The sequence below is a fragment of the Manihot esculenta genome, chromosome 13, assembly GCF_001659605.2.
Source record: "Manihot esculenta cultivar AM560-2 chromosome 13, M.esculenta_v8, whole genome shotgun sequence".
Classification (NCBI taxonomy): domain Eukaryota; kingdom Viridiplantae; phylum Streptophyta; class Magnoliopsida; order Malpighiales; family Euphorbiaceae; genus Manihot; species Manihot esculenta.
The window spans coordinates 17,158,908-17,230,996 of NC_035173.2; the positions used below are offsets into that span (position 1 = coordinate 17,158,908).

The window sequence follows — 72,089 nt, forward strand, 5'->3', positions numbered from 1 at the left end:
CCTTAAGTCAATCTGAATTCTAGTGCCGATAGCGGTCCGGCTTTCGGGTCGTTACACATAGGAGGTGGGTTTATCAAATTTTTAGATTCTGTATCTACTTGTGTGTGTGGATTTGAAGCTTGTGCCATAGGGTTCCGCGTCAATTGGCAGAGCCAAAGTGAGGTAAATTCTTATTTATCTTAGGATCTAGGATTTTATGAGTTTTCCATTTCTTCGTTGTTGATTTCGGTGAAAGCTTATGTGTCCATAACTGCACCTTCTTGATTATTAAGCATAAAAAAAAAATTGAAATCCTTAAAAAAAATAAAATCAAAAATCAAAAATCAAAAATCAAAAATCAAAAATCAAAAATCAAAAATCAAAAATCAAAAATCGCTTTTGCCTTATTTATCTTGATTTAGCTAAAATTGTGATGTGCTTTCTTTTTCATCCATATTGTCTTACCTATCTCAATTGATTATTGTAATTTATGGGAATCAATTTTGAAATTTGAAATTTTGACTTGGGTTGAATCCATATTAGGTGACAAAAGAAATCTGCCTATTGAATTTTTTTTTTTCTGTTTCTATTTGTGGGTCTTGATACTAGCCTTTTTGGGTAGATTTAAATAGATCCATATTTAATTTACCTTGAAGTGAATTAAATTCAAACTTTTGTCCAGGTTCTTTTTTATTTGAATTCTAAGTTTCATTTTTTGGTTTAAACTTGCTTTTACTTCCTTGACATTGCTGGAGTATTATTTGCTTGTGTGTATACTCTAGGTGATATTTTTCAAGTAGCACAAAACCTAGTTCTTGTGTTACTTTCCAAATTGTCAGTGTCTTTATTCTAATTTTGTGTGTTTCCTTCTTTCTTTAGGTTTTCTTATTTGTTTCATTAAACGCACCTTGTGGTTGGTTGGTTGACCTTAGTTTCTGAAGTGCAATTGAAGAATCAGCAAAAGAGTGGTAAGAGTGCAAACACTTGAGTGCTTTCTTTTCTAACACGATATTTGCTAGTTCTCTTTGTTCTTTATTTATTTAAGGCAGTATGAGTAAATACAAAAATATGGTGGATAGTGATGATGAAAGTGAATGGGATATGGCTAGTGATTATAAGCTTTTCAAAAAGTCAGTTGGTGGTGAGTTTACAAGGATTTATAAGACTCTTGAGAGGTTGACTAAAACTATGGAGAGACTTTCCAAATTGTCAGTGTCTTTATTCTAGTTTTGTGTGTTTCCTTCTTTCTTTAGGTTTTCTTATTTGTTTCATTAAATGCACCTTGTGGTTGGTTGGTTGACCTTAGTTTCTGAAGTGCAATTGAAGAATCAGCAAAAGAGTGGTAAGAGTGCAAACACTTGAGTGCTTTCTTTTCTAACACGATATTTGCTAGTTCTCTTTCACTACAAAAAAATAGTGATTTAGCGACCAAAATTTTGGTCGCTAAAAAGACAGATTTGGTCGCTATTATGAAATAGCGACCATTTAGCGACCAAAATGAAATGGTCGGTGTTTGGCCAGTCGCTAAAATAGCGACCATTTTTTGGTCGCTAATTTGGTGTCATGGCAGATTATGTATTGAAAATTGGTTGTTAAAATTTGGTCGCTAAATGGTCGCTGATTTGGTCGCTATAATTTGGTCGCTAAATGGTCGCTGTTTTGGTCGCTATTACATTGTTATTTGATCGCCTCAGGAAGAGCATTTAGTCGCTGTGTGGAAGTAAATTGGTCGTTAATTTTTTGTCGCTAATTTGGTCGCTATTTCGTTGTTATTTGGTCGCCTTAGGAAAGAGCATTTAGTAGCTGTGTGAAAGCAAATTAATAATAAAATAAAAAAATTTGTTATTTAATTTGCTTTTGTGGCTGATTAGTCACTAATAAATGCATTTAAATCTGATTCATATCATTTTTCCAATAAATTCATTTTTCAATACAGAAAATATCAAAGACAATATATACACATCAACTTCATTTCATAATTCTGCAATCTAAAAGTTCAAAACATTATTATAGTTCAACACTAAGAAACTTAAAATATCTCAAAATACATAATGGATCCAAATAGTATAAAATTCATATTATAAAATATACATTTATGCTTCCCTTATTCTGTATTATACAGAATTATATTTTTTACTGCGGTCTAACCAGTTCCTAATTGGTACACAACAAAGCGTACCAAGTGCCAGAGGCACACTACATCTATTGTAAAAGAACGAGTCCAGCAAGCAACGAACAAGCATCTCTTCAAGTTGCCATCTGGAAGTTACTTTAATATACAGAGCATCACTCCCAATCAGCATCAAAGAAACCAGCATCTTTCATTTCTGAATAGTATACATTCTCCGGATGCAAATCTTCCTCCTACAGAAGAATCAGAAAAACGTGGATAATGATTATAGCAATGTCATGCTTAATAACCAGAACGACAAAAATTGAGAATGTAAATGGCAAAACCAAAATTCAGAAAATGTCAAGAAAACAGTTCAAATGACGATAAACCTGGAAAAAGTCCGCTTAAAATGTTATGTATAGAAGAGGAAGGTAAAAAGACATTAAATAAAATGCTAAACATCGTAGAATAAATATAAGAAATCCTAGAAGCTCAGATAAAACAAAGAATTCATGAGCAAGATTAAATAGATCTAATTAAAGGCATAAATAAGAATAAGTCCTTTTGCCATTCAAGCAAGTGATTCATGAAGAGATTCAGCACAATATTCATGAGACTTTCTATTTGAACAATTTTTACTAATTATGCTGCATTTACCTCCTTTTGTTCCAGTCTTTTATCCAGTTCTTGTAGCTCCCTGTCCAGTTTTTCTTGAAGAGAAGAATGTTCAAGCTCCTTTTCCTCATCTTCAACCTCTTCTGCAAATCAGTAAAAGATAAATGTGAATGAGTTTATATACAGTCACCTATGATAATTAAAAAAGAGATATTACTTGATCACCATTATTGAAAATGCAAACAAAAGAATGTTCAGCAATAATATCAAAAGCTTCCTTAGTACTTATGTCACCTACTAAAAATGAAATTGATTGATTTTGAAGCACATGCAACCACTGATATTATTACATGGAATTGAATCCGCAATTCCCATCGAAAAGCAATAATATCAGCCATTTACATGAATAAATAAAACAGAAAATTATTCAACAATAAAATCAACTAAGAAGCTACATTGTATATACCAAAACAGAATTAAACTTCAAGAAAGTTACCTGAAATGTCCATAGTTTTTGAAAAGTTCCTGCACAACTCTGTTTTGATAAATAATAATAATAATAATTTTAACTCAAACATGTAAAAAAAATTTACAAATTATTTCCTTTAAGCAGAACTTTCAATAGTAAATGAGGCTAAATTATAAGCTGCATTCAATCCAATTGCGCATACAAAAAAAACTGGCTTTTTCATCTAGAAAGGAATTGACACATTGATCTGTACAAAAGATCTCACCCTAGGATGCTACTTATCATGCTAAATTAAAAATAAACACCAATATTGAGGTGAAGTCCCATTTGGCATTTGCAATACACCTTTAATTTTCTCTGAAGCAAGGGATGGGCCCAACATTAGCAGACTTGTTGCGTAATCATGCTCCGAGTTAAAACCTCCTTATTACAAATACATTGACTACCTATAAGCACCTTAACTGGATAAATTGGTTTACGCAGTTGTAGGATGTTATTCAATTGAACCGTCTTAATGATGCACCAGACCAAGTAATATGTAGATTTTCTAAGAAAGTTTATATCACTATCCTAAGAATACGAGTGTAAGATATCATCTCAAATCAATAAACAATAATATAGTATTTATTGAGAAATATGCATAATATATGACTTAAAAAATAAGATACTATATTGGGGATGTCCGCAAATATTATAGACAAATACAAATTATTGAGGATCCACCTGCTGAGAGTAATCTGTCTTGGTATATACAATGCACTTATTCTTGAATGTGCCTGAAATATTTGATGGAGACCAAAACAAATGAATCAGTTTTGTTAATGCAAAATAAACATCCAAAAGAAAATTATAACTACTGAAACACACCAACAAAAAGTGTCTTCCATGGGTTGTCAAAATCATTTTAATTAAAATTATAAACATCTGTGGGGAAGGCAAAGGCATGTAATGTTGGAAATGTCCATATTAGCATGTTGTAGGACATTCTGATTTTGACATCTTATAATAAACACATAAATTGGAAAAACTTGAGAATTTGTATAATACATTATACTTGTAATGAAAAAGGCATTTGCTTTGGCTTCGCATCTCATGCCAATATTCACTGTATCCACACATGTTGTTTCTTAAATTATTATTATTATTATTTTTTGTTTCAAATGATTAACCATGATCAACAATTAAAGCTCACAATAATTTTTAAATATATATATATATATTCTCAATCAACAGAATTAAAATTAAATTTTATTTAAATCAGTTCATTTTTTTATATAAGAACAAATTCAATTATTTCTTTGCCTAAAACAACTTAGTTTTTATAAAGTGCTAATGGGGCAGCAAGGGAGTTATTTGGTTGCCTTTAAGCTAATCCTCGACATAACTTGTTTTTGGATGGTTTAATTCTTGACTGAAAAACAGCTATATATGTGTCTAGGATAACATGCTAAAAAGCTGCTTAAATAACACTATAGTAAATTTCGAAAAAAAAAAAGAGAGAAATTAAATGCACCTTAAATGCTAACACAAGGGAGCAAGGTAATCAAATGCAGCAGATGACAAACAGGGAACAAGGTAATCAAAATTCCTAATTTCACACAATTCTTGGAATCACACTCTTTCAACACATTTATATAAAAAAAAATCAAATATAACTTCTAAATTTAAGAAATAGAAAAAAAAATCAAAGGAATCAAAGTGATAAAGAGCAAGGATTCACTTACAGAGTTAAGGAGAGAGAAGCAATAGAAATCCAAGAGAGCGAGCGAGAGAGACCAAGCGAGAGCGAGAGAGACCAAGCGAGAGCGAGAGAGACCGAGCGAGAGAGACCGAGCGAGAGAGACCGAGCGAGAGAGACCGAGCGAGAGAGACCGAGCGAGAGAGACCGAGCGAGAGAGACCGAGCGAGAGAGAGAGAGCAGGGAGGAGAGGAGATGGGGGAGTGGGTGAGGGATGCAACGTGATTTTAGAATTAGGGTTTCAATATAAAATTGTATTTTTTAAAATTAACTTAATATAATAGATAATAATAATCTAAATTGAGTAGAATTAATAATAATAACTTAATTAGATATACATATACACTGATAAAGATATATAATAATAAAAAAAATAATTTATAACTTAACTAAAAAATATATTTAAAAAAACTATTAGGACTTTTTATTTTAGAAATGTATTAGTTTTCAATTAAAAATTAAATAATTTTTTAAGTTATTAATTTTTTAAGTTAATTTTTCAATTAAAAATTAATTACTTAATTTTTTAAGTTAAAATAAATTAATTATCTTTTTAAGTTAAAATTAATTAATTAATTTTTTTAGTTAAAATAATTAAAAATTTAGTCGTGTTTTGTTCCTCTTTAATCATAATATTTAGATCTCACAAACCTCAGAAAGCACAATCTGAAATCACAATTTCAAAATATCCATCCAAACCTGCAGTCACATAGGATATACCTAAAATAAATTGTACTAAAAATAAGAATATACATAAAATTATAAAAAAATATTTTAACAGTATATTTAATCTTAATTTCAAATTTTAAATAAAATAAAATTTAATTTAAAATTAAATTAAAATTTTAAAAATAAAATGGTCGCTGATTAGTCGCTGATTGGTCGCTGTTTAGCGACTAAAAAAATTAGTCGCTAAATATAGTCGCAAATTACAACATTATATTCCCGCCTAAAAAGTTGTCGCAATTTCATCGCAAATATGGTCGTTAATAATTCGCGCCATTAATTCCCGCTAGATTTAGCGACCATTTTATATTTGGTCGCTAAATAGCGACCAATTAACTACCAAAAATTGGTCGCTAAGCTTTTTATTAAATAAAAATATTATTTCATTCATTTAGTAGCAGAATGGTCGCTGATTGGTCGCTATATAGCGACCAAAAAATTTGGTCGCTAATTTTGGTCGCAATTTCACAGTTTTTTATAGTGTTTGTTCTTTATTGATTTAAGGCAGGATGAGTAAATACAAAAATATGGTGGATAGTGATGATGAAAGTGAATGGGATATGGCTAGTGATTATAAGCTTTTCAAAAAGTCAGTTGGTGGTGAGTTTACAAGGATTTATAAGACTCTTGAGAGGTTGACTAAAACTATGGAGAGACTTTCCAAATTGTCAGTGTCTTTATTCTAGTTTTGTGTGTTTCCTTCTTTCTTTAGGTTTTCTTATTTGTTTCATTAAACGCACCTTGTGGTTGGTTGATTGACCTTAGTTTCTAAAGTGCAATTGAAGAATCAGCAAAAGAGTGGTAAGAGTGCAAACACTTGAGTGCTTTCTTTTCTAACACGATATTTGCTAGTTCTCTTTGTTCTTTATTGATTTAAGGCAGGATGAGTAAATACAAAAATATGGTGGATAGTGATGATGAAAGTGAATGGGATATGGTTAGTGATTATAAGCTTTTCAAAAAGTCAGTTGGTGGTGAGTTTACAAGGATTTATAAGACTCTTGAGAGGTTGACTAAAACTATGGAGAGACTTTCCAAATTGTCAGTGTCTTTATTCTAGTTTTGTGTGTTTCCTTCTTTCTTTAGGTTTTCTTATTTGTTTCATTAAACGCACCTTGTGGTTGGTTGGTTGACCTTAGTTTCTGAAGTGCAATTGAAGAATCAGCAAAAGAGTGGTAAGAGTGCAAACACTTGAGTGCTTTCTTTTCTAACACGATATTTGCTAGTTCTCTTTGTTCTTTATTGATTTAAGGCAGGATGAGTAAATACAAAAATATGGTGGATAGTGATGATGAAAGTGAATGGGATATGGCTAGTGATTATAAGCTTTTCAAAAAGTCAGTTGGTGGTGAGTTTACAAGGATTTATAAGACTCTTGAGAGGTTGACTAAAACTATGGAGAGACTTTCCAAATTGTCAGTGTCTTTATTCTAGTTTTGTGTGTTTCCTTCTTTCTTTAGGTTTTCTTATTTGTTTCATTAAACGCACCTTGTGGTTGGTTGGTTGACCTTAGTTTCTGAAGTGCAATTGAAGAATCAGCAAAAGAGTGGTAAGAGTGCAAACACTTGAGTGCTTTCTTTTCTAACACGATATTTGCTAGTTCTCTTTGTTCTTTATTGATTTAAGGCAGGATGAGTAAATACAAAAATATGGTGGATAGTGATGATGAAAGTGAATGGGATATGGCTAGTGATTATAAGCTTTTCAAAAAGTCAGTTGGTGGAGAGTTTACAAGGATTTATAAGACTCTTGAGAGGTTGACTAAAACTATGGAGAGTTTGAATGTCTCACAAGCTCCCACTACAACAAGAATGCCTCAAAGAACTCTTTATTCCAATAGGCCTCAAGTTCGAGATGAAGAGTTGATGTGCCAGAGATTCATCCCTTCACACTTTTATAGGGATATGGACAACAGGTTGACAAGACTAATTCAAGGAGGGAAGATGGAGAAAGAAAAGGAGAAAGAAGAGGCTAAAGTTTCAATCTCAACTTCCATAGAGATTGAAATTGAAAAGGAAGTTGTAATGCATGAAGTTAATGTAGTTGTTGCTGAAAATTCCATCAATCAGCTTATAGAAGAGGTTGTGAATTATGGTGGACATGGGCAGCACATGATTGATGAGGTGGAGGAGGTGAATGAGGCTGTTTTGGAAGTTGTAGAGGAGAATGGGTCACATCCACATGATCTTTCTATGACTAATATTTTTATGCCTAGTTTATTTATTCTTGATGTGTAGGTTGTTGATGAAAATATCCATGACGAAAATTTTATGCTATTTCCACCTATTAAAAAAGAGGTTTTTGAAGATGCATTGATTCCTAAAACTTCCCTTCTTAACATAAATATCAGCAAGATTCGAGGACGAATCTTTTCTAAAGAAGGAAGGAATGGGCAGCCCTGATCTTTCCATATCCGTCATAACATATCATACTCGAGGGCTAGTGGGTCATCCAACATCCATCCACAATAACAGTAAATTATGCAATGCATCATATTCGTGAATTCTAATGCAAACCTAATACATAAACATGACATTCGTGATGCATGAGCATGCTTAAAACGTTTGATTTTTTAAAAGATATATCAGTTCAGTTCTACTCACCTCTGGCCGATGATTGCCTAACACTGCCGCAGCTATATCACTGCAGGCTTCTACGGTCTCCCAAGTCCGATCTATACAGATGGACTCAAATGAGGGACCAAACATAACTTTTACAAGACTTTAAACAACTCCTCAACAACCCCCTAAACATACCAAAACATACATATAAAACAAGCAGAAGAAGGTTGGGCAAGGGACTTTAGGCGGCAGGTTCGGCGGTCGAAGGTCTCTCACAGATCCGAAAGTCAGAGACTTTCGAGAGCAGGTTCGGCAGCCTAAACCCCTTCACAAATCTGAAAGTCCATGCTTTCGGGGGCAGATTAGGCGGCCAAAAGGCTGCCTCTGTCTATAGGTTCGCGGCCGAACCTGGATTCTCTAGCAAGGCAGAACCCGATTCTGCTCTATGTACACAGCTACCAAACACTCCGATCCTCACACCCAACAACTCATAAATATTTATACTCACTCAACATGCATAAGAGACATAAAAACTAGCCTAATCCCCATCAAGCAACAACAAAAATAACACAAGAGAAAACATTCATTATCAACCTAACCCAAACCCTAAAACTTTAGATTTAACCATTTTATGCATTAATAACCCTTAACTCCTTTTAAAACTTATTTAAAACATAGAAAAAGCAAAGATTAAGGCTTACCTCTTGGAGATTTAAAGGTAGCAGCAACCCAAACTTGGAGATGAGAGAAAATCGATCCCCGGAGGTCTCCAAGGTTTAAAAACTTAGATTCAAACTCAAATCTTCAAAAATAAGGAAAAACTCATGAATTTTCTGAGAAAATTAAAGGAAAATCAGCAAGAGCATCAAAGGGAGGACAATGACTCACCTCTGCCCGAAAATGGAGAGAAAGCTCTCTGATTTTCGGGCTGAAGGTCTCTTATATGTGGCTGGAGAATCATTAGGTATCCTTTCAAATCCTACCTTCGTAGCCAAACTGAGCAATTGAAAAACTTGTATCAAACAATGACTAATTCAACACAAATTGATCAACATCATTGCCTCTCTTATGAATAACCATAAACAAAACCTATGAATGATTAACAGAGGTAAAAGTCATATGCTTTTAAAAAGTTTTTCAAAATTCTGAGGTATAAATAATAGCAATGTTCAATTGCTCTATAAAAATTAAACTATTTAACCTTTGTATTTTAATTTTATCAAAATATAAGTTATTTTCATCCGTATTACTATTAAATATAAAATATTTAAATACCGTTTCTTTCTACCTCTCTTTTTCAAGACATTTATACTAAGCATATTTTATGAAAAATTTATATTTAATTTTTTATATAATGAATTAAATTCTCGCAATTAATCATATGAAAAAATATATAATGTTAACGAAAAAAGAAAATAAATTTAAAGAATATATAAACATAATATTTTTTTTAAAAAAATTAAAAATTAAAATCTATAATATTTCGTACTGCAAATTTATGTGGAATGGTGCATATTTATGTAGAGTGATCATTTTAAAAAATTATTAAATTAATAAAAAGTAATTTTTTTAAAAATATAAGAAATATTAATATTTTAAAATATAAAAACAATAATACCAATAAAATATTATTTTTAATTAATAATAATGTGATGCGGTTAGAAAATATAGTTGTGTTGTGATTAGTTATTAAAAAAAAAAGAGAATATGAGGTGGTGGATGTGCAGGACAGTCATTAGAGAATAGACCAAAGATAATGAATTACTTAGAATTTGAGTAGTGTAAAAAAATATTGTACTTTTGTTTCCGCGATCCTTCTTCTTTCATACTATACTATAAGAAGATGTAAGTAAATATTAATCCGGTGGTTATGTAGCCGGCTGCTTAATAAGAGATATCGTCAGCGGATAGACCGGTGATTTTGTGATTATAGACGTAATAAGGATACATTATGCTCTGTCTGATAACGGTAACTTTATACCAATACTTGTCTTGTCCAGAAAAAAGCGAGTATTGATGATAAACCGGATGTTTGGAGGTGTTCGGATCTTACTTTTTTTGAATGGAATTATATTTTTTACTTATCATATTTTTACCCCTCTATTTTATAGTAACAATTCATGACTTATTTTGAATAATTTTTATGTAGTATTGAACAATCGTAGCATTGGACAATCGTTATACAGTGTCATAATGCTATTAATTAAACATAATTTTTATGATATTAATTTGTATAAAAATATATTTATATTGTTTTTATAATTAAACATATTTTCTGTAAAATAATTAAATTCCAAAACGAACATCACTTTAATAAATTTATAATAAAAAATTAAATACTTTCTTTAAGTTTAATTTATTTTTATAATAAAATAATTTAAGTTAGTTCACATCATGAAACATTGAAATTTCCAAAAAATTTTTCTATGAAACGGGAAGTACCAGCACTTGCTTAATAAGAGCGTGAGTGACTATGTACCTCAAATGTCACTCTCATTTTTTAATAAATCCAAGACACCTACCCAAAGAAATCCCTTCTGCGGGACCCATCAATAGCATTTTGAATTATAACAAAGTTACTTTATTTATGCTATATGATAAGTTCGCCAGCTTATACCTTGACAACACCGCCTCTATTATAGGTTTCCCTTCGCTCAAGACGCGATGCTCAAGAGCCTCCAAAACTCAAGCTGAAACGTCATATGGGGAAAGAGTGGACAGCTGAGTGGGGAGAAAAAGGCTGAAATTGAAGAATTGCTCTGTTTCTTCATCCTCTGTTTCAAATTTCTTTACTGTTTCTAATATCTGAAGACCCCCAATTTTTCCTACTTTCTAATTTGAATTATACCTTGAAAACATTTAGCGTTTCTTTATTGTCTTTGAATGATCTTGATCAATAAAGCAGTGTTTTCATTGTGCGATGGGAAATTTTTTTTATCTAATCTTGATTTTCACTTGAATGAAGTTTTCTTTCATTTTTCAATGAAAATGGGTGAAAATTTTCCCTTAACAATGAGAGTCCCCCCATTTCTCTCTCACTCAAATAAATGGGGGCTTTTTTTGTGTTTCTTGATTTTCTTTTTAGCATTTCTTTGTTGCATTTGAATGATCTTGATCAGTAAACCGGTATTTTCGTTGTGCGATCGCGGAATTCTTTTTAATTTTGATTTTCACTTGAATGAAAGTTTCTTTCATTTTTCAACGAAAGATTAGTGAAATCTTCATTCAATGAGAGTCCTTCCATGGGATTTATGAATTCTTTTATTTTTGTTTCTTTTCTTGGGTGAAATCATATTGTTGGTTTATGAAGTCTTCTCATCTTCAGAATTTTGCAGTTCGTTTCATTTGTTGGCTAGGTTTAGCAAGAATCGGGATTGGGTGAAATTATTTTACTATTGTTTTTGGTTCGGCTTTCATATTGCGCTTGCTTACGATCCCATAATTTACCAGGCTTGATCGGGCTGTGACTTTAGATTCCTATTGGATAATTTCCGATATGAATGTCATTTGGATTATTTTTCTTTTCCTTTTCCTTTTTAAGTTGGTGATTATTGGGTCCTTAGATCATACTGCAGGGAAATTCTGTGGCGCGAGCTAAATAAGCTTAAACAGGCTAATGCCCTTTTCCGCAATAAATTGCAATTTCCCGACATAGAAGACTCAGGGTTGCGGACGCTTGTCAATCAAAGACAAGTAAGCTTTTAGGAGAATAAGAAAGAAAATTTCTTTTATTTTCAAATGAATGCTGCTGTCTTTGTTTTTGTTTTCGCTTTATTCCAAGTGATAAAGTTTTGAAGTTTGATCTTGTTGTAGAAATTCTGATCGGCCATAAAGAATGTACTGACCTTGGTATGTAATAGCTAATATGACAGGCTTTAAATTGGCAGCATTCTCTTTGGGGACATCCAAGCCAAAGTCCCAGTGATCCATGTGTCCGTCTTGCTGTAAGCAATAAAGTTTTAGCTGCTTAATGCTAATATTTAACATCATCAAATTGTCTGGTATAGCTGCAATGTCAAAAGGTCTTGAAGATTCTGATGCTCTAAAAGCAAGATATCTAGTTCCAGACAACGTTTGTTGAACTATTAACTAAATGAGAACATTATTCATATCTGGGTTTGCTTTCTACTTCTATACCTCTTATACCTTCTGCACATAATGATGTCAGGAAATAGTTCCGTTCAAGATCATCATGGACTGGCTTTTAATGTAGTTGATGAACTGCCCAAAACTGTGACACTACATTAAATCAGGGTTCTGATCCAACAAGTATGGACTTTCATCCTATTCAGCAAACTCTACTTCTTGTTCAGTCCTTAACTTGGCGTCAGCAATTTAAGGTACCTTCTTGTCTGCAAAGCTGTAAATTGAAGTGATTTTTATTTCTTAATTTAGCTTCCTGGAAGTTAGTTCCAGGGAGAAGTTGGTCTCCGAAAATGTTGCCAAGTATTGAATTTTGTAGAAAGTTCAATGATACTGAAGTTACAACCCTTTATGAGTTATAAGTTCAGATTTTGAACAAAATACTTCTTTAATTAAAATAATCTATATTTTTTATATTGATATATGTTTATATATAAACATGTATATATATATATATATATATATATATATATATATATATATATATATATATATATATATATATATATATATATATATATATTTTGAATATTGGTATTTAGTTTCTTAATAAGATTGTGCAAAGTATAGCTATGAAAATATGAAAATTTAATTGTTTATGTTTCCTTAGTTATTTACTGGATTCTAGATATAACCCTTATTCCTCCAATAGATTATTGAAAAAATGAATAAAATTATTTTTGAATAGCATAGTGTGATAATGTGGTTGATTATTAGCAAGAATAAATTATGTTAGTATAAACTTTATGTTATTATCTATTGTTAAGAGCTATGTGGACCTGATCCTCTATTGGAGGTACGTAGGCAGCCTTCGGGTGCGTTCCAAAGATAATAAATGTTAAGACTTTAATTAGCAAATAGTTATGTAAATTCAAGCCATATTAACATATTTTCACTTATTGGAAATTTAATAAGTTTAAAATGACTAAAATAATTAACATACAAATAATTATATTTATAAGATTATAGATAAAAATTAAGCCACAAAAGAAATCACTGAATTAGCTAGGACATAGGAGAACAATTTTCATAAAGAGACCATGAGTGAATTAGACCCTTAATATTGCCAAAACTTGACTATAACTTAGGACAGAAGCATACAGAAGTACCTAAAATGAATAACTTGGAAAGCTTGTCAAAGGAACGAAAATTGGCATGCGAATAGGTGCAATTTGTGATATAAAACAGCAATTGAAAGGCAGTGTCACAGTCTGCATATAAAACGTAAGTTGGCATTTGAAAGGCAGTGTCACAGTCTGCATATAAAACGTAAGTTGGCATTTGAAAGGCAGTGTCACAGTCTGCATATAAAACGTAAGTTGGCATTTGAAAGGCAGTGTCGTAGTTTAGTTATAAGGCATAGACGAAGTGTCGCACCTATCCCAAATCCTCATTCACTAGCAAACTAAATGAAATTGTTGCTTGAACAAATAAAGAATAATGGCATAAAAATCCAACATTTTATTTCTTGGCACAATAAATTAGGATTTAAAAATATTTGGCGATTCTTTCCAAATTTGAATTGAAAGTGGGGGAGCATCTGTCGGTAGTAGGCCATATTGTATTTTTTTATTACTTGATGCTGGACTCTACGCTACACCTTGGATAACCAAGGCGAGGTATTAATACTTGGTTAATTAAGGTAAAATTCTTAAATGGTGTAGAAAAACCTAAAACGCTCTCATCGACGCCATTGCTCGCTGCCGAATTTATTTTCCCAACTTCGTCTTTCGCACAAAAAGTTAGCCTTCTCGCTTCACCACCATTTTGGCCTCAGAAAAGGAGATATTGCCTTCGTACTTTCTCCTAACTCTATTCACCTTTCGATCCTTTATTTCTATATCTTCTCTCTCGGTGTCGTTACCTCTCCTAAAAAATCAATTATCTTTAAACTTGAGATTCTCCACCAAATTCAGCTGTTGAAACCTGTACTTGTGTTCGTCACGTCGAATGCTGCTCATATAATTCCTAATCTCAAAACAATCGTACTCGACTCTCCCGAGTTTGAATCGCTGATGATGAGTGTAGCTCACGGTGGAGAAATGGAAGGAGGGAAGGTTTACCAATTGGACCCTGGGACAATTCTCTATCCTCACGGACTACTAGTCGAGTTAATGGATTGGTTTTGGCTCATTGAAATTTCAGATGCATGGTGGCCCTAAGTTATGCGGTTTACACAAGCTGGATGGCAGCTGCAACTTTATTTTTTTTCGTTGCCTTATTTTCATGTTTATAGTTTATGTTATTTCGTGAGAGGTTTAACTATGGGAGTGGCGGTGGTGTCCATAGGTAGATTTGATATGAAGATAGTGTTGATAGTAATTCAGGAGTGTAAGATAGACTGCACCGGCGGTCGTGCTGATAACTAAGGATCCTAGGTTGTTAGACGGCTAAGATTTTAGCTCTCTAGATGTTGCAGGTTGCAGCGTTGCTTCGCTTAGGAAAAGCGTAGTTGAACTGTTCCGTGAACAATTTCCAAATTTGACTTTAAGTCAGGGTAGTTAAACACCAAACTTGGATTTTTACCATTAACCGGTGGTTAATTTCTCATATTGGTTATTCAATGTGTAGCGTATGATCCACCATTAAGTAACTAAAAAATACAGATGGAACGTCACGTTAGCTACCGGCAAATGCTCCCCCGCTTTCATTTCAAATTTGAATTCAATTACTAAATGTTTTTAAATCCTAACTTATTGTACCAAGTAAAATCATTTTAATTAAAATGCAAAAATTCATAAAGGTTTAAATTTTTTATGTCATTATCCAAAAATATATTAAATGTCAAGAAATACATGATAATAGTTACTTGACAAAATGAGAGAAGCACCACGGTACTTCTCCATTTCGGTTAGTTAAATAACTTTATAGGGGTGTTAGAGTTAGTGGTATTAGAGCTAACGTTTAGGCTTTTCTAGGTGTTAAGGAGAAGAAACAAGCCTTATAAATTAAGGTCTGGATATAACTCTACTATAGGCTTTTGTAAGTTGGCTAAGAATGTTATTTGACATTCAACACGTGTTAGAAGATAGAGGTGATAATCTAAAGTCGTGATCGCGATAATCTATCCAATGCTACAAATGTTTGTATTGTAAGCTGCAGATTACATTATGGACATTGGAGCATTGAGTGGAAATTGTGTGCATCACTTTTAAGAATCTGCTAGGATATAATAGATGCCTTATATCTGATGCAGTTGTACCATGACAGGTTTCTAACTGCTATGAATTGACTTCAAATAAAAGTTTATATCCTTTTAGAATAAAATACTAGAGATATTAGCAATAAGGTATAGAAAAATTCTATGAGAGCTACAATGTACTCAAAAAACATAATTGTTTTTGTGTTGTTTATCATTAAAAAGAGGAATTTTATAAATATTATGACATAAGAGAAATGAAAAAACGGAGAGGTATGAGTAGGTGAAATAGGCTAGAACATGTTAGTGACCAATTTTCTTGTTCACTTTTTACTGTGATGATTGTTTGATATCAAAACATAGTCTTATCCTTTGAGAGAAATAAATTTGAATTATCATAATAATATATTCAAGAGTTTTAAAGAAAGTTTAATTATCTAAACATTATGTAAGAGGGGATTGAAGATACAAGGAGAATACGCACATAAAATAAGTGATAGTTATGAGATGGTAGGTGTGATTAAGGGGTTAATTTATCTCATTAATGACATATTAGTTACTCTAGCTAGGAAAAAAATAAGAAAGATTGTAGAGTCTATCCAACTTTTAAGAACATGACATAGCTACTGTATGATTTCGTAATGTACTTTTTGATAAATATTTCGATTCATCATTTGGAAGTGGATAGGGTTGCCTTTAAGATTATATTGAAGGTCTATGTTGGAAAACCGAAGTAATCACTGCAAAAGTTTATTCTGTTTCCCTTTTTAGAAGCATTATTACATTTGATAAGATTAGATAAATTATTTTGGCGGAATTGATATTATTTGAGATAATATTGTTGTTTATTGGAAGTTTACTTTTTATCTATATTGGTGATATAGTTAGATTTTAAACACTTTAATCGGTATAAGTAATTATTATTGATAGGTTATATTGATACCTGTTTATATATAAATGTGTATATATATATATATGTTTTGAATATTGGTATTTAGTTTCTTAAATGGATTGTGCAAAGTTAGCTATAAAACTATAATTATTTATGTTTCCTTAGTTATTTCCTGGATTCTCGATATAACCCTTATTCCTCCAATAGATTATTGAACAAATGAATAAGATTATTTTTGTATAGCATAGCGTGATATTGTGGTTGATTATTAGCAAGAATAAATTATATTAGTATAAACTTTATGTTATTATCTATTGTTAAGAGCTACGTGGACCTGATCCTCTATTGGAGGTACGTAGGCAGCCTTCGGGTGCGGTCGAAATATAATATATATTAAGACTTTAATTAGCAAATAGTAGCGATGTAAATTCAAGCCATATTAACAGATTTTCATGTTGAATAAATTACTTATTGGAAATTTAATGAGTTTAATATGACTAAAATAATTAACATACAAATAATTATATTTATAAGATTATAGATAAAAATAAGCCACAAAAGAAATCACTGAATTAGCTAAGATATAGGAGAACAATTTTGATAAAGAGACCATGAGTGAATTAGACCATTAATATTGCCAAAACCTGACTATAACATAGGATAGAAGTATACAGAAGTACCTAAAATGAATAACTTGGAAAGCTTGTCAAAGGAATGAAAATTGACATGCGAATAGGTGCAATTTGTGATAAAAAACAGCAATTGAAAGGCAGTGTCACAGTCTAGATACAAAACGTAAGTTGGCAATTGAAAGGCAGTGTCGTAGTTCAGTTATAAGGCATAGACGAAGTGTCGCACCTATCCCAAATCCTCATTCACTAGCAGACTAAATGAAATTATTTCTTGAAAAAATAAAGAATAATGGCATAAAAATCGAAAATTTTATTTCTTGGCACAATAAATTAGGATTTAAAAATATTTGGCAATTCTTTCCAAATTTAAATTGAAAGTGGGGGAGCATTTGTCGGTAGCAGGCCATATTGTATTTTTATATTACTCGATGCTGGACTCTACGCTACACCTTGGATAACCAAGGCGAGGTATTAATCGTTGGTTAATTAAGGTAAAATTCTTAAATGGTGTAGAAAAACCTAAAACGCTCTCATCGACGCCGTCGCTCGCTGCCGAATTTATTTTCCCCACTTCATCCTTCGCACAAAAAGTTGGCCTTCTCGCTTTGCCACCATTTTGGCCTCAGAAAAGGAGATATTGCCTTCGTGCTTTCTCCTAACTCTATTCACCTTTCGGTCCTTTATTTCTATATCTTCTCTCTCGGTGTCGTTACCTCTCCTAAAAAATTAATTATCTTTAAACTTGTGATTCTCCACCAAATTCAGCTGTCGAAACCTGTACTTGTGTTCGTCACGTCGAATGCTGCTCATACAATTCCTAATCTCAAAACATTCGTACTCGACTCTCCCGAGTTTGAATCGCTGATGATGAGTCTAGCTCACTGTGGAGAAATAGGAGGGAAGGTTTACCAATTGGACCCTGGGACAATTCTCTATCCTCACGGACTACTGGTCGAGTTAATGGAGTGGTTTTGGCTCATCGAAATTTCAGATGCATGGTGGCCCTAAGTCATGCGGTTTACACGAGGTAGATGGCAACTGCAACTTTCTTTTTTTCGTTGCCTTATGTTCATGTTCATGGTTTATGTTATTTCGTGAGAGCTTTAACTATGGGAGTGGCGGTGGTGCCCTAAGACAATGCTGACAGTAATTCAGGAGTGTAAGATAGACTGCACCGGCGGTGGTGCTGATAACTAAGGATCCTAGGTTGTTAGACGGCTAAGATTTTAGCTCTCTAGATGTTGCAGGTTGCAGCGTTGCTTCGCTTAGAAAAAGCGTAGTTGAACTATTCCGTGAGCAATTTTGAAATTTGACTTTAAGTCAGGTTAGTTAATCACCAAAGTTAGATTTTTACTATTAACCGATGGTTAATTTCTCATATTGGTTATTCAATGTGTAGCGTATGATCCACCATTAAGTAATAAAAAAATGCAGATGGAACTTCACGTTAGCTACTGGCAAATGCTCCCCCACTTTCATTTCAAATTTGAATTGAATCGCTAAATGTTTTTAAATCCTAACTTATTGTACCAAGTAAAATCATATTAATTAAAATGCAACAATTCATAAAGGTTTAAATTTTTTATGCCATTATCCAAAAATATATTAAATGTCATGAAATACATGATAGTAGTTAATTGACAAAATGAGAGAAGCACCATGGTGCTTCTCCATTTCAGTTAGTTAAATAACCTTATAGGGGTGTTGGAGTTAGTGGTATTAGAGCAAATGTGTATACCTTATAGGTTCAGGTCTGGATATAACTCTACTATAGGCTTTTGTAAGTTGGCTAAGAATGTTTTTTGACATTCAACATGTGCTAGAAGATAGAGGTGATAATCTAAAGTCGTGATCGCGATAATCTATTCAATGCTACAAACGTTTGTATTGTAAGCTGCAGATTGCATTATGGAAATTGTAGCTTTGAGTGGAAATTGTGTGCATCACTTTTAAGAATCTGCTAGGATATAGTAGATGCCTTGTATCTGATGCAGTTGTACCATGACAAGTTTCTAACTGCTATGATATGACTTCAAATAAAAGTTTATATCCTTTTAGAATAAAATACTAGAGATATTAGCAATACGGTATAGAAAAATTCTATGAGAGCGACAATGTACTCAAAAAACATAATTGTTTTTGTGTTGTTTATCATTAAAAAGAGGAATTTTATAAATATTATGACATAAGAGAAATGAAAAAACCGAGAGGTATGAGTAGGTGAAATAGGCTAGAATATGTTAGTGACCAATTTTCTTGTTCACTTTTTACTGTGATGATTGTTTGATATCGAAACATAGTCTTAACCTTTGAGAGAAATAAATTTGAATTATCATAATAACATATTCAAGAGTTTTAAAGAAAGTTTAATTATCTAAACATTATGTAAGAGGGGATTGAAGATACAAGGAGAATACGCACATAAAATAAGTGATAGTTATGAGATGGTAGGTGTGATTAAGGGGTTAATTTATCTCATTAATGACATATTAGTTACTCTAGCTAGGAAAAAAATAAGGAAGATTGTAGAGTCTATCCAACTTTTAAGAACATGACATAAATAGTGTATGAATTACTAATGTACTTTTTGATAAATATTTCGATTCATCACTTGGAAGTGGATAGAGTTGCCTTTAAGATTATATTGAAGGTCTATGTTGGAAAACCGAATTAATCACTGCAATAGTTTATTCTTTTTTCCTTTTTGGAAGTATTTTAATATTTGATAAGATTAGATAAATTATTTTGGAGGAAGTGATACTATTTGAGATAATATTGTTGTTTATTGAAAGTTTAGTTTTTATCTATATTGGTGATATAGTTAGATTTTAAACACTTTAATCGGTACAAGTAATTATTATTGATAGATTATATTGATATCTGTCTATATATAAATATGTGTATATATATATATATATATATATATATATGTTTTGAATATTGGTATTTAGTTTCTTAATTGGATTGTGCAAAGTTAGCTATGAAAATATAATTATTTATGTTTCCTTAGTTATTTCCTGGATTCTAGATATAACCCTTATTCCTCCAATAGATTATTGAATAAATGAATAAGATTATTTTTGTATAGCATAGTGTGATATTGTGGTTGATTATTAGCAAGAATAAATTATGTTAGTATAAACTTTATGTTATTATCTATTGTTAATAGCTACGTGGACGTGATCCTCTATTGGAGGTACGTAGGCAGCCTTCGGGTGCGGTCGAAATATAATATATGTTAAGACTTTAATTAGCAAATAGTAGCGATGTAAATTCAAGCCATATTAACAGATTTTCATGTTGAATAAATTACTTATTGGAAATTTAATAAGTTTAATATGACTAAAATAATTAACATACAAATAATTATATTTATAAGATTATAGAAAAAAATAAAGCCACAAAAGAAATCACTGAATTAGCTAAGATATAGGAGAACAATTTTGATAAAGAGACTATGAGTGAATTAGACCCTTAATATTGCCAAAACTTGACTATAACTTAGGATAGAAGCATACAAAAGTACCTAAAATGAATAACTTGGAAAGCTTGTCAAAGGAACGAAAATTGGCATGCAAATAGGTGCAATTTGTGATATAAAACAACAATTGAAAGGCAGTGTCACAGTCTAGATACAAAACGTAAGTTGGCATTTGAAAGGCAGTGTCGTAGTTCAGTTATAAGGCATAAAGGAAGTGTTGCACCTATCCCAAATCCTCATTCACTAGCAGACTAAATGAAATTGTTTCTTGAAAAAATAAAGAATAGTGGCATAAAAATCCAAAATTTTATTTCTTGGCACAATAAATTAGGATTTAATAATATTTGGCGATTCTTTACAAATTTGAATTGAAAGTGGGGGAGCATCTGTCGGTAGCAGGCCATATTGTATTTTTATATTACTTGATGCTGGTCTCTACGCTACACCTTGGATAACCAAGGCGAGGTATTAATCGTTGGTTAATTAAGGTAAAATTCTTAAATGGTGTAGAAAAACCTAAAACGCTGTCATCGACGCCGTCGCTCGATGCCGAATTTATTTTCCCGACTTCGTCCTTCGCACAAAAAGTTGGCCTTCTCGCTTCACCACCATTTTGGCCTCAGAAAAGGAGATATTGCCTTCGTGCTTTCTCCTAATTCTATTCACTTTTCGGTCCTTTCTTTCTATATCTTCTCTCTCGGTGTCGTTACCTCTCCTAAAAAATCAATTATCTTTAAACTTGAGATTCTCCACCAAATTCAGCTGTCGAAACCTGTACTTGTGTTCGTCACGTCGAATGCTGCTCATACAATTCCTAATCTCAAAACAATCGTACTCGACTCTCTCGAGTTTGAATCGCTCATGATGAGTCTAGCTCACTGTGGAGAAATGGAAGGAGGGAAGGTTTACCAATTGGACCCTCGGACAATTCTCTATCCTCACGGACTACTGGTCGAGTTAATGGAGTGGTTTTGGCTCATCGAAATTTCAGATGCATGGTGGCCCTAAGTCATGCGGTTTACACGAGCTGGATGGCAGCTGCAACTTTCTTTTTTTTTCGTTGCCTTATTTTCATGTTTATGGTTTATGTTATTACGTGAGAGGTTTAACTATGGGAGTGGCGGTGGTGTGCATAGGCAGATTTGATATGAAGACAATGTTGATAGTAATTCAGGAGTGTAAGATAGACAGCACCGGTGGTGGTGCTAATAACTAAGGATCCTAGGTTGTTAGACGGCTAAGATTTTAGCTCTCTAGATGTTGCAGGTTGCAGCGTTGCTACGCTTAGAAAAAGCGTAGTTGAACTGTTCCGTGAACAATTTCGAAATTTCACTTTAAGTGAGGTTAGTTAAACACCAAACTTGGATTTTTACCATTAACCGGTGGTTAATTTCTCATATTGGCTATTCAATGTGTAGCGTATGATCCACCATTAAGTAATAAAAAAATACAGATGGAACGTCACGTTAGCTACCGGCAAATGCTCCCCCACTTTCATTTCAAATTTGAATTGAATCGCTGAATGTTTTTAAATCCTAACTTATTGTACTAAGTAAAATCATTTTAATTAAAATGTAAAAATTCATAAAGGTTTAAATTTTTTATGCCATTATCCAAAAATATATTAAATGTCATGAAATACATGATAATAGTTAATTGACAAAATGAGAGAAGCACCACGGTACTTTTCCATTTCGGTTAGTTAAATAACCTTATAGGGGTGTTGGAGTTAGTGGTATTAGAGCTAACGTTTAGGCCTTTCTAGGTGTTAAGGAGAAGGAACAAGTATAAGCAAATGTGTATACCTTATAGGTTAAGGTCTTGATATAACTCTACTATAGGCTTTTGTAAGTTGGCTAAGAATGTTATTTGACATTCAACCTGTGTTAGAAGATAGAGGTGATAGTCTAAAGTCGTGATCGCGATAATCTATTCGACGCTACCAATGTTTGTATTGTAAGCTGCAGATTACATTATGGACATTTAAGCATTGAGTGGAAATTGTGTGCATCACTTTTAAGAATCTGCTAGGATATAGTAGATGCCTTATATCTGATGCAGTTGTACCATGACAAGTTTCTAACTGCTATGAACTGACTTCAAATAAAAGTTTATATTCTTTTAGAATAAAATACTAGAGATATTAGCAATAAGGTATAGAAAAATTCTATGAGAGCGACAATGTACTCAAAAAACATAAATATTTTTGTGTTGCTTATCATTAAAAAGAGGAATTTTATAAATATTATGATATAAGAGAAATGAAAAAAAGGAGAGGTATGAGTAGGTGGAATAGGCTAGAACATGTTAGTGACCAATCTTCTTGTTCACTTTTTACTGTGATGATTGTTTGATGTCGAAACATAGTCTTAACCTTCGAGAGAAATAAATTTGAATTATCATAATAACGGATTCAAGAGTTTTAAAGAAAGTTTAATTATCTAAACATTATGTAAGAGAGGATTGAAGATACAAGGAAAATAGGCACATAAAATAGGTGATAGTTATGAGATGGTAGGTGTGATTAAGGGGTTAATTTATCTCATTAATAACATATTAGTTGCTCTAGCTAGGAAAAAAATACGGAAGATTGTAGAGTCTATCAAACTTTTAAGAACATGACATAAATAGCGTATGAATTCCTAATGTACTTTTTGGTAAATATTTCGATTCATCACTTGGAAGTGGATAGAGTTGCCTTTAAGATTATATTGAAGGTCTATGTTGGAAAACCGAATTAATCACTGCAATAGTTTATTCTTTTTTCCTTTTTGGAAGCATTTTTATATTTGATAAGATTAGATAAATTATTTTGGAGGAAGTGATATTATTTGAGATAATATTGTTATTTATTCGAAGTTTAGTTTTTATCTATATTGGTGATATAGTTAGATTTTAAACACTTTAATCGGTACAAGTAATTATTATAGACAGGTTATATTGATATCTGTTTATATATAAATATGTGTATATATATATATATATATATATCTTTTGAATATTGGTATTTAGTTTCTTAATTGGATTGTGCAAAGTTAGCTATGAAAATATAATTATTTATGTTTCCTTAGTTATTTCCTGGATTCTAGATATAACCCTTATTCCTCCAATAGATTATTGAATAAATGAATAAGATTATTTTTGTATAGCATAGTGTGATATTGCGGTTGATTATTAGCAAGAATAAATTATGTTAGTATAAACTTTATGTTATTATCTATTGTTAAGAGCTACGTGGACCTGATCTTCTATTGGAGGTACGTAGGCAGCCTTCGGGTGCGGTCGAAATATAATATATATTAAGACTTTAATTAGCAAATAGTAGCGATGTAAATTCAAGCCATATTAACAGATTTTCATGTTGAATAAATTACTTATTAGAAATTTAATAAGTTTAATATGACTAAAATAATTAACATACAAATAATTATATTTATAAGATTATAGAAAAAAATAAATCCACAAAAGAAATTACTGAATTAGCTAAGATATAGGAGAACAATTTTGATAAAGAGACTATGAGTGAATTAGACCTTTAATATTGCCAAAACTTGACTATAACTTAGGATAGAAGCATACAGAAGTACCTAAAATGAATAACTTGGAAAGCTTGTCAAAGGAACGAAAATTGGCATGCGAATAGGTGCAATTTGTGATATAAAACAACAATTTAAAGGCAGTGTCACAGTCTAGATACAAAACGTAAGTTGGCATTTGAAATTGTTTCGGTCCTTTCTTTCTATATCTTCTCTTTCGGTGTCGTTACCTCTCCTAAAAAATCAATTATCTTTAAACTTGAGATTCTCCACCAAATTCAGCTGTCGAAACCTGTACTTGTGTTAGTCAAGTCGAATGCTGCTCATACAATTCCTAATCTCAAAATAATTGTACTCGACTCTCCCGAGTTTGAATCGCTCATGAGTCTAGCTCACTGTGGGGAAATGGAAGGAGGGAAGGTTTACCAATTGGACCCTCGGACAATTCTCTATCCTCACGGACTACTGGTCGAGTTAACGGAGTGGTTTTGGCTCATCGAAATTTCAGATGCATGGTGGCCCTAAGTCATGCGGTTTACACGAGCTGGATGGCAGCTGCAACTTTCTTTTTTTTTTGTTTCCTTATTTTCATGTTTATGGTTTATGTTATTCCGTGAGAGGTTTAACTATGGGAGTGGCGGTGGTGTGCATAGGTAGATTTGATATGAAGACAATGCTGATAGTAATTCAGGAGTGTAAGACAGACTGCACCGGTGGTGGTGCTGATAACTAAGGATCCTAGGTTGTTAGACGGCTAAGATTTTAGCTCTCTAGATGTTGCAGGTTGCAGCGTTGCTACGCTTAGAAAAAGCGTAGTTGAACTGTTCCGTGAACAATTTCGAAATTTCACTTTAAGTGAGGTTAGTTAAACACTAAACTTGGATTTTTACCATTAACCGGTGGTTAATTTCTCATATTCGCTATTCAATGTGTAGCATATGATCCACCATTAAGTAATAAAAAAAACAGATGGAACGTCACGTTAGCTACCGGCAAGTGCTACCCCACTTGCATTTCAAATTTGAATTCAATTCTAAATGTTTTTAAATCCTAACTTATTGTACCAAGTAAAATCATTTTAATTAAAATGCAAAAATTCATAAAGGTTTAAATTTTTTATGCCATTATCCAAAAATATATTAAATGTCATGAAATACATGATAATAGTTAATTGACAAAATGAGAGAAGCACAACGGTACTTTTCCATTTCAGTTAGTTAAATAACCTTATAAGGTATAGAAAAATTCTATGAGAGCGACTATGTACTCAAAAAACATAATTGTTTTTGTGTTGTTTATCATTAAAAAGAGGAATTTTATAAATATTATGATATAAGAGAAATGAAAAAAAGGAGAGGTATGAGTAGGTGAAATAGGCTAAAACATGTTAGTGACCAATCTTCTTGTTCACTTTTTACTGTGATGATTGTTTGACGTCGAAACATAGTCTTAACCTTCGAGAGAAATAAATTTGAATTATTATAGTAACAGATTCAAGAGTTTTAAAGAAAGTTTAATTATCTAAACATTATGTAAGAGGGGATTGAAGATACAAGGAAAATACGCACATAAAATAGGTGATAGTTACGAGATGGTAGGTGTGATTAAGGGGTTAATTTATCTCATTAATAACATATTAGTTACTCTAGCTAGGAAAAAAATACGGAAGATTGTAGAGTCTATCAAACTTTTAAGAACATGACATAAATAGTGTATGAATTCCTAATGTACTTTTTGATAAATATTTCGATTCATCACTTGGAAGTGGATAGAATTGCCTTTAAGATTATATTGAAGGTCTATGTTGGAAAATCGAATTAATCACTGCAATAGATTATTCTTTTTTTCTTTTCAGAAGTATTATTATATTTGATAAGATTAGATAAATTATTTTGGAGGAAGTGATATTATTTGAGATAATATTGTTATTTATTCGAAGTTTAGTTTTTATCTATATTGGTGATATAGTTAGATTTTTAACACTTTAATCGGTACAAGCAATTATTATTGATAGGTTATATTGATATCTGTTTCTATGTAAATATGTGTATATATATTTATATATGTTTTGAATATTGGTATTTAGTTTCTTAATTGGATTGTGCAAAGTTAGCTATGAAAATATAATTATTTATGTTTCCTTAGTTATTTCCTGGATTCTAGATATAACCCTTATTCCTCCAATAGCTTATTGAATAAATGAATAAAATTATTTTTGTATAGCATCTGTGATATTGTGGTTGATTATTAGCAAGAATAAATTATGTTAGTATAAACTTTATGTTACTATCTATTGTTAAGAGCTACGTGGACCTGATCCTCTATTGGAGGTACGTAGGCAGCCTTCGGGTGCGGTCGAAATATAATATATGTTAAGACTTTAATTAGCAAATGGTACCGATGTAAATTCAAGCCATATTAATAGATTTTCATGTTGAATAAATTACTTATTGGAAATTTAATAAGTTTAATATGACTAAAATAATTAACATACAAATAATTATATTTATAAGATTATAGAAAAAAATAAAGCCACAAAAGAAATCACTGAATTAGAAAAGATATAGGAGAACAATTTTGATAAAGAGACTATGAGTGAATTAGACCCTTAATATTGCCAAAACATTACTATAACTTAGGATACAAGCATACAGAGTACCTAAAATGAATAACTTGGAAAGCTTGTCAAAGGAACGAAAATTGGCATGCGAATAGGTGCAATTTGTGATATAAAACAGCAATTGAAAGGCAGAGTCGCAGTCTAGATATAGAACGTAAGTTGGCATTTGAAAGGCAGTGCCGTAGTTCAGTTATGAGGCATAGACGAATTGTCACACCTATTCCAAATCCTCATTCACTAGCAGACTAAATGAAATTATTGCTTGAAAAAATAAAGAATAATGGCATAAAAATCATTCTTGGCACAATAAACTAGGATTTAAAAATATTTAGCGATTCTTTCCAAATTTGAATTGAAAATGGGGGAGCACCTATCGGTAGCAGGCCATATTGTATTTTTTTATTACTTGATGCTGGACTCCACGCTACACCTTGGATAACCAAGGCGGGGTATTAATCGTTGGTTAATTAAGGTAAAATTCTTAAATGGTGTAGAAAAACCTAAAACGCACTCATCGAAGCTGTCGCTCGCTACCGAATTTATTTTCCCGACTTCGTCCTCTGCACAAAAAGTTGGCCTTCTCGCTTCACCACTATTTTGGCCTCAAAAAAGTAGATATTGCCTTTGTGCTTTCTCCTAACTCTATTCACCTTTCAATCCTTTATTTCTATATCTTCTCTCTCGGTGTCGTTACCTCTCCTAAAAAATCAAGTATCTTTAAACTTGAGATTCTCCACCAAATTCAGCTGTCGAAACCTGTACTTGTGTTCGTCACGTCGAATGCTGCTCATTCAATTCCTAATCTCAAAACAATCGTACTCGACTCTCCCGAGTTTGAATCGCTGACGATGAGTCTAGCCGGAAGGAGGGAAGGTTTACCATTTGGACCCTAGGACAATTCTCTATCCTCACGGGCTAGTGGTCGAGTTAATGGAGTTGTTTTGGCTCTTCGAAATTTCAGATGCTTGGTGGCCCTAAGTCATGCGGTTTACACGAGCTGGATGGCAGCTGCAACTTTCTTTTTTTCCGTTGCCTTATTTTCATGTTTATAGTTTATGTTATTTCGTGAGAGTTTTAACTATGGGAGTGGCGGTGGTGTCCATAGGTAAATTTGCTATGAAGATAATGTTGACAGTAATTCAAGAGTGAAAGATAGATTGCACCCGCGGTGGTGCTGATAACTAAGGATCCTAGGTTGTTAGACGGCTAAGATTTTAGCTCTCTAGATGTTGTAGGTTGCAGCGTTGCTTCGCTTAGGAAAAGCGTAGTTGAACTGTTCCGTGAACAATTTCGAAATTTGACTTTATGTCAGGTTAGTTAAACACCAAACTTGGATTTTTACCATTAACCGGTGGTTAATTTCTCATATTGGTTATTCAATGTGTAGCGTATGATCCACCATTAAGTAATAAAAAAATACAGATGGAACGTCACGTTAGCTACCGGCAAATGCTCCCCCGCTTTCATTTCAAATTTGAATTGAATTGCTAATTGTTTTTAAATCCTAACTTATTGTACCAAGTAAAATCATTTTAATTAAATGCAAAAATTCATAAAGGTTTAAATTTTTTATGCCATTATCCAAAAATATATTAAATGTCATGAAATACATCATAATAGTTAATTGACAAAAGGAGAGAAGCACCACAGTACTTCTCCGTTTCGGTTAGTCAAAGAACCTTATAGGGGTGTTGGAGTTGGTGGTATTAGAGCTAACGTTTAGGCCTTTTCTAGGTTTTAAGGAGAAGAAACAAGTATAAGGAAATGTGTATACCTTATAGGTTAAGGTCTGGATATAACTCTACTATAGGCTTTTGTAAGTTGGCTAAGAATGTTATTTGACATTCAACATGTGTTAGAAGATACAGGTGATAGTCTAAAGTCGTGATCGCGATAATCTATTCAATGCTACAAATGTTTGTATTGTAAGCTGCAGATTGCATTATGGACATTGGAGCATTGAGTGGAAATTGTGTGCATCACTTTTAAGAATCTGCTAGGATATAGTAGATGCCTTATATCTAATGCAGTTGTACCATGACAAGTTTCTAACTGCTGTGAATTGACTTCGAATAAAAGTTTATATCCTTTTAGAATAAAATACTAGAGATATTAGCAATAAGGTATAGAGATTTTATATGAGAGCGACAATGTACTCAAAAAACATAATTATTTTTGTGTTGTTTATCATTAAAAAGAGGAATTTTATAAATATTATGATATAAGAGAAATGAAAAAAAGGAGAGGTATGAGTAGGTGAAATAGGCTAGAACATGTTAGTGACCAATCTTCTTGTTCACTTTTTACTGTGATGATTGTTTGATATCGAAACATAGTCTTATCCTTCGAGAGAAATAAAGTTGAATTATCATAATAACAGATTCAAGAGTTTTAAAGAAAGTATAATTATCTAAACATTATGTAAGAGGAGATTGAAGATACAAGGAGAATACGCACATAAAATAAGTGATAGTTATGAGATGGTAGGTGTGATTAAGGGGTTAATTTATCTCATTAATGACATATTAGTTACTCTAGCTAGGAAAAAAATAAGAAAGATTGTAGAGTCTATCCAACTTTTAAGAACATGACATAGATAGTGTATGATTTCGTAATGTACTTTTTGATAAATATTTCGATTCATCACTTGGAAGTGGATAGGGTTGCCTTTAAGATTATATTGAAGGTCTATGTTTAAAAACCGAATTAATCACTGCAATAGTTTATTCTTTTTTCCTTTTTAGAAGCATTATTATATTTGATAAGATTAGATAAATTATTTTGGCGGAATTGATATTATTTGAGATAATATTGTTGTTTATTGGAAGTTTAGTTTTTATCTATATTGATGATATAGTTAGATTTTAAACACTTTAATCGGTACAAGTAATTATTATTGATAGGTTATATTGATATCTGTTTACATATAAATATGTGTATATATATATATATATGTTTTGAATATTGGTATTTAGTTTCTTAATACGATTGTGCAAAGTATAGCTATGAAAATATGAAAATATAATTATTTATGTTTCCTTAGTTATTTACTAGATTCCAGATATAACCCTTATTCCTCCAATAGATTATTGAATAAATGAATAAGATTATTTTTGTATAGCATAGTGTGATATTGTGGTTGATTATTAGCAAGAAAAAATTATGTTAGTATAAACTTTATGTTATTATCTATTGTTAAGAGCTACGTGGACCTGATCCTCTATTGGAGGTACGTAGGCAGGCTTCGGGTGCGGTCCAAATATAACATATGTTAAGATTTTAATCAGCAAATAGTAGCGATGTAAATTCAAGCCATATTAATAGATTTTTATTTTGAATAAATTACTTATTGGAAATTTAATAAGTTTAATATGACTAAAATAATTAACATATATATAATTATATTTATAAGAGTATAGATAAAAATAAAGCCACAAAAGAAATCACTGAATTAGATAAGATATAGGAGAACAATTTTCATAAAGTGACCATGAGTGAATTAGACCCTTAATATTGCCAAAACTTGATTATAACTTAGGATAGAAGCATACAGAAGTACCTAAAATGAATAACTTGGAAAGCTTGTCAAAGGAACGAAAATTGGCATGCGAATAGGTGCGATTTGGGATATAGAACAGCAATTGAAAGGCAGTGTCACAATCTAGATATAAAACGTAAGTTGGCATTTGAAAGGCAGTGTCGTAGTTCAGTTATAAGGCATAGACGAAGTGTCACACCTATCCCAAATCCTCATTTACTAGCAAACTAAATGAAATTGTTTCTTGAAAAAATAAAGAATAATGGCATAAAAATCCAAAATTTTATTTCTTGGTACAATAAATTAGGATTTAAAAATATTTGGCGATTCTTTACAAATTTGAATTGAAAGTGGGGGAGTATCTGTCGGTAGCAGGCCATATTGTATTTTTATATTACTTGATGCTGGACTGTACGCTACACCATGGATAACCAAGGCGAGGTATTAATCGTTGGTTAATTAAGGTAAAATTCTTAAATGGTGTAGAAAAACGTAAAACGCTCTCATCGACGCCGTCGCTCGCTGCCGAATTTATTTTCCTGACTTCGTCCTTCGCACAAAAAGTTGGCCTTCTTGCTTCACCACCATTTTGGCCTCGGAAAAGTAGATATTGCCTTTGTGCTTTCTGCTAACTCTATTCAGCTTTCGGTCCTTTATTTCTATATCTTCTCTCTCGGTGTCGTTACCTCGCCTAAAAAATCAAGTATCTTTAAACTTGAGATTCTCCACCAAATTCAGCTGTCGAAACCTGTACTTGTGTTCGTCATGTCGAATGCTGCTCATACAATTCATAATCTCAAAACAATCGTACTTGACTCTCCCGAGTTTGAATTGCTGACGATGAGTCTAGCTGGAAGGAGGGAAGGTTTACCAATTGGACCCTGGGACAATTCTCTATCCTCACGGACTATTGGTCGAGTTAATGGAGTTGTTTTGGCTCATCGAAATTTCAGATGCATGGTGGCCCTAAGTCATGCGGTTTACACGAGCTAGATGGCAGTTGCAACTTGCTTTTTTTCCGTTGCCTTATTTTCATGTTTATAGTTTATGTTACTTCGTGAGAGTTTTAACTATGGGCGTGGCGGTGGTGTCCACAGGTAGATTTGATATTGTTGACTTATTTGCTAATCCTAATTGATTCTAGAGATTTGATTTGATTTGATTAGGATCCTTAATTATCTCTGTAATTATTATTTGATTATTTGCTTCCTGTTTAGATATGATTCTTTGTGTATAAATAGCCATGTAGACATATTGTACAAATCAAGAGTGAAATACAAGAATACTCAAAATTTTCCCAAAAATCTTCATGGTATCAGAGCCTTTTCCTGATTTTTTGGGTTCAAATTCAATTTTTCCTCTTTAGGGTTTTAAAACCCTAGATTTACTTTTTTGGTACTAACCCATTTAGGAGCCCTTCACTCTCTCACCGCCGGCACCAGAAGAACTGCCGGACTGCCGCCGGCCGACCGACCTGCTCCGACGCCGGAAAAGCTTGCGCGTGAGGCTCACGCGCCACCTCTTCCCGGCGCGTGACCCGGCGCTTCCAGGCGCGTGACCCACCGTCTGTCACTGCTTCGCCGCTCCGATCACTCCGGCGACGATTCCGACCATCTTCCGGCCTTCCCGTGCTGTTACCCGGTCTTTTTGGTGAATCAATTGGGCTCTCTTGTGTGTACAACCTTGGGTACCTCATATTCTTTCAGGGTTCATAAATCTTTACTATGGCAGAAGGTAAAAGGGTCTCGATTCCTAACTCTGATAATCCTTCCTTGCAAATTAGTCCCATAAAACTTGATGGAACCAACTATCTTGCTTGGTCAAGGTCTTGTTTGTTGTTTATCAAGGCTAGAGGGCTGCAGGGTTATGTCACTGGTAATAAAAAGCAACCTGATGAGCGTGATCCAGATCTTCCTCAATGGGACTCAAATAATTGTCTTGTTATGACATGGTTACTGAACTCGATGCAACCTAATATCTCTAAGTCCTATTTGTTAATTGATACTGCTGCAAAAATATGGAAAGCTTTGTCCTTAACTTATTCCAAGATTGGGAATGATGCCCAAATTTATGATATTCGGAATAAGATTCATGGTACTAAGCAAGGAGAAATGACTATCTCCCAATTTTATTCTGAGTTATGTGGCTTATGGCAGGAACTTGATTACTATCAAGACTTTCAGGCAGACTGCACTGGAGATACAGTCAAATTTCAGAGAATGATTGAAAAGGAGCGGGTCTATGATTTTCTTGCAGGGTTGAATAATGAATATGATCCAATTCGAGTCCAAGTGTTGGGAAGAAATCCTTTTCCTTCTCTACAAGAGGCCCACGCTCATGTTCAACAAGAGGAAAGTCGTCGACATGCTATGCTCTATACTGCACCAGTTGAAAAGGCTGGGTTGACTACTAGTTTGAGCACACCACAGCCTCCTACTTCTGAGAAAGATCAATTACACTGTGACTATTGTGGGAAACCGAGGCATACCAAAGAGACTTGTTGGAAGTTACATGGTCGTCCCACTAGAGGTCGTGGAGGAAAACGAGGTACCTCTAGAAATCAAGCTAATTTAGCTGAAACTGTGGAGGAGCCTTTTAAGGAGACAACAACGACTGAGTTTCTTTCCGCTAATGAACTTCAGAGTCTCAAGCGCCTCTTGTCTCATATTGACACCTCTTCATCCTCTGGTGCCACATCTAACTTTGTAAAGTCAGGTAATGCTTCCTCTTTTAATAATGTTCCATGGATTATCGATTCTGGTGCGAATAGACATATGACAGGCTCTTCTAAAGGCTTTCTCAATTATTCTCCTTCTCTAACCAAAGATAGTGTCAGAATTGCTGATGGCTCTTTTACTCCAATATTCGGAACAGGTTCTGTTATTTGCACATCCAACATTAAATTATCATCTGTCCTTCATGTTCCCCACTTTCCTGTCAACCTTTTATCTGTCAGTGCTATCACCAATGCCCTTAACTGTAAACTTGAATTCTTTCCTGATCATTGTGTTATTCAGGATCTTCGCACAGGGAAGAGGATTGGCAATGGTAGGCTGCATGATGGCTTATACATGTTGGAGAGTGATCCGGGTTCTTCGATATCTCAAGCTTGTTTTGGAGAAAATAAGGATGTCAATCGGGAAATAATACAATGGCACCGGCGATTAGGACATCCATCATTTTTTGTCTTAGAAAAACTTTATCCTGATTTGTTTGCTAAAACCCAGTTTGACTCTTTATTTTGTGATGCTTGTGAGTATGCTAAACACACTAGAACATCCTATCCTTTGAGTCATAATAAAAGTCAAATTCCTTTTGCAACTATTCATTCTGATGTTTGGGGGCCTACTCAAACTGTCTCCTTATCTGGTAATCGATGGTTTGTCACCTTTATTGATTGTTGCACTCGAATGACTTGGGTCTATCTGATTAAAGCTAAAAGTGATGTTTTTTCTTGTTTTCAATCTTTTCATAAGATGATTTGTACTCAATTTGATACTAAGATGAAAATTTTGAGAACTGACAATGGAAGAGAATACATGGATAGTAGCTTTTCTGCCTATTTGGAGAGTAATGGGATAGTACACCAGACTAGTTGTCCTTATACTAGTGCTCAAAATGGCGTTGCTGAGAGAAAAAATAGACATCTATTGGAGGTAGCTCGATCTCTTATGTTCACCATGAATCTACCCAAAGTATATTGGGGAGATGCAGTTCTTGTATCTGCTTACCTTATAAATAGAATGCCTCTCAAGACCCTTGACTTTATGAGTCCTTTGGCAGTTCTACAAGGGAAGAATTCATACGTTGTTCCACCAAAAATATTTGGGTGTGTTTGTTTTGTCCATACTAGAACGGCAGGGAAATTGGACCCCAAGGCCCTTAAATGTGTGTTTGTTGGGTATTCTCCGACACAGAAGGGATATAGGTGTTATCACCCTCCCTCTAGAAAATACTTAGTCAGTATGGATGTTACCTTTCGAGAAATTGAACCCTACTTCAATACCACCCACTCACCTCTTCAGGGGGAGAATAATGAGCAAGAAGAGGTGATCCAAAATTGTGTGATTCCGGATAATATGGTTCAACTAGAGAGTTTGAGTTCTAATCGACAGGGGGAGATGTCCAATCAGGGAGGAAGAATTGGTCGTTTGGACAAGCCAGATTTGAGAAGGTATTCAAGGAGAGACAAGGCAGAAGAGGCCATTATGCAGTCTACTCAGAGTCAAGAATCTTCTTCTGGTGAGTTATCCACAACTCTTGAATGCTTCAATGATTTAGATAAACCGATTGCACAAAGAAAAGGGGTCAGATCTTGTACTAAACATCCTATTTCTAACTTTGTTTCTTATGAATCCTTGTCTCCTTCCTATAGAGCCTTTGCCTTGTCTATTTCCTCTGTGTCTATTCCACAGGATTGGAAGAAAGCTCTTGCAGAACCTAAATGGAAGGAAGCAATGATTGAAGAGATGAAAGCATTGGCTAAAAATGAGACCTGGGAGCTCGTCACTCTTCCACCTGGAAAGAAACTCGTTGGCTGTAAGTGGGTGTTCACAGTGAAACACAAAGCTGATGGTACAATTGAACGATTTAAGGCTAGATTGGTTGCTAAAGGTTTCACCCAAACCTATGGAGTGGATTATCAAGAGACATTTGCCCCAGTTGCAAAAATGAATTCAATCAGAGTTCTGTTATCTTGCGCGGCCAACTTGGACTGGGACTTGCAACAGTTTGATGTGAAGAATGCTTTCCTCCATGGAGATTTAGAGGAAGAAGTATTCATGGAAATTCCTCCTGGGTTCGCTGATGAGAAGACACAAGGAAAGGTGTGCAAGTTAAAAAAGGCTTTGTATGGGCTAAAACAATCTCCCAGAGCTTGGTTTGACAGGTTTAGCAGAGCCATGATGTCCTTCGGTTACCAATAAAGCAATGCTGATCACACTCTGTTTATCAAACATCATAAGGGTAAGATCACCCTTCTTATTGTGTATGTTGATGATATAGTGGTGACAGGTGATGACAAAGAGGAAATGGCTCAACTAAAGAGGTTGTTAGCTCAGGAATTTGAAATCAAAGATCTGGGAAAACTGCAATATTTTCTAGGTATCGAGGTGGCTAGATCAGAAAAAGGAATTTTCATCTCTCAAAGAAAGTACATTCTGGATCTTTTGGGAGAAACTGGTATGATGGGGTGTAAACCAGCAGAATCTCCCATCGAAAGTAATCACAAGCTGAAAGCAGGAACTGGTGAGTCCGTGGATATTGGAAGATATCAGAGATTGGTAGGAAGGTTGATTTATCTCTCACACACTCGACCGGATATAGCCTATGCTGTTAGCTTAGTCAGCCAATTCATGCATGACCCTCGCGAGACTCATATGCAAGCTGTACTTCGCATCTTGAGATACCTAAAGTCTGCGCCAGGGAAAGGGCTTCTTTATTCCAAACATGGTCATCTCCGAATTGAAACTTTTACAGATGCAGATTGGGCAGGATCTCTCGATGACAGGAGATCCACATCTGGCTACTGCACAGTTGTGGGGGGAAACCTTGTCACTTGGAGGAGTAAAAAACAAAGTGTTGTTGCTCGGTCAAGTGCGGAAGCAGAATACAGAGCAATGGCCCAAGGAGTGTGTGAACTCTTATGGTTGCAGAAGTTATTGGAAGAGTTGAGATTGTCCGAGAGAGACAAGATAACCTTGTATTGTGACAATAAAGCTGCTATAAGTATAGCACAAAACCCAGTCCAACATGACCGAACGAAGCACATTGAAATTGATCGGCACTTCATTAAAGAAAAATTAACAGACGGTGTCTTGAGCCTAGTTCATGTGACTTCTACTGAGCAACTTGCGGATGTGTTTACTAAAGGGCTTAACAACAAGATCTATCATAATCTGATTTGCAAGTTGGGCATGTGTGACATCTTTGCACCAACTTGAGGGGGAGTGTTGACTTATTTGCTAATCCTAATTGATTCTAGAGATTTGATTTGATTTGATTAGGATCCTTAATTATCTCTGTAATTATTATTTGATTATATTCAATGCTACAAATGTTCGTATTGTAAGCTGTAGATTGCATTATGGACATTAGAGCATTGAGTGGAAATTGTGTACATCACTTTTAAGAATCTGCTAGGATATAATAGATGCCTTATATCTGATGTAGTTGTACCATGACAAGTTTCTAACTGCTATGAATTGACTTCAAATAAAAGTTTATATCCTTTTAGAATAAAATACTAGAGATATTAGCAATAAGGTATAGAAAAATTCTATGAGAGCGACAATGTACTCAAAAAACATAATTGTTTTTGTGTTGTTTATCATTAAAAAGAGGAATTTTATAAATATTATGATATAAGAGAAATGAAAAAAAGGAGAGGTATGAGTAGGTGAAATAGGCTAGAACATGTTAGTGACCAATCTTCTTGTTCACTTTTTACTGTGATGATTGTTTGATATCGAAACAGTCTTAACCTTTGAGAGAAATAAATTTGAATTATCATAGTAACGGATTCAAGAGTTTTAAAGAAAGTTTAATTATCTAAACATTGTGTAAGAGGAGATTGAAGATACAAGGAGAATACGCACATAAAATAAGTGATAGTTATGAGATGGTAGGTGTGATTAAGGGGTTAATTTATCTCATTAATGACATATTAGTTACTCTAGCTAGGAAAAAATAAGGAAGATTGTAGAGTCTATCAAACTTTTAAGAACATGACATAAATAGTGTATGAATTCCTAATGTACTTTTTGATAAATATTTCGATTCATCACTTGGAAGTGGATAGAGTTGCCTTTAAGATTATATTGAAGGTCTATGTTGGAAAACCGAATTAATCACTGCAATAGTTTATTCTTTTTCCCTTTTTAGAAGCATTATTATATTTGATAAGGTTAGATAAATTATTTTGGCGGAATTGATGTTATTTGAGATAATATTGTTGTTTATTGGAAGTTTAGTTTTTATCTATATTGGTGATATATTTTGATTTTAAACACTTTAATCGGTACAAGTAATTATTATTAATAGGTTATATTGATATCTGTTTATATATAAATATGTGTATATATATATATATATATATATATATATATATGTTTTGAATATTGGTATTTAGTTTCTTAAAAAGTATAGCTATGAAAATATGAAAATATAATTATTTATATTTCCTTAGTTATTTACTGGATTCTAGATATAACCCTTATTCCTCCAATAGATTGTTGAATAAATGAATAAGATTGTTTTTGTATAGCATAGCGTGATATTGTGGTTGATTATTAGCAAGAATAAATTATGTTAATATAAACTTTATGTTATTATCTATTGTTAAGAGCTACGTGGACCTGATCCTCTATTGGAGGTACGTAGGCAGCCTTCGGGTGCGGTCGAAATATAACATATGTTAAGACTTTAATTAGCAAATAGTAGCAATGTAAATTCAAGCCATATTAACAGATTTTCATGTTGAATAAATTACTTATTGGAAATTTAATAAGTTTAATATGACTAAAATAATTAACATACAAATAATTATATTTATAAGATTATAGATAAAAATAAAGCCACAAAAGAAATCACCGACTTAGCAATATAGGAGAACAATTTTCATAAAGAGACCATGAGTGAATTAGACCCTTAATATTGCCAAAACTTGACTATAACTTAGGATAGAAGCATACATAAGTACCTAAACTGAATAACTTGGAAAGCTTGTTAAAGTAACGAAAATTGGCATGCGAATAGGTGCAATTTGTGATATAAAAGGCAATGTCGCAGTCTAGATATAGAACGTAAGTTGGCATTTGAAAGGCAGTGTCGTAGTTCAGTTATGAGGCATAGACGAAGTGTCGCACCTATCCCAAATCCTCATTCACTAGCAGACTAAATGAAATTATTGCTTGAAAAAATAAAGAATAATGGCATAAAAATCCAAAATTTTATTTCTTGGCACAATAAATTAGGATTTAAAAATATTTGGCTATTCTTTCTAAATTTGAATTGAAAGTGGGGGAGTATCTGTCGGTAGCAGGCCATATTGTATTTTTATATTACTTAATGCTGGACTCTACGCTACACCTTGGATAACCGAGGTATTAATCGTTGGTTAATTAAGATAAAATTCTTAAATGGTGTAGAAAAACCTAAAATGCTCTCATCGATGCCGTCGCTCGCTGCCGAATTTATTTTTCCCACTTCGTCCTTCGCACAAAAAGTTGGCCTTCTTGCTTCACCACCATTTTGGCCTCAGAAAAGGAGATATTGCCTTCGTGCTTTCTCCTAGCTCTATTCACCTTTCGGTCCTTTATTTCTATATCTTCTCTCTCGGTGTTGTTACCTCTCATAAAAAATCAATTATCTTTAAACTTGATTCTCCACCAAATTCAGCTGTCGAAACCTGTACTTGTATTCGTCACGTCGAATGCTGCTCATACAATTCCTAATCTCAAAACAATCGTACTCGACTCTCCCGAGTTTGAATCGCTGATGATGAGTCTAGCTCACTGTGGAGAAATGGAAGGAGTGAAGGTTTACCAATTGGACCCTGGGACAATTCTCTATCCTCACGGACTACTAGTCGAGTTAATGGAGTGGTTTTGGCTCATCAAAATTTCAGATGCATGGTGGCCCAAAGTCATGCGGTTTACACGAGCTGGATGGCAGGTCACCGACTTCGTCCTTCGCACAAAAAATTGGCCTTCTCGCTTCACCACCATTTTGGCCTCAGAAAAGGAGATATTGCCTTCGTGCTTTCTCCTAACTCAATTCACCTTTCGATCCTTTATTTTTATATCTTCTCTCTCGGTGTTGTTACCTCTTTTAAACCTGTAATTGTGTTCGTCACGTTGAATGCTGCTCTTACAATTCCTAATCTCAAAACTATCTTACTCGACTCTTCCGAGTTTACTGTGGCTAGCTATTTCTGTTACTTGAATGCATATCCATGTGGGAATAATTTCTTTAGAAGTTCCACACTGTTGATTTTTTAGAATCCCAACCATGTGGTTTACATCTGTTATGCTCAAGCTGCTTGTAGTTAGGCGTTGATACCGGCTATTAACAAATTACTATTGGTGCACATGGTGCTCTTTGTTGCAATTTTCCTTTTTTTTGAGTTGGAATAGTAAGAATCACTCATTTAATAGCATTATGTCCACCTTGACTTCATTGAAGTGTCAAATGCATCATGCAATTGACTATTCTTATAGAAAAGTTAAGCCCTGTCGGTGCTCACTCACACATCATAGTTTACTACTAAGCAATTATAATGCCATAATGCAACTGAGCAATTGAGGATCCTAACTAATGAAAACTAAGTGTGGTTGTTCTCCTATAAAATGCTCTGGTTTACTAGAGATGTTAAAGCTACTGGCAATAAATATTGCCTAGAGGAGAATCTGGAAAATTGGCTCTTCTCTTCATAATCAGTGTCTCACTAAAAGGACATTACTGTACGATGCATGGAAATGCATGCTACATCTAGAATTCCTAACCTGTTGGACCTTGATGGCCTAAAACTTAGTTTCTTTAGGCTGGGTGTTGTCCCTTAACTTAGTTTTTGCACTCTTGAGCAATACCTGCCTGGCAGTTATTCCTTTGTTGCTGATGCTAGCTGTTTGTGTTCCGCCTACTGAAGTTGGTCCTTCAGGGTTTTATAGGTTTGGTGCTTTGAATTGCTCAAGTAGTCTAATTGATGAAGTTAAATATGCATAGACTAATTTAATTACTTTGTAACTGATGTTTCTCTCCCTACAATTTCAGATCCCGGTGCAAGTGCTGATCTTGCTGTGGTTTTAATGCAAGAAGGACTTGCACACATCTTACTTGTCGGTAAAAGGTAAGGTAATTCTTTGATTTTTTTTGGTTCAGTTGTTTAAAAATAAATAATCACATAAACATGAAGCAACAAAGCCTATAAGGAATGACTTCCACTCTACTTCATATCTTATTTTCTCGAATAGTTTTTTTATTGTCATGTTGTAAACTGTTATCCTGGTGCCTTATGGTGCTGTGACTAATACACTACAGCGTGACAGCTACTCGATCAAGGATAGAGACTTCAATTCCTCGAAAGCATGGCCCTGCCATTGCTGGTTATGAGTCGGTATGCTTCTTTTCTTCCAACACAGTGAATCCAAGTCATTTATATTTGAGTTGCTATTGGCTTGTCAATGTACTGGAGTTGTTATTACTGATGTGGCTTCTATGGTTCTGCCTCCTTTTGCATGGATTCTAAGGATTCATGAATTTATCAGAAGTGCTTTAAAACTCTATGTTTTACATTTCTTGTTCTCCTTGCTGCAGGCATTGAATAAGTTCTTTGAGCATGTTTTACAGGTGAGCATTTGATTTGTATTTTATGTTAGTATGCCTCTACCCTGCTTCTGAATTCACAATATGTTTCAGGAAAATTAAATACATGAAGCACTTCTTCCAATAGATTGTTGAATAAATGAATAAGATTGTTTTTGTATAGCATAGTGTGATATTGTGGTTGATTATTAGCAAGAATAAATTATGTTTGTATAAACTTTATGTTATTATCTATTGTTAAGAGCTACGTGGACCTGATCCTCTATTGGAGGTACGTAGGCAGCCTTCGGGTGCGGTCGAAATATAACATATGTTAAGACTTTAATTAGCAAATAGTAGCAATGTAAATTCAAGCCATATTAACAGATTTTCATGTTGAATAAATTACTTATTGGAAATTTAAAAAGTTTAATATGACTAAAAATTAAACATACAAATAATTATATTTATAAGATTATAGATAAAAATAAAGCCACAAAAGAAATCACCGACTTAGCAATATAGGAGAACAATTTTCATAAAGAGACCATGAGTGAATTAGACCCTTAATATTGCCAAAACTTGACTATAACTTAGGATAGAAGCATACATAAGTACCTAAACTGAATAACTTGGAAAGCTTGTTAAAGGAACGAAAATTGGCATCCGAATAGGTGCAATTTGTGATATAAAAGGCAGTGTCGCAGTCTAGATATAGAACGTAAGTTGGCATTTGAAAGGCAGTGTCGTAGTTCAGTTATGAGGCATAGACGAAGTGTCGCACCTATCCCAATTCCTCATTCACTAGCAGACTAAATGAAATTATTGCTTGAAAAAATAAAGAATAATGGCATAAAAATCCAAAATTTTATTTCTTGGCACAATAAATTAGGATTTAAAAATATTTGGCTATTCTTTCTAAATTTGAATTGAAAGTGGGGGAGCATCTGTCGGTAGCAGGCCATATTGTATTTTTATATTACTTGATGTTGGACTCTACGCTACACCTTGGATAACCAAGGCGAGGTATTAATCGTTGGTTAATTAAGATAAAATTCTTAAATGGTGTAGAAAAACCTAAAACGCTCTCATCGACGCCGTCGCTCGCTGCCGAATTTATTTTTTCCACTTCGTCCTTCGCACAAAAAGTTGGCCTTCTCGCTTCACCACCATTTTGGCCTCAGAAAAGGAGATATTGCCTTCGTGCTTTCTCTTAGCTCTATTCACCTTTCGGTCCTTTATTTCTATATCTTCTCTCTCGGTGTCGTTACCTCTCATAAAAAATCAATTATCTTTAAACTTGAGATTCTCCACCAAATTCAGCTGTCGAAACCTGTACTTGTGTTCGTCATGTCGAATGCTGCTCATACAATTCCTAATCTCAAAACAATCGTACTCGACTCTCCCGAGTTTGAATCGCTGATGATTGAGGATCCTAACTAATGAAAACTAAGTGTGGTTGTTCTCCTATAAAATGCTCTGGTTTACTAGAGATGTTAAAGCTACTGGCAATAAATATTGCCTAGAGGAGAATCTGGAAAATTAGCTCTTCTCTTCATAATCAGTGTCTCACTAAAAGGACATTACTGTACGGTGCATGGAAATGCATGCTAGAATTCCTAACCTGTTGGACCTTGATGGCCTAAAACTTAGTTTCTTTAGGCTGGGTGTTGTCCCTTAACTTAGTTTTTGCACTCTTGAGCAATACCTGCCTGGCAGTTATTCCTTTGTTGATGATGCTAGCTGTTTGTGTTCCGCCTACTGAAGTTGGTCCTTCAGGGTTTTATAGGTTTGGTGCTTTGAATTGCTCAAGTAGTCTAATTGATGAAGTTAAATATGCATAGACTAATTTAATTACTTTGTAACTGATGTTTCTCTCCCTACAATTTCAGATCCCGGTGCAAGTGCTGATCTTGCTGTGGTTTTAATGCAAGAAGGACTTGCACACATCTTACTTGTCGGTAAAAGGTAAGGTAATTATTTGATTTTTTTTGGTTCAGTTGTTTAAAAATAAATAATCACATAAACATGAAGCAACAAAGCCTATAAGGAATGACTTCCACTCTACTTCATATCTTATTTTCTCGAATGTTTTTTTTATTGTCATGTTGTAAACTGTTATCCTGGTGCCTTATGGTGCTGTGACTAATACACTACAGCGTGACAGCTACTCGATCAAGGATAGAGACTTCAATTCCTCGAAAGCATGGCCCTGCCATTGCTGGTTATGAGTCGGTATGCTTCTTTTCTTCCAACACAGTGAATCCAAGTCATTTATATTTGAGTTGCTATTGGCTTGTCAATGTACTGGAGTTGTTATTACTGATGTGGCTTCTATGGTTCTGCCTCCTTTTGCATGGATTCTAAGGATTCATGAATTTATCAGAAGTGCTTTAAAACTCTATGTTTTACATTTCTTGTTCTCCTTGCTGCAGGCATTGAATAAGTTCTTTGAGCATGTTTTACAGGTGAGCATTTGATTTGTATTTTATGTTAGTATGCCTCTACCTTGCTTCTGAATTCACAATATGTTTCAGGAAAATTAAATACCTGAAGCACTTCTTCACCAGTTCTGATAGATTTTATCCATGTGTAGGCTTTCCTAAAGCATATTGATTTCAGTGTCATTCGTTGTGCGGTGATTGCAAGCCCTGGTTTCACTAAGGTTTGCAATAAATATGCCATTCTCCTACACCCCCCCCCCCTGTTTTCATTCAACTTCCTACTTGCTAATATGGCTTTGATCTCTTGTGAAATGATTTTTTTTTCTGCAGCAATATATACAATAGTCGAGTGTTTTATTCTTCAGGATCAGTTTCATCGTCACTTATTGTTGGAGGCAGAGAGGGGACAGCTGAGACCCATTATTGAGAACAAGTCACGCATAGTGCAAGCTCAGGATACAAGTATGTTTGTTATCTTTGCTTCCAGTGTTAATAGTGGTTAAAACAATGAATGAAACTTTGCAGGGCAGAGGTATCAAGCATAATGGCATACTGGAATATGATGTTTTGGGATAAATTTCTTGAGCATATATACTTTATGTTTATATGGTACTGGATTTTCTTGTTAACTTGGTTATGCGCCCTGAAGTTTTTGCGGTGTCTTGTTTGATCGTTTGTTGTTCAGCGCTTTTCTTCTTTTATCTCCTTTTGCTCTATCGTTAACTTAATTTGCGTCTGTTTCTTACTATGTTTTTCTTTTCTTTTAGGTGTGACCAGGATTCTTATAAATCAAAGCAATTAGGGACGGTATTGGAACCAGAGGATGATTCTGATGTTCTAATTGAAGGTAAAAATGTCTACAAGTCATTTGGGGATAAGGATATACTGAGAGGTGTCAGCTTCAAGGTGACTTTTGTTAGAAATTGATGCGTGTTCTCTTTCTATCTAATGGTTCTTTCTATTATTAGCATATATTCTTACAACTGTTATGCACAGCATATTAACTCTTGATCAACATTCTTGTGGTAAACGTCGTTCTCTGTTCTGTTCACAATTCAACTTCTGAGTGATATTGAGCTATTGTTTTACTGCTTCTGCTTGTGGTTTGCCTATTGCACCAAACAATGTAAAAGAAATTACGGTAACAACTGGTTTTTGTTGAGCTAAGGCCTTTCATGTGAGATTATAAAATTTGATTCAAAGTTGCATAATAAACTAACGACTCTTTTGAAGAATGAGCAAGGAATTAGGAACCAAGTATGGCTGTTAGATTACCTATGGAATTGTTGTTTAATGATTACAAGCTTCCCTGAATTGTCCGGTGGAGGGGAAGGTTTCAACGTTTTTCTGTACTGGCCATGTTATTGTTTTGGTCTTGTACACAATCTTGAGTTGCATCCAGCTCTTTTTAGATGTTTGACTTGGTTTATGGGGTTTATAATGGGAAAAGGGAAAAGAAAATCTTATTTCCTTTGTTTCAATATTATTAGTCAATAGTTCAACTAATGTGGTTAATTTGCATTGGGGAAGGTTTCAACGTTTTTCTGTACTGGCCATGTTATTGTTTTGGTCTTGTACACAATCTTGAGTTGCATCCAGCTCTTTTTAGATGTTTGACTTGGTTTATGGGGTTTATAATGGGAAAAGGGAAAAGAAAATCTTATTTCCTTTGTTTCAATATTATTAGTCAATAGTTCAACTAATGTGGTTAATTTGCATTCTTTTGCAAAAATTTGGGTTTACAGTAGAATATCTTAGTGACCAAAATCTTCTTCTTCACATTTTTCAACTACGAGTTCTAATAACCAAATCACTCTTTTTTAAATTCCAGAACATCTTAATAGCCAAATCGATGACTATGAATAAGAAGGAAAATAGTGAAGGGTTACAATCTTCGACGCAAGTATTTAACATGAGAACCAACTATAGGATGTTAAATTTGATTAATTAAATATATAGAAATTATTTAAAATTTGCAAAATTTCATCTCAGATGGTTGTTCTGCTTGCATAATTCTGAATATTGGTAGAGTTCATGGAAAGTTAATTTCTTTTCCTTCCCCTTTTTTTTCTCTTGTTGTGTTCTCCTTGTCATATTTTTGTCACTAATATTAATTATGAATTATTTTTAAGTTATTCATCTTGATTGTGAGTTTCAATCACGCAGGTCTTCCTGTTTACTTTATTGAGCCTCAACACCCTGACAAGTTCTTTTGGAGAGGGCAGTTTTACGGAGAACATGATGATTTCTATCGTTTTTCATTTTTCAGCCGTGCTGCACTTGAATTGCTTCTTCAAGCTGGCAAAAAAACCAGACATAATTCATTGCCATGACTAATTTAAAATTTGCTTCTGCCTTAATTTTCTTACAGTGCATGATCATACATTTTACAACTACGGAAAACTATATGAATGGGTCATTTGATTCTCTGTTTGGAGTTTTCTTGAATATTTGTTATTTTCTTTGTGAATGTGCATCCAATCCTAGAAGTCTTTCATATTTTATTGAATACGTGGGCTGCATAACAAGAATGGTGCCACAGAAAGGTGTACACCGTATTAGACATGCAATATACCGTACCCTAGAGTTGGGAGGACAATTTCTACTACTTGGCTCAAGCCCAGTTGCACATGTATTTCTCTTTATGCTACTGAAAATATGCAATGCTCTGTACCTCTGTTTTGCGATTTTGTCAGATTTGTATTTAACATGCTATTATTGACTGTTATTCTGATGGATAAAAATGTTTCCCCGAGCAGGGATCGAATGGTGCTTTAGAACATGCATTTAACCATTACAGGAACGATCCTGAGAACTGTAGCGACGATTTGATTTCAACTACCTTTAATTGTTTCATTTTCATGGAATTTTCTGTGGGAAATTTATCCTTTCAGAGTAGAAGATGACAGTTCTTTTACAAGACAGTTGCAGAGAAGATGCACTTTTAGCATGCAAAAATTACATTATGCTTTGAATTAAATCACAACAATTTACATATCATCACAGCGCAATATAATCTGAAGTTCAAACATAAAAACTCTCCTTTTTTTCTCATGTGGGTCATGGTACAAATTTCTGCAAGTGTGAGTAGACTAGGGATACCCAACTATAACTGGTGGTCTGAGGCTTGGTCTCTTATGTGGGTCGTGGTACAAATTTCTCCAATGTCCTACCTGCAGCTACAAGGCTTTCGTCCTTTTCCAAGCCATTGGAAAGGTGTACAATCACTGTACCATTTCCTCATTTGATGTTTAAAAGTTAGTGAACGGATTCCAATTCATTTGATGAAATTGTTTTTTGCAAGGCAGTTTCTACTGAAGGCAGGGCCATGCAGAATGTAGGATTGACAGGCTTGACGTTTTGGTCGCCAAATGTTAACATTTTTCGTGATCCCAGATGGGGAAGAGGCCAAGAGGCCCCTGGTTAGAAGTCCATTTATTATTTTTCTTTTGTGTGCTTTTGAATTGTGATAATTCAGGTAACAAAGCAAGACATGGAAGATACATTTCAACCTCCATTTAGAAGTTGTGTTCTTGATGGTAATGTTGCCAGTGTAATGTGTTCCTACAATCAGGTCAATGGTAAGCCAACATGTGCTGATCCAAATCTTCTTTCTGGGGTCATTCGAGGCGAATGGAAATTGAATGGGTATATATTCATTCTCCGAATTTTGAGTTTCATAGTTGATCATCTGGTTTGAATTTGGCTCGGTTTTTGCAGATACATAGTTTCTGACTGTGATTCAGTATATGAGTTCTTCAATGGACAACACTATACCAAAACACCAGAAGAAGCTGCAGCTACAGCAATATTGGCAGGTAATGCTTGAAATGCTAATTTCTCGTTAAAGTTGATTATCAGGTTGCTTGTTAATTGCATTTTTTCCTTAAAAGAGGCTTAGTATTTATAATGAAATTGCAATTTTTTTTAATTTGATAGGTCTGGATCTCAATTGCTGGTGATTCTTAGGCCAGCACACTGAAGTCTTGGTCCCACTATGATGAGTCGATTATTGACAAGGCTGTCTCAAATAATTTTGCTACTATGATGAGACTTGGTTTTTTTTATGGTGATCCTACCAAGCAAATCTATGGAAATCTTGGTCCAAAACATGGTATCCACTATCATTCATGAACATGAGAGCAGATCCTTTGACGGGCTATCCAGGCAGAACCTACAGATTTCATACTGGAGAAACTGTTTATTCATCCAAGAGCTCCAAGCATAGCCCATCTGCAGTGAATCACTTCAAGCTCACGGTTCTTGACAAAAGTTTCTGAGTCAGCACAGAGACCAACAGTATCCCATCCATAGTCACCTGGGAACTCACTAGTCAAGTAAGACGGAAGCTCACTGGAGAATGGACATGGCCATTGCCCATGAGCTTAGGGGCAAAGGAGAAGAGCTTCACCGCCTTGCTAGTGGAAGTGGTGGGTCGAAAAGAGAAGGGGTCCAATGGGTATTAATAGATAGTTGGGGATGGATTTCCTTATTTCAGTGAAATCTACTTTCAGGATTCCATAAGAGGGGTATTTAAATCTGTCACTTCATTGGAAGTTGTAGATTTTATTTGTTTGTTCTTTTTATCCTATATGATATTCTTTGGACCGCTAAATTCTTTTATTTATTTATTGTTCATATCGACGTTCCATATTTAGATTGATCGATCCATACTTTAATAAATTTTCACATTAAAAAAAATTCTTTTTAATTCTTTTTATCAGTGTATGTAAATACTATCGGAAAGTATTAGAATGAATGAATAGACCCCTTATTAAAAAGTAATAAATTATATAACTTCTAAAATATAGTAAATTTCACCTCTTAAATGTTATTTTTTTATTTAAATTATAAATTTTTATTTTATTAATAATATATTTTTTATTAGATTACCATTATTTAATTTAAATAATTTAAAAAGGACTATTTATAATTCTAAGATCATAAATTCTTTTATTGAATAAATTTTTATATTATAATTTGATTTTACACAATATAGAAAAAATCAAACGTATAATTTATATGTATCGAATTACAGTAATTTTTAATATAATAATTTAGAATGAATTCTTTGAAATAAAATTATTTTATAAAATTATTTAAAGTTCACACTTAAAATTATAAGATTAGTACATTTATCACTCTTGATATTCTGAGATCCAGAAAATAGAGTTTACAATGTGAGTGTAAACTTGGCCTGGGAAGATCACGTCTTCCCCTTTTTATTCCTTTTCTTTGTCCTCTAGTAACGCATAACTGCCATCCTACTACAGTGTCACTTGTTCCTGTTACTCAGGCCCGTATGTACGGACGTGCCAGCGTACTTCTCTCTGTCAGGCGGCCATTTAATTTCCCCTGGCACGCATGCTAATAGAGCTGTGAGGTAGTTGGGCCTACTCTCCTACCTTCCATCACATCACCGGGCTAAGCTATCTTCTGGTGGACCGGCGCGTGGGGTCAGTCCGGTCCGCCTTAGTCACGGGCTGAAGTATGCAATGTTGGGCCGGTCTGCTTTAGAGGGTCCTGATGGGCTTTGGGCCTATGTTCTTCTCCAGGGTCCAGCCTCATCCCGGGTGTAAGAAGCCCGACGGTCATTAAGTGCCCCTTAACCTCCTCAGTAGTTATTTCATGAGTAATGAGGGGGTAAATCCCTAGGCCCCCATTATGACCATGCGGCTCGGGGGAGGCTCCTGTCAAAAACGTCATTTCTCTGCCTTTACTCTTTTCAAAATCAAACTCCCCATTTCTCTCTAGAATCTTCTTCTTGCTTTGCTCTCTGTACTTTGTCTCTCTCATCTCCTGTAAAATTTCTTTGAGGTAGGTCTTTTGCTCTCTAATAGTTGTTCTTAGAATTCCTGATGTTGCAACTCTGAGGTCTAGCATCACCTCTGCATCCCTCTCCAACTTCTTTTCTCGGGAATACCTAGATACCTCCCTCTACTGCATTAGGGCTCCTCACCGCAATGAGAGGATTGTTCTCGTCGTTCCTCCGCCACCAGGTTTGATTGATCCCCAACGGGATCGCAGCTTGATCTTTTTTGTTAAGCAACGCGATTTTTGTCTGCCTTCCCCTTTTCTCCCTTCTTCATTAAGGTTTTCCATTACTTTGGAGTAACCCCTCACATGCTCTCACCCAACTCCACTCTTTTTATGTGTTCCTTTGAATCAATCAGCTTGTACTAGGGTTTTACCCCCTCTGCTGTTTTATTTTCCACCTTTTTCTGTCTAGTCCGTGCTAGCCAGAGGTTCTATTATTTTGCTTGCTCCTCGAGGAGGGTTGTCAATCTTCTCGGGGTATAAGGACTCCATTAAAGGTTGGGTTGAAGGTTTCACAGTGGTAGAGCTAAAGGAATGTTCGGGAATAACTTGGGATGTGGACCTCTCCTAGAGGGATGTCCCCCCAAGTTGTAATGACCTTCCCCGGCTGCCCCTGGTAGACCAGATCTGTCTTCTCCAACTGACCTCTATCTCGAGGAAGTATGATGTCGAGAAGTGCATGTTCGTGTCTAATCTTCGGGACTACCAGAAAGCTGGTATTTGTTTGTTTGATGCCTTTTGCCTTTTTCTTGTATTTGTTTCTAACTGTGAGTTATTTTTTTGTTTTTCGCAGCCTCTTCTGCATCGATGGACAAGATTAAGCCCCCTAAGAACTTCACGATGTCCTGGGAAAATATGAAGGCCACCTTGAAGGCCTTTCGGGCTGGTCGATTTGTGGAAAACGTGACCCGAGAGGTTTTTCACGCCATCTCCCCTCTTATGGCTGGCCGGACTACTTCTCCTGCCCCTGCTTCATCTCGAGCACTAGTGCCTGCCCCTAAGGGCTCTCGTTCTGTAGACTCCAAGGCTTCCACCCAAGGCAGGACTCCGGGCTCCTCCAAGTCCCCTGTGGCTCCAAGGCCCAAGTTGACATCCACTCCAGCTTCCTAGGAGCCCATCACTATCAAGAAATCTACGGAGGGTGGTTCCAAGGGAGGGGCTGAGGTTTCTCCTTCTGCAGCACAACCTAAGTAGAAGGGATCTGTAGCTCGATGGGGACTACTGCTTCGGTGTCGAATGCCAATGCAAACGGTGTTTCCTTCATGGGTGTCCGAGGAGTAGTCCGGAGCGCCCAAAGAATTCTGTTGAGCTCAGCTGTCTAGTTCTTCCTCGCTTCATCCAGCCACTTCTTTAGTCCCTAAAGGATGGGTCGGTTTGTGACTTCCGTCTGGCCGTTTGTTTGGGGATGGGCTACCGAGGAGAACTTGTGCCAGATGTCCATGTTTCTTGTAAAATCCTTGAAGGATTTGCAGTTGAACTGCTTGCTGTTGTCTGATATAAGTGTCCTCAGTATCTCAAATCTGCAAATGATGTTGCCCTAGACGAAGTCTATCACTTTCCGTGTTGTAATGGTGGGCACAGCTTCATCCTCAAGCCAATTGATCTCCTTCTGCAGCACAACCTAAGTAGAAGGGATCTGTAGCTCGATGGGGACTACTGGTTCGGTGTCGAATGCCAATGCAAACGGTGTTTCCTTCGTGGGTGTCCGAGTAGTAGTCCGGAGCGCCCAAAGAATTCTGTTGAGCTCAGCCGTCTAGTTCTTCCTCGCTTCATCCAGCCACTTCTTTAGTCCCTAAAGGATGGGTCGGTTTGTGACTTCCGTCTGGCCGTTTGTTTGGGGATGGGCTACCGAGGAGAACTTGTGCCAGATGTCCATGTTTCTTGTAAAATCCTTGAAGGATTTGCAGTTGAACTGCTTGCTGTTGTCTGATATAAGTGTCCTCAGTATCTCAAATCTGCAAATGATGTTGCCCTAGACGAAGTCTATCACTTTCCGTGTTGTAATGGTGGGCACAGCTTCATCCTCAAGCCAATTGATCTCCTTCTGCAGCACAACCTAAGTAGAAGGGATCTGTAGCTCGATGGGGACTACTGGTTCGGTGTCGAATGCCAATGCAAATGGTGTTTCCTTGGTGGGTGTCCAAGGAGTAGTCCGGAGCGCCCAAAGAATTCTGTTGAGCTCAGCCGTCTAGTTCTTCCTCGCTTCATCCAGCCACTTCTTTAGTCCCTGAAGGATGGGTCGGTTTGTGACTTCCGTCTGGCCGTTTGTTTGGGGATGGGCTACCGAGGAGAACTTGTGCCAGATGTCCATGTTTCTTGTAAAATCCTTGAAGGATTTGCAGTTGAACTGCTTGCTGTTGTCTGATATAAGTGTCCTCAGTATCTCAAATCTGCAAATGATGTTGCCCTAGACGAAGTCTATCACGTTCCGTGTTGTAATGGTGGGCACGGCTTCAGCCTCAGGCCAATTGAAGAAGTACTCTACTGCTACTATCACGAACCTCTTTTGCCCCATGGTTTTAAGGAATGACGCAGGATGTCTATGCCCCACTATGAGAAGGCCAAGGGCTTAATATGCTGGACTATGGTGTGGCTGGGTTGTTAATGGCATTGGCAAACCTTTGGCAGACGTCGCATCTTCTGACTAACTCCTCCGCTTCTTTTTTTAACTGTGGGCCAGTAGTAGCCTTGCTTGAAAATTTTATTTGCTGACGTGCTTGCTCCTTCATGCGATCCACAGACTCCCTGATGTATCTTCTCAATCACCTTGGCTGCTTCCTCAGGACCCACACATCTGAGCTACGGGCTAGATTTCCCCCTTCGATACAAGGTTCCCCTTACTGCTTGGTAATTGGCAGCCTTAGCTGCAATTCTTTTTACTTCTATTTTATCCTCAGGAAGCTTCCCAGTCTCCAAATATTCTAGGTATGGGGTCATCCAACTCTACCCCTCTTCAATTTGCATTATTGTGGTGGGTTTCTTAAAAGTGGGGATGCTGATATGCTGTATGTACACTTCATTCGGGAGCTGTTCTAGTCCTTCCTCGGATAATCGGCTAAGCAGGTTTGCTTCTTCGTTTTCCTCTCTAGGTATCCTCTGATACTATACAACAATCCCGTTCTCGCCGAGCTCAGCTTCCACAGCTCGTACCTTGACTAGGCATTTTTGCATGATGGGGTCCCTTGCTTGATATGCCCTCGTTATTTGATTGATCACTAGTTGGGAGTCGCTGCTTATTTTAAGGTAGGTTGCCCCTACTTCAGACGCTATCAGCATTCCGTTTATCAAGGCTTCGTATTCTGCCATGTTATTAGAGGCTGTAAATTCCAAGCGTAGGACGTAGCAGACCTTGAGTCCCTCTAGGCCTTTCAAAAGTATTCCGGCTCCACTGGCCCCAGCGTTGGACGCCCCATCTACATACAGATTCGAGTTGAACTCCCGTGGTGTCCGGTCTCCATCCCTTCCTCCAACTGAGCTTGGTAACTCTCTACTTTGTTCTTGTTGTTCCTCATTGAAGGAGCATTCGGCTATGAAGTCAGCGAGGGCCTAGGCTTTGATGGTTGTCTGAGGTCGGTATTCAAGGCAGTACGGGCTGATTTTGACAAACCAGGCGAGCATCCTACATAATGTTTCAGGTTTGTAAAGAATTTTCTTAAGGGGTTGATCTATCATCACGACTCCCTAGTGGCTTGTTCTGAGGCTGCTAGATATATCAAGCACATGTGGTGAACTAAGGTATTGCTTGAGGTTATTGAAGGCCTCTTAGGAATCCTCTATCCATTCGAAGTTTGGGACTTTCCCTAGCTTTTTGAAGAATGGTAAGCACCGCTCTACAAACTTTGACATGAATCAGTTAAGTGCTACCACCCTCTCTGTAGGCTTCTGCACATCCCTCACACAAGTCGGCTCTGGCATCTTCAGTATAGCTTCCACTTTCTCTGGGTTTGACTCAATTTCCTTTCCACTAACCATGTAACCTAGGAATTTTCCTCCTCTGATGAAGAAGGTGCACTTGGCCTGGTTCAGCCTCATTCTGTATTATTCCAGCACCCCGAATACTTCTTTTAGGTCGGCCAAGTGTTGCTGGAAGGTCTGGCTTTTCACCACCATGCCGTCCACGTATACCTCTACATTTCTCCCTATCTACCCCTTGAAGATTTTATTCATCAGTCTTTGATATGTCGCCCCTACATTTTTCAGCCCGAAGGGCATGGCCTTGTAGCAATAGGTCTCATCTTCAGTTATGAACGAGGTCTTCTCTTCATCTGACCTCTGTCCATAGGAATTTGATGATAACCAAACATAGCATCAAGGGATGACATGTAATCAAAACTGGCCGTGGAATCGACCATTTTATTAATGTCAGGAACGGGATAACAATCTTTGGGGCAGGCCTGGTTCAGGTCAGTAAAATCTATACACATTTTGTATTTGCCATTAGCTTTTTTGACTAACACAGGGTTGGCTAACCACTGTGGGTACATAACTTCAAAAATGAACCCTGCCTCCTCTAACTTCTGAACTTCTTCTCATGTAGCCTGTTGTTCCTCCTTTCCGAACACTCTTTTCTTCTGCTTTATTGGTTTTGCTCTAGGGAGAACATTGAGTTTATGGGTCATCACCTCAGGGTCTATTCCCGACATGTCGGAAGGCTTCCAGGCGAAGCTTGAGGCATGTCTTCTGATAAGGGCCATTACTGTTGCTTTCTGCTCTTCGTTAAGGCTCGCGTTGAGGCTGAAGACTTTGTCAACTTCTTTCTTCTGATAGTGGAAATGTCTCCAGCTTGTCAACGGGCTCCGTCCTGGCCTCCTTCTTTTCATCCAGGACTTCCATGACCTCCGGGTTCACCTCCTCAGCTGCTGCGTCTGGTTCTACCACCGTGGCCAGATACACTGTCCGAGCTTCCTCCTGTCGTCCTCGAACTACTCCTACCCCTGCCTCGGTTGGAAATTTCATGGTCAGGTACCTAATGCTGGCTACTGCTTCAAAATCGTACAGTGTTGGCCTTCCTAGAATTGCATTGTAGCTTAGGGGGAGCTTCACTACCAGAAAAATTGCATAGTGAGTGCGAGATAAGGGTGGTTCTCCCAACGTTAGGGCCACCTTCACCTTCCTTTCCACTACCATTAGGGTTCCTCCTATCCCCTTGACCGGGGCTTGATCCTTTACCAGCTGCTCCTCTAGTATTCTCATCTGCTGAAAGACCTAGTAGGGTAGCAGGTTCACCTTACTCCCATCATCTACTAGGACCTTGCAGACCCTGTAGTTGTGAATAACGGCCTCGATGACTAGGGCGTCGTCATGGGGCATCTGAATCCTATGAGCATTCACATGGGAGAAAGAGATGGTTACTAGGGAGTGCTCCACTATTTGCAGGACTTCCTTGCTACTCCCCTCTCAACTTTGGCTTCTCTTCCTCCCTCTCCTGCTCATCCGGCCTCCGGTTCCCCCTATGATCATGTTGATGGTTCCACTGGAGCCGTCATTCACTAGCCCAGCTCCCTGTTTACGGGGCCTCTCCTCTATAGCATTTTGTTGGGGCCTCTCTCCTTCCGATTATCTCACAAAGTTTCGGAAATGCCCTCTCTTGAGCAGCCTCTCTATCTCATTGATCAGTTGGTAGCAGTTGTTGGTATCATGGCCGTGGGTCTGGTGGTACTAGCAGTACTTATCTAGATCCCTCCGGTTGGCTTGGCTCTCATGGACTTAGGCCATTGGATGAAGTCCTTGTCCTATACCGCTATGAGCACTTCGCCTCTAGATGCATTCAGAGGGGTGAGTGCTTCGGGGATCCGGGGCTGATATGCCTTTTGTTCTCTCCTTTCCTAGGGATGTCTGTACACCTCATGCCCCCGATTCTGCTTCCTTTCTTGCCTCTCAGGCCTTCTCTCTTCCACAGTCTTTCCCCTATCTCCGGCCTCCCTGGCGAACCTGCTAGTGGTTAAGGCATCGTCTTGCCTTATGTACTTCTCTGCTCTCTTCATCAGCTCCGCTAGGGTAGTGGGTGGCTTCCGACATAGTGACCCAAAGAACTCAGGGGATGTAGTCCCCTTCTGCATGGCTTGCACTGCCCCTGCGTCATCCAGCTTAGGGATTTGTAGGGCTTCTGAGTTGAAACGGGCCACGTACTCTCTTAGGGATTCATTTTTTCATTGTCGGACCATCTCCAGGTAGCTAGTCTTCCTCTTAACCGGGACCCCTACAATGAATCGGCTGATGAATATGTTGGCGAGGTCCGCAAAGCTCCTAATGCTCCCTGCCTCCAAGCTGTTAAACCACGCCCTAGTTGGTCCTGTGAGGGTGGTGGGGAAAACCTTACACATTAGGGCATCCGAGAGAGCCTGGAGCTCCATGAACATTTTATAGTTCAGGATATGCTCCCAGGGGTTCCCTACTCCATCATAAGCCGCCATAGGTGGCATCATAAACTTTTTTGGGATGGTTTCCCATTGGATCCACCCTAAGAAAGGTGAGGATATGGGTAGTAAAGCCTGGCTATTGTCGTTAGCCCCTAGCTCCGCCAGGAGCTGCTCCTTCATTTTTCGTAACTTCCTGTACACATCTGTCTCCTCCTACCTTGGCCTTTTCTCTAGGCGATATCTCTCTTCCCATTCTTCACTTTCCATCCTCCCTACTATCCCAACAGAGTAGCTCTCTACTTCATCATTCTTAATAAGCTCTCTTACCCTCTGACTCGCGGTTGTCGAAGCCGGTCAAAAATAACCTCTACGGTTATCAACAATCTTACAACTGCAGATAGTGGTAAAGGATCGAATCCACAGAGAATTGAGTACTTATCTATTTTTCCCAAACAAGATCAATTAGAATCAACTGAAAGCACAATTGAAAGCAAGTAGATCAAAAGTAAAGTGCAATAAAGTAAAAAAGGGGGGTTTTGAGATTGATTTGACTAACAACTATTGAAAGCAATTAAAACAGCAAGTAATCAAAATAAAAGAGGAAATCAATATGAAAAAGGTCTAGTTGAAGATATGGATCCACTTTAGTTGTTTGGGTTGATCATTGAAACTTATGTTTTCTTGATTGGTTCAATAGATTAGTTATAGGAGTGGAAAACGCTTCTCACCACCATGTCTCTCCTTATGATCAAATCAATTAGGGAACGTCCTCTAATCAATTACTAATTAATAAATTGCCAAGGAATGTCCTTGGGCCTTAGGCATCAAAACAATTGTCAATTGCATAAAGAATGAGAGAGATCCAATCCTAGCTACTCCAAGCGCATGAAGATGATGCTAGATCATACAATTCCTTAGTTTTTACACCAAGTGTTCTTAGGTCAGAATATTTCCAGCAATTACGAACTAACAAATATCCCAACTAACAATCAATTAACTTTGTAATCAAGAATCAAGTGGCCAATTTGATCAAAACAACAAAGCAATCTTAGAATTAAGCACACAATTGCATGAATATTGGACAAATCAAAAGCAAACACTTTATGTTCAAATCTCACAACCCTTTAAACAATCTTAGTTTCAACCAATCCTCAACTAGAATTTAAGGGTTTCAGCCACTCATGGCTGAACCAAAACAAAAAATAGAAGGAGAGAAGAAGGAAGGCTGCCTAGGGTTTCTTGGGTGTCCATGCATCTTTTAGAGGTTGCCCAAAGTGCCCTTGGTCTTATATGTGCCTTCTATGTGCATGTGTGAAGTTGCAAAGACTTTTTGGTCTTTTAATTGCTGCCCAAGTGTGTCCAAGAAATCTTCTTCACATTATTCTTGCCACTCATGCACTAAAGAGGAAGGTGGAGCCTCTTTTGAATTTTGAATGTGCATGGCATGAAGTGGGAAACATGTGATCTTCAAGATTTGGCTTCTTGAATAAGGAAGAAGAAGTTCGGGGGGACTTTCGGCTGCCTAAGCTTAGTTTCGGAGGCTGGACTTTCGGCTCTGGAGCAAACTTTTGGCCGCCGAAGGTGCCGCTGAAGATGGTTGAGTTTCAGATCTGGACGAGGCTTTCGGCCGCCGAAGGTGCTTCCGAAGGTGGCTTTTCCAGATTTGGCACTTTTTGGCAGTTTTAAGAGCATTTTCTCTAGATTGTCTCTTTACACCTAATATCTGCAAAACATGATTAAAACCACAAAATTAGGTAGAAAAGGTGCAAATAAACATCAATAAGGTCATGATAAAGTGGACTAAAATATGCTCTATCACCCTTCGGCCTCTAGCTCTGGCGGCCGGCTCATCTTCCCTAGTGGCCCCTCCGCTTCTTTCTCCTATTCTTCGACTACTCTATTGGTGGATTTGGTAGTTGAAGGTGGATTGGGGTTCAGTAGCATTGAACCCTTCAGCTACAGGGGGTATGTTTAATGGGGTGTTAAGACCCCTCTGTTGCAACATCTGATGTGAACCAGCATGGGAAGCAAGGCAAGGATCCCTTGGAGCTACAACAAGGACCATTGACAAGGAATAAAGCAAGGAAGTACGGCGTTACTCTTGGATTGCATATTCAAGAATTTATTACAAGAGAGATGACTGAAATTGCTAGGGATAAGTGCGAGAAGGAACTTGAAGGTCATTCGAAGCTGATTACGTTGCTGGGTGTATGCATGGATGAAGCAGAAGCAAATTGAAGATTTGTAGCGCTCGCTACCATTATCAAAGTCGCGCTCGCGACATTCAGTTAGCCGAAGATACTTTTGTGTTTTGTGGAAGTTAATTTTGGAGCACATCATGGAGGAAGATAGTGGAGAATCAGCCCGAACCATAAGCAGGTTGTGGTTTCGTCCCTGAGGTTGTGGTTTCTGCTGGAACTATTGAGGCATACGAGAATGTGGTTGGTTTTTAAAGACTTGGCAGTTATTTTTGTTATTTTAGCTTGTTTCCCTGTTGGGATAGGAATTCTGACTTAGTATTTGTTTTCCTTTTCCAACTAGGTTTAGGTTTTTGCCTTACACTATAAATAAGGCCTTAAATTCTTATATCAGACACTTTCTTTGTTTTTTTTGAAAAATTTAATTCAGATTTGCTTTATGCAAATTTCGGCCTTCTTTGAGAGAGTGAGAGTTTGCTTCTTTCATTGATTGCATCACGAATCAGACCAACTTATCAATTTCGATTGTGGCGTTCTTCTGATCCGTTCTACAAAATCCTTCCGTTATTAGTGTTCTAGCTTCGCTAAGCTTAGGGTGCTATAGAGGGTGGTTTATCCACGTTCTTGGAATCTATATCAGAGGTGCGACGGGGTTTGAGGACTAAGTGCCATAGGGTTCCGCGTCATTTGGTATCAGAGCCAACAACAGGTAAATCTTTATCTATCTGTCTTTCTAGGGCTGTGTTATATTTTCGTTTTTTTGGTATCTTAGTTTCGAATTTCGTTAGGGTTCATTGTCTTCAATTCGTTTCTGTTCAATTCGATTCCAATTGTTAGGTCCTGGATTGTCCATCCAAAATCATTGTGTTGCTTGCTATTTTGTTATTTGGCAATTCGGTTTCTTTTAGCAGCCATTATTTCCCTTCGAACTGAATCTGTTAGTGAATTTTTTTTGATACACACTCAAGAATTTCGTGTGGTGTTGTTTGAGACCCAAGCAAGGGGATAGTGAAAAAAAAAAAAAAAAAAAAAAAATTGCTCCAACAAAAAAATTTTCTTTTTAGTCTTGCTATTTAAGTATTAAGGATCAGTTCTAGGTGGGTTACAATTAAGTGAAAATTTTGCTTCAGATTTTTTTTCCACCATTGAGGGGCTGCTGTTCTTTTATTTCAAATTGCATAGTATAGTAGCATTCTTGGGGTGTCTTCAAACCAGCGTTTGGGGTAGAAGATTTAGGTCCATAAATCAGCTTACCAAGAGCGAGTTGGTTTTGATACATTCTGACCAGAATTGTCTATTTTATTGCCCTCTTGTTTCTATTTTGTTTTTGAGCTAGCGTTGAAATTCCATTACATTGCTGAGTATCATTTGTTTGTTTCGATACTTAGTTTTCAATCGTGTAGTGCAAACGTTCTTGTGCTGCCTCCGGATACTTGTCAAGTTGTCTTCTAGGTGTCTAGGGATTAGGATCCTACCTTTTTGAACGTACTTGGCAGATTGGTGAGTGAACCTTGGTTCTGAAGTGCAATCGAAGAATCAGCAATAGTGAGGTAAGAGCGAAACACTTGTGAATTCTTTCTTTCAGTTACTAATTGTTTCTTGTGAGTTTCTCTGTTGTGGTCATGACTAGTGGGAATGGTAAAGATGTTGCTTCAATTTCTAGCAATATTGAGACATATATGCAGCAAAGTAATGAGAAGATGGAAGAGATGGCAAGAATGATGGCCACCCTACAAGAGAACATGAATCTAATGATGAGGGAGAGGGTACAACAGCCCGCACCTCCAGTGAGATTACCACAACGAATCTTACCAAGGGGAGGCGAAGAGGAGGTCATTAGGAGAGCAGCAAGAGGAGGTCGAGGTGATCAGGAAGAGGTGGCTGAAAACTACCAAATTGTGACTGACAATGACCTTAGTTCCATCAAGATGAAGGTACCCGAATTTAAAGGGAATAACAATGCGGAAGAATACATTGAATGGGAGCGAAAGGTGGAACAAATTTTTGAGTGTCATAATTACTCAGAAGAAAAGAAGTCCCATATCGCAGCCGTGGAATTTAGGGGATATGCTACATTCTGGTGGGATCAACTCAAGTCTAGTAGAAGAGGAAAAGGATTGCGACCCGTGCCGGAGTGGGAGGCCTTGAAAGACTTAATGAGAACAAGGTTTGTTCCTTCTCATTACTATAGGGATTTGTATAATAGGTTGGCAAGACTGGTCCAAGGTGGTAAGAGTGTTGAAGAATACCACAAGGAGATGGAGATGACCATGGCCAGGGCTGACATTGAGGAGGATGAACAAAGGCTAATGTCCAGATTTCTGGGAGGTCTAAATTCCAACATTGCAAGTGAGCTGGAAATGTATGATTACAATTCCATGGAAGAGTTAGTTGAGAAGGCCATGAAGATTGAAAGGAAAATCAAGAACAAGAGCTCCACCAAATATGGGAAGTTCCAGAATGTGGGAGGAAATAGTTCAACCTTTAAGGGGTCTTCAAATGATTTGCCCTCAAAAGGTGGAGATTTCAAGAATTCCTTCCAAAGGAGCAATCCTCCACCTACAAGTGGAAAAGGGATGAATGGAGGTTCAAATAAGCAGCAGTCAGGTATTCCTAATACTACTCCTAGTAGAAATATTAAGTGTTTCAAATGTTTAGGAAATGGGCATATTGCATCTCAATGTCCAAATAGGAGAGTTATGATTGCTACTGATGATGGGGGTTTAGTTTCTGATTCTGACCATAGTGATGGTGATAATAATGATATGAATGATATGCATGATGATGTTGATGAGTGTGAAGAAGAAGTTGAGAATGCGTTGGTTGCTGAACGTGGTGATATGTTAGTTGCTAGGCGTGCTTTGAATATGCAAGTGAAAGAAGAAGGTCTAGAGCAACGAGATAACATATTTTATACTAGATGTTTAGTTGAGGGTAAAGTTTGTATGCTCATCATTGACAGTGGTAGTTGCACCAATGCTGCAAGTGAGACAATGGTGGAGAAGCTGAAATTGACTTGTTTAAAACATCCACATCCATATAGACTACAATGGTTTAATGATAGTAGAGAGGTGAAGGTTACTAAACAAGTGAAGATACCATTCTCTATAGGCTGGTATAAAGATGGAGTGTTGTGTGATGTAGTTCCTATGCAAGCTGGCCATATGTTGTTAGGAAGACCATGGCAATTTGATAGGAAGGCGCAGCATGATGGGTATTCAAATAGGTACACATTTACCTATGAAGGAAAGCTGGTTACTCTTGTACCATTATCACCGTTGGAGGTGTATGAAGATCATCGGAAGATGCATGAAAAAGCAAAGCAAGATTCGACCAAAAGGGGTGCTACTTTAAAAATTAAGGGAAGTGCGAGAGAACATGATAAGGAGAGTGAATGTGAGAAGAAATTGGGAAAGGAGGCCAGAAAAGAAAATAATCAAATAAATGGCCCATTGGTGAGAGAAAACCAAGGAAAGGTGAAACAAACTTTTTATGCGAAACCAAGAGAGCTTAAATTTGCAATATCTAACGAGCAGCCGTTATTGCTCATTAGATATAAAGAAACTTTGTTTACTAATGTTGATGTTTCACTTGACCATTTGCCTTCTAGTTTTGTGTCTATGTTGCAGGATTTTCAAGATGTGTTTCCAGAGGAGCTGCCTAGTGGTTTACCGCCATTAAGGGGAGTTGAACACCAAATCGACTTCATACCTGGTTCGACGATTCCAAATAGACCAGCATATCGAAGTAACCCAATGGAGACCAAGGAGATGCAACGACAAGTGGAGGAGCTGTTGGAGAAAGGCTTGATTAGAGAGAGCTTAAGCCCTTGTGCCGTTCCTGTTTTGCTGGTACCAAAGAAAGATGGCACGTGGAGGATGTGTGTCGATTGTAGGGCTGTAAATAAGATCACGGTGAAGTATCGACATCCCATTCCACGACTTGACGACATGTTGGACGAGTTACATGGTGCAAGGTATTTTACTAAAATTGATCTTATGAGTGGATATCATCAAATTCGTATGAAACCTGGGGATGAGTGGAAAACAGCTTTTAAAACAAAATATGGCCTATATGAGTGGTTAGTAATGCCTTTTGGGTTGTCTAATGCACCGAGTACATTTATGAGATTAATGAACCATGTTTTGAGAGCTTATTTGGGCAGATTTGTTGTTGTTTATTTTGATGACATTCTGATCTATAGTAAGACATTAGATGAGCATTTAGAGCATGTTAGGATAGTGTTGGAAGCTTTGAGAACAGAAAACTTATATGCCAAGCTTAAGAAATGCACATTTTGCATGGATAGGCTTGTTTTTCTTGGCTTTGTTGTGAGTGCACAGGGATTAGAAGTTGATGAAGAAAAAGTGAAAGCTATAAAGGAATGGCCTGTTCCTAAGAATGTGACTGAAGTGAGGAGCTTCCATGGGCTAGCAAGTTTCTATAGAAGATTCGTGAAGGATTTTTCTACCATTGCAGCACCACTCACTAGCATTATAAAAAAGGAGGTTGGATTTCAGTGGGGAGAAGAGCAGCAAAAGGCGTTTGAGAATTTGAAAGGGAAGTTGACATCTGCACCTGTCTTAGCTTTGCCTAATTTTGATTCAATTTTTGAGATTGAATGTGATGCTTCTGGTGTAGGTATTGGGGCTGTGCTGATGCAAGAGAAGAAGCCAATAGCATATTTTAGTGAAAAACTCAATGGTGCACAACTGAGTTATTCTACATATGACAAGGAGTTACATGCTTTGGTGAGGGCGTTGGACGTGTGGGAGCATTACTTGCTGCCAAAGGAGTTCGTGATTTATACTGACCATGAATCCCTCAAGCATTTGAAGGGCCAAGGTAAGTTGAACAAACGGCATGGTAAGTGGATCGAACGAATTGAGAGATTTCCATATGTGATTAAGTACAAGCAAGGTAAAGATAACGTTGTTGCTGATGCGTTGTCTAGGAGATATACATTACTTTCTGTTTTGAGTTCTAAGTTGCTTGGATTTGAGTATATTAAGAACTTGTATGTTGGTGATGTTGATTTTGGCAATGTTTATGTTGCATGTGAACAAGGAGCTTTTAATTCATTTTATAGGCATGAGGGATATTTATTTAAGGGAAATAAATTATGTGTGCCCAGATGTTCCATGCGTGAATTGCTTGTTTTGGAATCTCATTGTGGTGGTTTAATGGGGCATTTTGGTGTGTCTAAGACTTATGATATTCTGTTTGAGCATTTTTATTGGCCATCTATGCGTAAGGATGTTGGGAAGTTATGTTCTGCTTGTATTGCATGTAGACAGGCGAAATCTAAGTCTATGCCTCATGGTCTTTATATGCCATTGCCTGTACCTAGTTCTCCTTGGATTGATATTAGCATGGATTTTGTGCTTGGTTTGCCTAGAACCAAGAGAGGTAGAGATAGTATTTTTGTGGTGGTTGATAGGTTTAGTAAGATGGCACATTTCATTGCATGTCATAAAGCTGATGATGCGAAAGTTGTTGCTGATTTGTTCTTTCGCAATGTTGTGCGCTTACATGGAGTGCCTCGGACTATTGTTTCTGATAGGGATACAAAGTTCTTGTCCCATTTTTGGCGTGTTTTGTGGAGTAGACTAGGAACTAAGCTTTTATTCTCTACTACTTGTCATCCACAAACAGATGGGCAAACTGAAGTTGTGAATCGTACTCTTGGTACGTTATTGCGATCTATAGTGGGTAAGAATTTGGCTACTTGGGAAGATTGTTTACCTTTTATTGAATTTGCTTATAATCGTTCTATTCATTCTTCTACAGGTTATTCGCCATTTGAGCTAGTTTATGGCTTTAATCCACTAACTGTTCTTGATCTTTTGCCATTACCTTCTAATGAACTTGTAAGTTTAGATGGAGAGAAGAAAGCTGACTTGGTGAAAGCTTTGCATGAGAACGCACGAGCTAACATGGAGAAAAAAAACAAGACGTATGCTGATATTGCGAATAGGGGTCGCAAGAAGATGGTGTTTGCTCCTGGAGAGTGGGTTTGGGTGCATTTTCGCAAGGAGAGGTTCCCACATCAAAGGAAGAATAAGCTGGATGCGCGTGGTGATGGTCCATTTCAAGTCTTGGAGAAGATCAATGACAATGCTTATAAGATTGACTTGCCTGGTGAGTATGGTGTTAGTGCCACTTTTAATGTTTCTGATTTGTCTCCTTATGACGATGCAGATTTGAGGACAAATCTTTTTAAAGAAGGGGAGAATGATGTGAACCAGCATGGGAAGCAAGGCAAGGATCCCTTGGAGCTACAACAAGGACCATTGACAAGGAATAAAGCAAGGAAGTACGGCGTTACTCTTGGATTGCATATTCAAGAATTTATTACAAGAGAGATGACTGAAATTGCTAGGGATAAGTGCGAGAAGGAACTTGAAGGTCATTCGAAGCTGATTACGTTGCTGGGTGTATGCATGGATGAAGCAGAAGCAAATTGAAGATTTGTAGCGCTCGCTACCATTATCAAAGTCGCGCTCGCGACATTCAGTTAGCCGAAGATACTTTTGTGTTTTGTGGAAGTTAATTTTGGAGCACATCATGGAGGAAGATAGTGGAGAATCAGCCCGAACCATAAGCAGGTTGTGGTTTCGTCCCTGAGGTTGTGGTTTCTGCTGGAACTATTGAGGCATACGAGAATGTGGTTGGTTTTTAAAGACTTGGCAGTTATTTTTGTTATTTTAGCTTGTTTCCCTGTTGGGATAGGAATTCTGACTTAGTATTTGTTTTCCTTTTCCAACTAGGTTTAGGTTTTTGCCTTACACTATAAATAAGGCCTTAAATTCTTATATCAGACACTTTCTTTGTTTTTTTTTGAAAAATTTAATTCAGATTTGCTTTATGCAAATTTCGGCCTTCTTTGAGAGAGTGAGAGTTTGCTTCTTTCATTGATTGCATCACGAATCAGACCAACTTATCAATTTCGATTGTGGCGTTCTTCTGATCCGTTCTACAAAATCCTTCCGTTATTAGTGTTCTAGCTTCGCTAAGCTTAGGGTGCTATAGAGGGTGGTTTATCCACGTTCTTGGAATCTATATCAGAGGTGCGACGGGGTTTGAGGACTAAGTGCCATAGGGTTCCGCGTCAACATCTGTCTCAACAAGTGGGTAGTGTTTTATAGCTGAAGAGCCATAGCTTGGAGTTCTTGGTCAAACAAGGTGGTTCTGGATACATTCCTTGCCGAGCTCGGTGAGGGATTAAACAACACAGGTGGTTGGTTTGAAGGGGTTGTGGGACTAGAAAATGAGAACTGTTGATCGTATTGAGCAGAGTTTAGGTCATTTGGGGTGTTACTGGTATGGTCTTCGTTGTGGTTTGCCATGTGGATCTCAGTGGGTATTGTGGAAATGGATCTCAGTCTATTAAACACCCTAAGCCATACAGATTGCAATGGTTGAATGATTGTGGTGAGGTTAGGGTTACACGCCAGGTGGTTATACCATTTTCTATTGGTAGGTACAAGGATGAGATATTGTGTGATGTGGTACCTATGCAGGCAAGCCATATGTTGTTGGGTAGGCCGTGGCAACATGATAGAAATGTGCAACATGATGGGTTCAATAACAAGTACTCCTTCACTCATGAAGGACAGAAGGTTATATTCGCTCCTTCATCACCTCAAGAGGTATACATTGATCAAATAAAGATGCTGGAGAGGGAGAGGGAGGCTTCGGCCTTGGCCACAAAGGGGAGTGAGAGCTTGAATTCTGCGGAAAAGATGAGAGGAAAGAGTGAGTTTGAGGGTAAAGAGGCTGGAAAAGAATCAAGGCTAGTTCAAGGAGGGAAGGTGAAGAAAGAAAAGGAGAATGAAGAGGCTAAAGCTTCAATCTCAGTTTCCATAGAGATTGAAACTGAAGAGGAAGTTATAATGCATGAATCTGATGTAGTTGTTGAAAATTCCATCAATGAGCTTATGGAAGAGGTTGTGAATGATGGTGGACATGGGGAGCACGTGATTGATGAGGTGGAGGAGGCGTATGAGACTGTTTTGGAAGTTGTAGATGAGAATGGGTCACATCCGCAGGATCTTTCTATGACTAATATTTTTATGCCTAGTTCATTTGTTCTTTATGTGCAGGTTGTTGATGAAAACATTCATGACGAAAGTTTTATCCTATTCCCACCTATTCAAAAGAAGGTTTTTGAAGATACATGGGTTCCTAAAGCTTCCCTTTTTGGCATAAATATCAGCAAGATTCGAGGACGAATCTTTTCTAAAGAAGGAGAGAATGATACGGATCCAATAGGGCAAATTTCTAACAATGGTGTGGAGCAAACTTATGTCATTCAAATGGATCTAAAAGGAGTTCAAAATCATATTCATATGATCCATATACATTTGGGGCGTGCTTCAACTCATATGGGACAGATTTGGTGCAACACTTGCAATCATAGGCTTAGGGAGCCTAATCAAACCTATGGGCCAAAACTACACAAAGGGAAGCCTAAAGTGAAGATCAAGTAAGGCCTTTGTGAAGATTCAGCTTTGTTATGATGGGCTTGCTATGTTTTATTATTTGAACACTTATTTTATTTTAGCTTTATTTGGGCTTGTATTTTGGCCATATTTTATCTTTTAAGTTTTAGAGTGTTGGGCCATGTATTTGGGCTTATGTTTTTTGGGCCTTATATTTGTTTCGGCCAGGCCTAAGAAGAGTGTCTTAGGGTTTTATTTGTTTTCTCCTTACTATATAAGGATAAGAAACACTTGTAAGAGGCATCTTTTAATCAAAATTTCAGAATTATTTTCATGCCTTTGGCGTGTATTGCTTTGAGTGAGAGTGAGGATTTGCTTTCATCAATTGCACCAGGAATCTTGGCTTACTTATCAACTATTTGTTGTGGCGTTTGTCGGATTCTCATCTAAATCCTTCGATCATTGGTGTTTCAGCTTCTCTAAGTGTGGGGTGCCATAGGAGGTGAGTTTATCAAATCTTTGGATTCCATATCTACTTGTGCGTGTGGGTTTGAGGCTTGTGCCATAGGGTTCCGCGTCAAGGTTGAACCTGGTTGTATGGAAAGTTTAAAGTTTTTCTGAAAATGTATGTTCATGTTTGGGATTTTATCAGGTACACAGGATGTATAGTAGGCTTGCTACGGGTTCCGGTGACCTTAAGTCGATCTGAATCTTAGCGCCGGTAGCGGTCCGGCTTCCGAGTCGTTACAGAGATGGTATAGAAGGGCAAGCGTAATAGGAAAAATCATGTCCACTAGGATAGGATGTAGAGTCCTATCTTGATGATGATGTGTAATGCCATGACTTTATGCATGTGCATTAATGATATGCTATGTATGATGTGGGTTCATGTGTTTCCACATGAACCATATGATGCTAATGTTTATGTGTTGTATGTTGCTTTTCTGAAACAGGATGCGAGGCTCACATCGATCCGCTAGATTGATAGGAGCTCCACCTGAGAATGAGGGCATGGGTGCCCTTCCCCCTGCTCTGCCAAAGGCAAGGTCTTGTAGAACAAGCAGAGAAGGAACATTAAGGGACCCTATAAGGCCTTTTGATATAAACAGAAGGAGAACAGATCAGGGTAGAATGTCAGCAGAGGTGAGGGAAACAGAGGAAGATGATCAGAGAAGGGATGGGAGTTTGGGAATGAGCATGTCAGAAGAGGGTATGGGAGAGTCACAAGGAGGCGCTCAGGCCTCGGGTTTTGCTTACCCACCTCAGTATCCATCCTACCCACAGGGGCTAGGGTATCCGATGGGAGGCACATCGGATTTCTCTAGCTATAACCCATATCCCTCCTTCATGCTCTATCCTCCCTTTTACCCACCATATCCACAGTACCCCATGTTTCCACCCTCACCCTTCTATCCAAATACAACAAACCCTAACCCAAGGAATGCTGCATCTCCTCCTCCACCAGCAGAATCAATAGTCTCTGAAATCCAAACACCCAAACCTAGCTCATCTGTGGGGAGCAAAGTAAAGATGACAGATTATCTAAAGCTGGATGTGATAGAGTATAATTTAGTCCATTTTATATTAATATTATTAATAAATATTTACATGATTTCTGCTTAATTTAATGTTTTTAATATTATTTTGCAGAAAATGGTGTAAAAGGACATTTTGGAGACAACCCCTAAAACTGCCTTATTTCGAGCCAAAGAAAGCAAGCCTGCCAAGTTGGATTCAAGTCAAGCTAAACGAGAAAAATATTTTGAAGCTTAAAGCAATTGGACGGCCTATTTTCGCAAGCTCAATTCACGTGGAATCAAGCCCGCACCGCTCACAGCGCAATGGGCCCGCCAAAGCAACACTTCAATTCTTCCAAGCAAGCGGACCGCACTTCAATTCCACTTCACATGGACCAGCACACCGACACATGCACATGGGCCCGCTTATGGACCAAGCTCCGCCAAAGCAACTCACGCACATGGCCACAGTCCCACACGTGGCCAGCAACTCATCCTAGGGCGCACTCTTCTGCACTTATTTAAGGAGCCTTAAGTGGCCAGAGAAAGACAATTCTTCAATTCGGCAATTGCCGCGGCCCGGCGCAAGGCGGATTCCTCCTGTCTTCTGTTTCTTCTTTTCTTTCTTTTTCCTTTTTATTTTTCTGTTTTTACTTCAGCCAATGAGTGGCTGATTTCTTTGATCTAGTTGAATATTGGTTGAAGATTCAGTTGATTAATGGGTTGTGAGACTTGATCAAATATTGTTTAATTTTTAGGAATTCAATATTCATGCAATTTCATATTTAATTTTCATATTGTTTGGTTATTGAGATCTACGTTGATTTTTTATTGCAAAATAATTATTTGTTAGTTTGAATAATTTAAGTCCTTAATTGCTTGGATTATTCTTACATGAGAACACTTGGGATAAAACCCAAGGAAATTGTATGATCTAGCGTTATCTCCATACGTTTGGGTAGTTAGGATTGGATCTCTCTATTTTTTAATGCAATTGACAATTGTTTTGATGCCTAAGGCCCAAGGACGTTCCTTGGCAATTTGTTAATTAGTAATTAATTAGAGAACGTTCCCTAATTGGTTTAATCATAATGAGAGATAATGGTGGTGAGAAGCATCTTCCATCTCCATAACTAATCTATTGAATCAACCCAAAAGAACATAGTGTCTGTGATCAATCCCAACAACTAAAGTGGATCCAATACTTCAACTAGAGCTTTCTCATTATTGATTACTTTTTATTTAATTATTTGCTTTCCATTATTTTTCTCATTATTAGTTTACTACAATCAATCTCAAACCCCCCTGTTATTTTGTCGACAATTTTGATCCCAATTTTCAGTTTATCTCATTTGATCCCACTTTCAGTTTTTATCTCATTTTTAGTTTATTATTGTTTCAGTTTATTTTTTGGTCCCAAAAAGAGAAATAGGTGAGTTCTCAATTCCCTGTGGATTCGATCCTTTCACCACTATCTGCAGTTGTAAATTGTTGATAACCAGAAAGGTTATTTTTGACCGGCTTCGACAACCGCGAGTCAGGATGCTCCTAAGTTCAAAACAGGGGATGATCCGTTTGAGTACCTCAAAACGGTGAAGATGATAACAGATGAGTTAGGAGCCAATGATAGCAGAGCCATTCAAATGGCGGGGTTCACATTGAAATGCAAGAAAGCAAAGGAGTGGTTTAAAAACTATGTGGACCCAAGGCTGGATAGCCTATCCTGGGAGGTGGCTAGCCAGACCACCTTCGGGGGCCAAAGGTGCTTCCGCAAACTCCCCATGTTCGGCAGCCGAACCTGGGTTTTCTTTCTTTCTTTCTTCAATAAAACCATAAAAACATGTAAAAACATTTTAGAAAACCTTTATTTTACCATTCTAGAAGGCTCTGACATCCGAGAATTTTGGATTCCAATGGAGATTCCGCCGGAAGGTAGGAATTTCGGTGCCGGGGTCTAGCCGGGTATTACAGTCCTGGTACCTGGCCACAGTGTCAGAACCGAGCTCGGCAGGGGAAAAATTTGACTCGGAGGTCCTGGAAGTCTGAGATGAGAAGAAAGAAGCCAGAACGAAACCAGTTGGAGAACTGGAAACCTTCCCCCTATCAGAAGCAGAAGCATACAAGGTTTTTAGTCTCAATGCTGGCTTGACTGAAGAGCAGAAAATTGAAGCAATGGCCCTAATCGGAGGGCACGCCTCAAGCTTCTCCTGGAAGCCATCTGACATGCCTAGGATAGACCCTGAGGTTATGACTCACAAGCTGAATGTCCTCCCTGAAGCCAAGCCAATAAAGCATAAGAAGTGCGGGAAGAGAGAAGCAACAGGCCACTAGGGAGGAGGTGCGAAAGCTGGAGGAAGTAGGGTTTATTAGGGAAGTAATGTATCCGCAATGGCTAGCAAATCCTGTACTAGTGAAAAAAGCCAATGGCAAGTATAGGATGTGTATAGATTTTACTGACCTGAACCAGGCCTGCCCTAAAGTTTGTTATCCCCTCCCTGATATTAATAAAATGGTCAACTCTACGGCCGGTTTTGATTACATGTCGTCTCTGGATGCAATGTTTGGTTACCACCAAATCCCAATGGACAGGTCAAATGAGGAAAAGAACTCGTTCATAACAGAAGATAGGACTCACTGTTACCAGGCCATGCCTTTTGGGCTAAAGAATGCTGGGGCAACATACCAGAGACTAATGAATAAAATTTTCAAAGACCAGATTGGTAGAAATGTCAAAGTATATGTGGACGATATGGTGGCGAAGAGTCCGACCTTTCAACAACACTTGATAGATCTGAAGGAAGTATTTGAGGTACTGGAGCAATACAGAATGAGGCTGAACCCAACAAAATGTGCTTTCTTTATCAGGGGTGGAAAATTCCTAGGTTACATGGTGAGTGGAAAGGGTATCGAGCCCAACCTTGAGAAGGTGAAAGCCATATTGAAGATGCCTGAACCAACCTGTGTGAGGGATGTCCAAAGACTCACTGGAAGGGTAGTAGCGCTTAATCGTTTCATGTCAAGGTCGGCAGAAATGTGCCTACCATTCTTCAAGAAGTTGATAAAAGTTTCGAATTTCGAATGGACCGAGGACTGTCAAGAAGCTTTCAAAGAGCTCAAGTGATATCTTAGTTCGCCGCATGTACTTAGCAGTCCCCTGGAAGGGGAAGAGCTCTTGATCTACTTATCAGCTTCGGAACAAGCTGTCAGTGCTGTACTGGTGAGAGTGGAAGTAGGAGAGCAGAAGCCAGTATTCTATGTTAGCAAAGTGCTCAAAGATGCTGAGACAAGATATCTGAACATCGAAAAAATAACATATGCTCTATTGCTAGCAGTCAGAAAATTCAGGGTTTACCTAGAAAGCCACTAAGGAGTAGTGATGACAGACCAGCCATTGAAGAAAATTCTCCACAGACCAGAAACTTCAGGTCGGATGCTTGCTTGGTCTATTGAGATTAGCCCCTACTGCTTAGAGTACCAACCTCGCACAACCATAAAATCTCAAGCTCTCGCCAACTTCATAGCGGAGTGCTCCTTCAATGAAAAACAAGTAGAACCTAGTGAGACATCCTCGAGAGCATTAGAAGGAGAGAAAGAAAGGCAATCCCCTCGAGAATTTAGCTGGAAGTTGTATGTGGACGGGGCATCCAGCGCTGGGGGCAGCGGCACGGGAATAATGCTGAAAGGACCTGAAGGGTTCAAAGTTTGCTATGCTCTACGCTTGGAGTTTAATGCATCCAACAATGTAGCAGAATATGAAGCCCTAATAAATGGGATGTTGATCGCAATAGAAGTAGGGGCAACCGACCTTGAGATAAATAGTGACTCCCAGTTAGTGATCAGCGAAATAACGGGGGCATATCAGGCAAGAGACCCGACCATGCAGAACTACTTGGCAAGGGTAAAGGCCATAGAGGCCGAGCTAAGAAGCCAAGAGATCATGGTAAGATACCAAAGAATACCTCGGGAAGAAAGCGAAGAGGCAGACCTACTCAATCGACTGTCTAAGGAAGAGCTGGAACAGCTTCCAGACGAGGTATACATACAACACGTCAGCACTCCTGCCTTTGAAAAAGCAAACACTGTAATGGAGATCGAGGAAAAACGGAACTAGATGACCTCGTACCTCGAATATTTGGAGAAGGGAAAGCTCCCTGAGGATAAAGCTGAGGCAAAGAAAATTGCGGCTCGGGCTGCCAACTACCAAACGGTGAGGGGAACCCTATACCGAAGAGGGAAGTCCAGCCCATGGCTCCGGTGTGTCAGCCCAGAAGAAGCTGTAAGGGTAATGGAAGAAATACATCAAGGAATCTGTGGAGCCCATGAAGGAGCGGGGACATTGGCAAACAAAATATTCAGACAGGGATACTACTGGCCCACCGTCAAAAGGGAGAACGATACGGATCCAATAGGACAAATTTCTAACAATGGTGTGGAGCAAACTTATATCATTCCAATGGATCCAAGAGTAGTTCAAAATCATATTCATATAATCCATATATATTTGGGGCGTGCTTTAATTCATATGGGACAGATTTGGTGCAACACTTGCAATCATAGGCTGAGGGAGCCTAATCAAACCTATGGGCTAAAACTACATAAAGGAAAGCCTAAAGTGAAGATCAAGTAAGGCTTTTGTGAAGATTCAACTTTGTTATGATGGGCTTGCTAGTTTTATTATTTAAACACTTGTTTTATTTTAGTTTTGTTTGGGCTTGTATTCTGGCCATATTTTATATTTTAAGTTTTAGAGTGTTGGGCCATATTGTGGGCTTATATTTTAATACCTATGTGTTATTTTAGTGTGTGATTAGGCTTGGGTCTTATGT

At 36.8% G+C, this 72,089-nt stretch overlaps 1 protein-coding gene across 35 annotated transcripts; it reads left to right on the forward strand.

Moving 5' to 3' along the window:
• The first annotated feature begins 10,809 nt into the window (after window positions 1–10,809).
• On the forward strand, window positions 10,810–47,585 carry LOC110608291 (protein PELOTA 1). Of its 35 annotated transcripts, none has more exons than XR_006348154.1 (17): window positions 10,810–11,894; window positions 12,062–12,145; window positions 12,370–12,541; window positions 39,954–40,029; window positions 40,229–40,296; window positions 40,497–40,529; window positions 42,377–42,452; window positions 42,652–42,719; window positions 42,920–42,952; window positions 43,081–43,149; window positions 43,259–43,390; window positions 43,696–43,775; window positions 45,095–46,144; window positions 46,237–46,406; window positions 46,503–46,576; window positions 46,649–46,746; window positions 46,868–47,585. XR_006348154.1 is itself a non-coding variant. In XM_043949255.1 (12 exons), exons 7-12 carry the CDS (start codon window positions 42,412–42,414, stop codon window positions 43,728–43,730), a joined length of 351 nt encoding a protein of 116 aa, XP_043805190.1. In that variant the 5' UTR covers window positions 10,811–11,894; window positions 12,062–12,145; window positions 12,370–12,541; window positions 39,954–40,029; window positions 40,229–40,296; window positions 40,497–40,529; window positions 42,377–42,411; the 3' UTR covers window positions 43,731–43,776. The 35 variants fall into 35 exon arrangements, 1 of the variants encoding a protein (XP_043805190.1); XR_006348165.1 differs by having other exon boundaries at window positions 46,237–46,350; XR_006348155.1 differs by having other exon boundaries at window positions 12,074–12,145; window positions 46,237–46,576.
• The last annotated feature ends 24,504 nt before the right edge of the window (window positions 47,586–72,089 follow it).

What these genes read in the sequence shown, in the direction of transcription:
- LOC110608291 (XM_043949255.1), top strand. Translation starts at nt 42,412, where the DNA reads ATGCAAGAAGGACTTGCACACATCTTACTTGTCGGTAAAAG. An exon ending in ATCTTACTTGTCGGTAAAAG is followed by an intron (nt 42,453 to 42,643) that starts GTAAGGTAATTA and finishes AATACACTACAG; the next exon opens with CGTGACAGCTACTCGATCAA. An exon ending in CCATTGCTGGTTATGAGTCG is followed by an intron (nt 42,720 to 42,919) that starts GTATGCTTCTTT and finishes TCCTTGCTGCAG; the next exon opens with GCATTGAATAAGTTCTTTGA.